Raw genomic sequence first — 62,337 nt, forward strand, 5'->3', positions numbered from 1 at the left:
CAACAACAGATTTCCCGGATGGTAATTGGACAAGATCCCATGTTTCACTATGCTTGAGAGCACTCAATTTATCAAGCATGACCTGACGCCAACCAGGGTGGGCTAATGCATCACCTAAAGATTTTAGAATTGACAAAGAGGAAATAGACGAAAGGCATGTATAGAAAGATGGAGAGATTCTATGATAACTCAAAGCAGCATAATGAGGGGAATGATTACGGGTAAAACGCATACCTTTACGAAGGGCAATGGGAAGATCAAACTCGATTATTGGAACCGGAGGAGACAAATAACTCGACACTTGATGTGAGTCATGTGTTGGTGGTTGGCAATGATGTCTTCTGCTATAAACCTGAAGAGGTGGTCTATCCGTAATAGGTACACTCGGAGGTGGCTGAGGAGAATCCGAGGTGGCATTGGAAGTGGGCACACTAGTAGGATCACACATAACAGGAATATTTATAGTAGTAGTAGATGGTGGCTCACAACGAGAAAAGGGGTGTGTGAAGTAAAAAGAAGACTCGTCAAAGGTGACATCAGCGGAGATAAAATGACGGTTGAGGGAAGGAGAGAAACACTTATACCCTTTTTGTGAGCGGGGGAATCCTAAGAAGACACATTTGTGGGCTCTCGGAGATAACTTATCCAAGTCAGGACTAAAATCATGAACAAAACATGTGGACCCAAAGACTTTAAGAGGTAAAGGGTGAAGAGGGTCGTGAGGAAATAAAATAGAATGAGGAACTTGGTTATGCAAGATTGAAGAAGGCATGCGATTAATAAGATAACAAGCAGTAAGAACCGCATCACCCCAAAAATGTGAAGGAACTGCACCATGAATTAAAAGAGTGCGAGTTGTTTCAATAAGGTGCCTATTCTTGCGCTCAGCCACTCCATTTTGTTGGGGTGTATAAGCGCATGATGTTTGATGAAGAATGTCCTGAGAAGCCATAAAATGTTTGAAGGATTGAGAGAGATATTCACGACCATTATCACTCCGCAAATTTCGAATAGAAACCCCAAACTGTGTTTTAATTTCATGAAAGAATGATTGAAAAATAGAGAACAACTCAGAACAATTTTTCATTAAATATAACCAAGTACATCTTGAATAATCATCAATAAAAGTAACAAAATACTGAAAACCTAAAGTAGACTTAACACGACTAGGTCCCCAAATGTCCGAATGAACTAATGCAAAAGGAGACAAAGCCCATTGTGAGACACTACAAGGAAACGAACTACGACTATGCTTTCCTAATTGACAAGACTCACACGACAAACTAGATAACTTGGACAAGCTGGGGACAAGTTGTTGTAGTTTGGCAAGGCTGGGATGACCAAATTGTGCATGAAGAAGGGATGGTGATTCCATAGCTGCGCCAACATGTGAAGGAGGACGAAGATGATACAGACCATGAGACTCACATCCGGTGCCAATCATGTGTCTCGAACTCCGGTCCTGTAAACAAACAAAATCTTTGGTAAAGGAAATAATACAATCAAGAGAACGAGTTAGCCGACTGACAGATAATAAATTGAATGGAGACCCAGGAACATAAAGAACATGATCAATGGATATGGATGGAAAAATATTAACAGTACCAACACCATGAGATGAGACTCTAGACCCATCAGCCATTGTAACTGAGGGTAAATGATCCGGACAAGACAAAGAAGAAAACAAAGATTTGTTACCAGTAATATGGTTTGTGGCGCCTGAGTCAAGAACCCAAGGACTAAGAGAATCAGAGTGAGTCAGGCCAATGAATGATGTACCTCTGCGTGCAACAGAGGCAGATGTAGTGGAACTAGAACTCTGACGTTCCTCATACCATTTGAGAAAGTCATTGAAAATGGCAGGGTGCCCTACGGTATCAGATGAAGCAGAATCCACAGTCGCTGATCGGGGAGGAGGATCAGAATGAACTACTGCAGCAGACCGAGGAGGACGTCCATGTAGAGCATAACATTTGTCAATCTTGTGGCCTAATTTGCCACAATGGTCACACTTGGGTTGTCCCTTTCCCGGCTTGCGAGAACGATTGTGATCATCCCGCTGAGAGACCAAGACTGAGGAATCATCAGCACAAGTAGATGTATCAATGATTTGTTTTCTTGACACACGTAAAAGGGCAGAACTAGTAGCAGTGAAGTTGGGCACAACAGGAGACCCCAAAATCTGGTCACGAACATGGGAATATTCATCAGAAAGACCATGTAATTCCAACAACATAAAGAACTTTGACCGTTGCTCAAGTTCTTCAGCTGGAGTGGAGGCCGGAGGCAATAACTCATTAAACTCATGCAGAAGGGCATGAATTTTGCCCAAATATTCAGCCATGGGTCCAGGACTCTGTGGAGCAACAACCGTGAAAAGATCCTGACAAACACTATAAAGACGCTGAGTGTCATTGGTGTATAACAACTTGGCCTGTGCCCAAACGTCTGAACATGTTTCATATGAACGAAACATTTGTTTCAGCGAAGAGTTAATGGTGGACTTAATGACGATGCATAATTGGGCATCAATTTTCGTCCAGCAGGAAACTTCCTCTGCAACAACTGTAGTTACACTCTGGGTGAGATGATCTTCATATCCTTGACTCTTGAGCCAAAGTTTGATATCGGATGCCCATGTCGCGTAATTTGTGCCATCCAACTTGTCAATGGATAAATGCACATTGACGTAGTTGGTATAAACAGAGGGTTCAGACAGCGGAGTGCTTGAAGATGACACACCCGAATTGGCAGCGGAAGAAGCCATAAAGGGAGAAACCCTAAAAATTCAAGGTGCTCTGATTGAAACAACAACCACAGATTCAGAAAGAGCTCAAGAAGGCGATTCAGGCGAAGTTGATCGGCGCAAAAAACGATCGGCGACGCGCCGTCACGCGCGGCGGAGAGGGGGCGGCTGCCGGAGCTTGCGGCGGCGCGTGAGAACTCCGATGGCGGCAATCTCTACAGCGTTGGAGTCGCCTGGCCGAGACGAACAAAACCGTCTGGTCGTCGGTCGAAACTGCAGCTCCGGCGGCGGCGGAGGCGGCGGTGGCGACGGAGGCGACAGTGATGACGGCAGAAGCGGCGGCGGGACGGTGGCTGTAGTAAACTAACCTAAGCTCTAGATACCATGTAAAATAAGATGAAATAGGATTTTTGGGATTAATCTCCCTTGTGTAAACCCTACACAAAGCACAATTTATTTATATTGATAATGGGCCAAATCCCAGAAATACATAATGGGTTGAGCCCAACTATTAAACACAATATTATATCATCTAACATAGATGATATGATAGTTACGGGAGATGACCATGATGAGATTTCTAATTTTCAAAAATAGCTTGCATTTGAATTTGAGATGAAACAACTTTGAAACCTCAAATATTTTTTGGGTATTGAAGTTGTTAGATCAAAACATGGTAATTTTCTATACCAAAGAAAGTATATTCTTGATTTACTATCCAAAATTATGTTGCTTGGATGTAAGCCAGTTGACACTCCAATTAAGAATAATTATATGCTTTCTCATCAAATTTGGCTAGCATAGATAGAGGGAAATATCAAAGGCTAGTGGGAAAACTAATTTACTTGTCTCATACACGTCCAAATATTACCTATGCAGTGAATGTTATTACTTAATTTATGCATGACCCACGCAAACCTCGTATGAATGTCGTTGAGAGGATGTTGAGGTATTTGAAGTCTATTCTAGGAAAAAGGAATTTTATTCTCGAATCATGAAAACCTAAAGGTAGAAGTGTATATTGGTGTTGATTGGGCAGATTCAAAAAATGATAGAAGATCTACCTATGGATACTTTACATTTGTTAGGTGAACCTTGTAACTTAGAGGAGTAAAAAACAATCAGTAGTAACAAGATCAAGTGCTAAAACAAAGTTTAGAGGCATAACACTTGAGATAAGTAACTTTTTTGGGCACGAAATGTTCTATCAAATTTGGGTTTTAAATCAAATCAATCTATGAATTTGTATTGTGACAATAAATCAACTATAACAATTACACATAATCTTGTCCAATATGATAGAACAAAACATGTTAAGATTGATAGACATTTTATTAAAGCAAAATTTGAAGCTGGAATAATTTCTTTTCCTTTTGTAAAGTCTGAATTGTAATTAGATCATGTCCTTCTTAAAGGAGGAGTGACAAGCACGACATTTAACAAGTCTTTATTCAAGTTGGAAATATATGATATTATAGTCTAACTTGAGTAATGGTGTTAAGATGACTCAAATATTCTATTTAATTAATTAGACAGTTAAATATTATGATGGCTAGAAATCAAAGATTAATGCATATATAATTATGTTAAGAGAATATGAATTATAGGAATTTTTGTGCATATATATTACACAGTAACTCCTGCAAAATGAATGTTTACACATAGGTGCGTCATAGTCCTATAATGTCATTATTACATGGTTGATATGTACAATCATTTCTGTCCTTTAACTCTTATGACTTCTATACAAACAATGGGCAAACATTGTTGTTTGTTTATACAACATTTGAACGACTGAATAAATGCAACTTTTGCTATCTCCTAACTCGAGTTTGACTTGATGTCTTTCCACTAACTCCTGATAACTGCTTTAGGAGGGTAAGAGCATCCTGAGCATGTTTCCTTGTGTTGGTATTGCCATGCTTAAAGGCTTCAACCAAAGCTCTCACAAGAGAATGATTGAGTGCATACCGATTGCTGATATTTTCCACTCTCAATATCTTCTCGATCATCCAGATTGTCTTCTCCCGAAGCTCTTCGGATCTAACTTCAGTAAAAAGAGTAGTAAGAGCATCAACTGCACCCAAATGTTCAAGCTCATCAACAACTCTTTTGAAACTGCGAGATGTATGATCTAGTAGTACTAGAGTAGAAAGTGCATCCACTGCAGCTAGCTGAACATCGGTGTCACTGTCATTGAGGATACTAACCAGGGGTTTGATACAATTGCTCTTAAGCAGGCACAATTGACTATCTTCATGGCACGGACGGTTGTGAATTGGACATGTGGAAGGTTGACTAGAGGCTCTCCCGCACACAAGCACAAGGGAGGAACAGAATCCACTGGAAGATGGTAATTTAGAGTCCTTAGCAGTATCTGACCTTCCAAATTCAGACAGGTTTTTCATTCCAATAGCAGCTAGTCGTTTTACCTTTGGTTTTGAACTATAATCCAGCTGCTCGCAGAAAATGGCCATAAGGTGATTTTCTCTAATTATATTAAGAGTTTCTTGATCAAGGTTCCTTGTGAAGTGAAGCAAGAGACCTATAAGACCTTCCTGCATGCCTGCTGCAGTCTGAGAAGACCTTGCATTGGAAACACGCAGCTGGTTCTTGAGAGTAACAGCAGTCCATTCCACAAAATTACCTCCTAAAAGTGTCCGTATTTCACCTTCTGAGAGGGAAATATTGGCAAGTATCTGTGCTGCATCTGATCTCTCATCACTTGTAGAATGGTTATTTAACAGTTTTTCTTTGAGTATAGTAAGCTTGTTTGAAAGTCTCAACTCATTTCCAATGTATTGACTATACCATTCAGATAGCAGTCTTGTGAGCTTAAAAGCAAACACTCTATGTTCAACTTCTGGATGTTCCAGAAATGGTATAACCGTTCCAAAGCCACCCTTAGACGTGATATGAGTTGCTACTAACTCTACATAAGAGAAACAAAATGTAAAAAATATCATTAACTATTATGTCAGTGTGAAGATGGATCCTTCTACTCCACATAGCAAAACAATACATGCGAGATCCCCCACCACGGAAGCAGGATGACTATCACATATACCATTTGTTAAACCAATCTCATCTAAAACTATTTAAGAAAGAAAATCATGGAGAAAAATTATTAAATCATCATCTAGAAACGAAAATAACAGAAAAGAAAACATCAATAATTACATGAAACTAGAACTATGGAGCCTATATAACTTCAAATATTTGGGCTTGTTGAAAGTTGAAACTATTACTTCAAGAAATGTGCAATTTCTGCAAAAGTTTTCTGGCATAAAAATCTGATAGTTGCTACAGTTATTTTGAGTTTTGACTTCAGAAAATCAAAACGAATAAAATGTAACTAAATATATTTGAACGCAGCCACGCACACAAACTCTGGATTAGAACATAAACTTTAGATATTTGGATTTGAGAAACTTTGACGTTCGCTGTAATGCAATTAAAAGTTACTTGTAAATGCAATTTTTCTCTGCAACAAAGACCTAATGATTAAAACAGTTGTTCTCAACATTAACAAATTCAAAGGAATAAAAACGTAACCAAAAATAGGAATTGAGGGGAAGTCATTTAATTGAACATCAAGACACACCAAAAGACAAGTGCACTTTTTCAAAAGAAGTAACTGGTTTCTTTCCAGTGGTATAATCTCCGAATACTAACTTCCAGGGAGGTGCCACAAAACAGCTTGAATATTCATTGATTGTAGAACCATAAAAAAAAGTTTAGTGTAAATATCAAATGGTGCAGTTCTCACCTAATTACAAGGCCAGATCATTAAACTCTTTTGTACATCTCAATTCTAATGAGGAAATTAAAACCGAATACCAAATTAAACAGATGAGAGGTTGAGGTTGTAAACTCAAGAAAAATTTTAATGCCTTCATGAAGAAGTGCCAGAGAGCACAATCATCCTATTAACTTAATGCTAGCTGATATAAATTACCTGATGCTTGAGGAGATAATGTAATACCACAAAGAATGCGAAGAACTATCACTTGACACTGAGAAGGCAAACAGTTTAAAAGCCCCAAAAGTCTTAAAACAATAATTTCTGAATGCATTGGGTTTCCATCCTTGTCAGCAGATGCTAATTCCCAATGCCCTGGCTTAGATACAATATTAGCAATTGTTGAAGCAGCTAATGACTTCAGCTCATGAGATGGATCCTCCTTATCAAATAAAACTTCTATAAGAGATGGAAGGACTGAAGACTCAATAAGGATGCTTGCATTACCATCCAATCCTGACAAATTATACAATGCTTGCAGACTCGGTCCCCTTCCTTCTTGATTAGACAGAAGTTCCACAAATACTCGAGCGCCTTGCCTTGCAATTTGTTCTTTACAGCTATTTGTCAAGGTCATCCTTCCCACCAGAGAAGCCATATCTATCTTCACACCAACAGAACCTGCTCCCGAATGTGGCAAAATTATAAATTATAATTTATATACTCAACCTTAAATGTTTACCAAAACCCATGTTCAAACATCACCAAAAGTTTATTTTATGGCCCTATATTTAACCAATACAAAAGGATAAATATCTACAAAAAATCCTTCAACTGATATATTTTTAACAAATAATCATTAGCATCTACTCCATAAGGGACAGCAGAAGTCATACATACATACCATCATGTAATCGTGAGATCAATGGTCCAAATCTTCCAGCTGCTGCCAAACATTGAACATTATCCTCTACCCTCTCCATCAGCCTCAAGACTTCCTCAGCTAATTTTGACAAAGACGGATACTCCATATTTCCTGCTATACTTGAGAGAAGAACTAAAGCACCTTTCTCTGATGCAATTCTTGCACAACAATCTTCATCATTGCAGAATTCTAGTAATAACTTGGTAGCATATTCTCTCTCCTTCGTAGAGCTCCCAATAAGACTATGTACGGCCAACCTAGTGATACCCCGTTCCAGCATTATTTTCTAGCAGAGAGTAAGAAATTGCATTAGGAACAGTATTTCATATGTACCGAAAAAGGCAGGCGTTCCAAGAAACCAACGGAAAAGTGTAAAGCCCAAAAAGCAACGGCTGGCATCAACGTCAATGTAAATAATTTCTTAAAGCTTGCTTTGTTTTTGGGTAATTTGTCTGTCATTGATAATGCAAAATCAGTACTCAGTTTTCCACTAGGAAGAGAAAAAAAAGAAAAATACGATTTTCAAAGATATATATATCGGAGAACATTTGAAATTGAAGCCACAAGAACAACTATGTAATGATGTTTTTTACTCACTTCCGCATGCAGTCATCCATCATATAGGACTGATACTAGTTAGACTTAATTTGGGCTTAATTGTACTTTTACATGTTAGTCTCTCAACTCAAGTTGTTTTAAAGTCAATTAGGACTCTATTTTTAAAATAAATAAACTTGATCTTCTTTCTTGTCAATTTTCTTCTACTGAAATCCCTCAAATTTTATTTTTTCACTCAAAATCATCACAAATTCGATAAATTAAATTAGCTTGGTTTTGTTTATCAAAGCCCTTGAAGGTTTGAAAATTTTTTAGAATGATGGTTGGTTTTTGATGATGTACCAATAAGCTATTGTGAGTTGCTTTCATGTGTTAATGTGAATTATTGATGCATTACTCTCAGTCTGCATCAGTTTATGCAATTAATATTCTTTAGTTTATGCAATTCATATTCATTCCACGCCTTTGAGAAAAAGTTAAATCTTTTCCAAAATCTTCTGAATAGCGATTTGAATATATTAATCGATTACTTTAAAATATAATTAGTATCTTGTGTTTGCACATTGTCGTGCTTTCATAAACAGTTCATTATCATAAGGTAGATAATTGATTATCAATATGTAGTAATCGATTATTTAGAATTTGGGTCAAATACAAGCTTTGTAGATAATCAATTATGTCTAGGTATAACAGATTAGAATGTTCATATTAAGTTTCCATATTCACTCTGAACAATATAATTCATTATCTTTATAATCGGCTAGATCACTTCAATCAGTTTATATAAAAGTTTTTCTGCATATTGCAGAATTATCAAGTCTTAAACAATTATAATCATTCCTTCTAGCTTTCAAGAACTCTCCAAGATGTTTCTCTTCCGAATGGTTTGTAAATGGTTTTGTAGTTTACTTGATAGGGTTTCAAGAAAGTAGTACATATTGTGTGATTGCATGTTTTGCATATAATATGGATTTCAAGGTGGAGAAAAATGACAACATAACCAAATTTTCCTAATTAAAAAAATATAAAAACATAATTAGCTAAAAAAATAAATTTAAAAGGCCAACACTGCTATAAGTCTAAACTGAAGGGATCAAATGAATAATTTAGTTTTTAATTTACTATGTGACTATTCTTGCTGACGATAAATTATAGATGCCTGGTTTAGAAGAGTTGTAGACGGTGAATACAGAACAACAACATGAAGTATGAGAACCTAAGGAAAAATAATCGTCCAAATTTAAGAAACTTGTGTAACACGGAATAATTATCAGTATCCTGTAAAGGAAAGAAATGCAGCAAGCAAAACTATTTATATGATTTGAACATAGTCCTGTTTTACTTTTCCATAACTCGTCATGGCACTTTGAAATATTGGTTGGTGACACTAGCATAATCTTATTTTGTTAATTTGTTGAGAAAATTAAAGAAACAAAAGATTCAAAAATAAGCACAGAAAGATAACTTAAACTGACCCTGCTTTCTTCATCCTTGGCCATGCTAAGTAAAGTCGTTAGAGCTTTGGTTCTCAAACGTGATCCAATAGTTTTGGAGTTATTACTGAGCAGGGTTACTATCAACTGCACAACACCAGCATTTCTGATTATGTATCTGCTAGAGGGGTGCTCTTCAGAAACCTTATAAACATGATCCAGAGCAAGCTCAACATGATCAACAGACAAGGATTCCTCACTCAGATACTGCACTGAAGATTTGATTTGATAATCGATAACCCTGCCAACCCACTCTTCAATTGCCCCAGCCAACCCAATATTAGGTTTCAGCTCCAAGGACTTAAGAACCGTGCCAGTAACCGGACAAGTGGGATCGCGGCCATCTTGAATGCACCGTTCAAACCAGTACTCAATAGCAGCCCTCTCATAGGCCTGAGAAGACTCCAGAACAACCACAGGGTCCCTCATGACTTCCTTGGTCAAGGGGCAGAGAAAACTCTTAAATGGAAAAACAGGAGCAGCAGCATCTTCAGCAATTTCAAAGTCCCAATTGGGGGTCACAGTGACAGGGTCCACAGACCAGTTACTAAGAATTCTCTCCAAGGACACCAACACCCTTCTCTCAGGTACAGAATGGGATCTAAAAGGATCACCTTTGAAGAGCTTCACCTGGTTACAAAACTCAGCACGATCACCAGGGTCAAACCCCAAAGCACGAGCCAAATCCATGACAATACCACTTTGCACCGCTTTACTGCTGTCTCTTCCATCTCCTTCTTTTTCCAGCGTACACCAAACCCTCTCTTCGTTCTCTGAGACCTATCATCAAACACCATATTAGTCACTAAAATACATTATAAACCCGAATAATACACAACATTAATCCTTAAAATTCTAAGCCTAACTTAGACAAAAATCAAAATTAAAGGTATGCCCAAGAATCAGACACTAATCCTTGCGGCGTAGACATCCCTGTTTTTCTGTACAGTCAGACTTAAATATTGAATCCACGACAGTATGGTAAAAGGAGGTGGTTATCTAGTATCCATACCATACTATATTGACTGTGATCAATGCATTATTTTGAATACTATCATTCATCCATAAATCGTCGTTGATAAATAAACTTAAATAACTCCTTCAAAAATCATATGAGAATATGAGAAAAGATTTTTAGTTGTTTAATAATATAATTTATTTTTTTTACCTTCATAAGACATGCATGTTAAAATTCAATTTTAATAGTAATGACACTAAAATCGTTTATATTTTAGTGACTTGGAATATTGCATTAATTTTGTGTTAATAGCAGAGTTATATGACAAAACAAAAGTAATTATAGTGTAATTTTAAGAATTATATTAAATAAGTTCAAGTTCTAAATTCGTAAGTGAATTAACTATTTGAGTTTTAAAAGAAAAAGACGTAGAGAAAGAGAAGGTACTCTGAACTGTGCGAGCTTCATGTCTCTGGCGAGGTCGGAGACCTTCTTGCGGAGGTCATCATCACCGTCGCCGGATGGGAGCGCGGAAGCGAGGAGTGCGAGCCAGGCGGCAATGGCTACGGCGCGTTCTTGAAGGGAGGAGCATAGGGATTTACAGCCGACGAGGACGAGAATCTTGCTGCCGTTGTTGTAGACGGACAGGGTTTCGGCGGCCTTGGAGAGCTCGGTGGCGAGTCCCTTGAGAGCGGTGTGGACAGGGGGAGATTGAGGAAGTGGGGGGAGGAGGAGTTGGGAAAGGCGGTTGGCAAAGGCGGCGAAGCGGCGGGGGGTGTCGAAGGGGCGGTGGTCTGACGGCGGGGAAGAGATATCGGAGAGAGAGCGGCGGATGGATTGAAGGGTGGGCGGCGAGGGCGGAGAATGGTGGATGGACATAGTGTCATGGTTGGGTTGTGTGTGAGAATGGAATGAAATCGAAATGATACACAGAATTTGAGAAGAATGTGAAGAACAAAGAAGAAGAACGAAGGTCAAGACTTTGACTAATCTCAGTCTTACCGTTGACTTTTCTAAATTACAATTTATTATAGGTTTAAATACCTTTTTGTCCTCATTTTTGTAGTGTTTGTTGCGGATGGTCCTCATTTTGATAAAATGTTTAAAATGATTGTCATTTGTACCGAATGTTTAAAATGATCATCATTTTCACAATTCGTGTTTTATTTGGTCTTTTTTGTAATGTCATTTAAATAATTAACGAAGCATTGTACTGGTACATACAAATCGTGTCACCTGTACAATGCTCCGTTAATGATTTAACGACGTTACAAGAAATGACCAAATAAAACACAAATTACGAAAATAAGGATCATTTTAAACATTCGGTAAAAATGAGAACTATTTTAAACATTCTGTCAAATGAGGATCATCCGCAACAAACATTACGAAGATGAGGACAAAAAGATATTTAAATCTTTATTATATTATATTGAGTCTCCAATGTTGTAACTCTCTGTCTTCGATTTTTTGATTTTGATATGATTAATGTGGATTATTAATTAATATATTATTATTTATGTTTTAAAAATTAATAACCTATCCTAAACCACATTAAAAATAAACAATCTTTTATTTGCTTAATGTGAACTAATTAATGTATACTATTTTAAAAAAAAAATTAATATCTTACGTCAAAAAATAAAGAATAAAAATAAAAATTATAGTATAATTTTACTTATTAATCGTAAAACTTCCTAGAATAACGATGATTAACTAACAACAGGAATATGGTAAATTAAAAACAGATATAGGTTAAATATTTGAAGATGTATGATAGAATTTTATAAATTAATTTATGTGTGAGTTTTAATTCAGATGAAGTTTTTTTCTTTTTCTAAACAAAAAATTATGGAAAGAATCTACAGAGATGACATAAATATAATAAAACATAAATCAACTGGGAGCACTGCAAAGTGTGACATAACCAATTACTAATAATCAGAACATTTTAGAAACATTACATTTGCAAAAACTATAATAATAAAAAAATGTATTTTATATTTTCAAGATATAAAATATACTTATTTTTTATTTAATAAAATATATAATATAGTTTTGCTGTGTAGCGAGTGTATTAGTGCGGGATAGTAACGTAGCTAACGGGGAACTTGCATTATTAAGCGTGATCATTGACTGCATTCACGTCAACTTGCCGATATGGTTGAATTGAAGACGTGACATTTAATTTTTTTATCTTTTTTGTTTAATAAATTTTTGTGACTATTTTTGTTGAAGATGTTTAATGATCAGAAGAAAAAAAATCTTTATAGAGTAAAGTTTTCTACGTATTCTTCTTGTTTTACTTTAAAAAGATAACTTGTAGTAAATTAATTTTATTCACATAACTTATGTCTTAAATTTTTCACCCAAATATTAAAATAAGTAAAATATGAAGTTGATTTATATATATATATATATATATATATATATATATATAAAAGTTTTGTATTTATAGAAAATATTTAGTGAAAAATTAAAAGTTATTCTTTATTCTTATAATATTGATAAAAACTCAGTTTTTTATAAGATGGGTGGACTTAAAAAATATAAAATTACCAAAATGAACATATTTTAAAATTATTATAGATTTTGGGAATAGTTTTAGTTAAAGAAGTGTTCCAAGCACACAATTTTTTTTAGACCTTTCGGAGTTGAATCGAAGCCGTGTAGGGTTGAGTTTATAGTATATAAAAGAATAAATTTTAGTATATAAGTTATTTTTTAAAATTAAGTTAGTTTTAAATCATTTCTTAATATAGGTATCAAAATTATTAGTTTGATATTATTTTAACAAAATTTGTTGTTTATTTGATTTATTGTGTCATCTTCTATCTCATTGCTATCAAATCATTCATTAATGTCTAGTCTTATTTTTGAAATGTATATATCTCGGTATAAGAGACTCTCTTGAAGAGCTCACATCGACTAGAGATAAGACGAGTTTATAGTATATGAATGGATGCAAACCTCACCTTATAAATTAATTTTGTGAAACTAAACCAGGTTACAAGCCTTCTTCTTAACATAAAGGATGAACTATTTCCATTTCTATTTTTTGTAAGTAAAAGTTGTGAAAAAAACACAAATTTGATTAAGGACAATGATATTTTGTTAATATTTAATTGTTAAACAATAATTTTACTTAAGTTAAATTATGTTTATATAAAAGTTGTGAAAAAAAAAAAACACGAATTCGATTAAGGATAATAATATTTTATTAAAATTTATTCGTTAAAAATCATTTTATTTCGGTTAAACTATGTTTATATAAAAAGTTGTGCTGCCCCCTCAACGACATTTTCAATTGAATGTATAAAATTAAAACTCGTGCCCTTAATGCACGACTTTGGAAGAAAGTGTTAAGGGTCTAATTAGAGTTGCATATCTTTGACACGTTCAAATTTATTTGCGTGTCTATCCTATAGTGGCTTTGATTCTACAAATTTAACAAAATTTGTTGGCCCGTTTATAATCCTGCGGCATTTTCTCATTTGGATTATGTGACCTTCTTTTGCCAAAATTAGGAAATATTAGGGTCAGTGAACCATTGATGAGAATTGAGAAAGCCTTCTTTGATTGAATTATGTGGGAAAATCTTATGCCACTTCTTCCTTTTTTATTATTCCTTTTCTTTTAACTTCTTACTTTAAAAGAGAATTCTAATTTTATATCTTTCTAAAACTACAAAACTAACTTATATTTTCAATTATAATATTAGCTTCTCTTGTTAATTCATATATAGTCAATTTATTTTCATAAATAAGAAATGATAAATAAACATTTTATAATAAAATAAGAAATGAATCTAATTTTTATTCGTGACTTTCATTTTTTATTAGGGATGAAAAATGAATATTTCTAATTATGAGTATTGTCAAAACTCATTAACATATAATTCTCTATTGATTGGGTAAGAGGTGTATGAGTTTTAGATAATACTAATTTTTAAATTGAGTACGATGAATATTATGAATATGCACATATTTGTATCGTTACCATTTACTAAAACATTTTTAATTTATTAAAAAATATTAAAAACTTTTATTAATTTTTGTTAGGTCCTTAGCCTCCTAACTTATTTTTAAGTGACACATTTGATATTTTTAATTTTTTTATAACTATTTGACCTTTATTCCATTATTAAGTGATGTTCTTATTTGACATTTATACAATTCTAATATCTTTCTTTATATTTAATTTTAAATAAAACAAAATGTGCATCATTTTGATATCAAATACTTGATAATATATATATATATATATATATATATATATATATATTGTGATTTTTATCTTTCATAATAAAAATATTTAATTAATATTCATAACAATAAATGAATAAATACAGGTGCAGTTATATGTATACCAATTCCCAACAGGATAGGAATATGATAGAAATTTTATTGTGAAAAATAATTGATGAATTAATTCTATCATGTGACTTATTTGAAATATTATGATGGGTAGGTGTGTTTAATAAAATATAAGGACGAACTGATTATTGTGGAAAGTTATACTAAAATAACTTATAAGATAAAATAAAGTCTCGTCCAACTTGATGAACGTTGATTAAGGTTTTATTTCTAACCATGAGGTTCTTTCACCATAAGTCATCAAGAAAGAGAGTGTGAGAGGAGAAAAAAAGACAAAGAGATAGACTGAAAAAATAAGTTTGAAGGATTTAATTTGAAAAAGGAAGTTGAAGAATAAAGATTGAAGAATTCATTTTTATTAGATATCTCATGAATCAAGGTTAATATTCTCTTATGATTTATGTAATGAATGAAACTCATGAATCTTAAGATCCTAAAATAATTTTCTATAATGAATTATTATTACATAATGAATTATTATCGCATGAAAACTACAATTTATTTATATTTATATTCGATAAGAATGAGTAATTTACTTAAATTAAAAATTTATGAAATTTCTTAACTTGTTGAAAGGAAGCTTAAACTACATTTTAGAAGAAGAAAAAAAGAACAAAGAAAGTAATTGTAAGTAATTTTGAAGGGATAAAAAACCTTAAATAAACTCCACTTGTTAAAAAAAAGAAAGAAAGACAGTAATTATGAGAAAATTCAAAGGACTAGCTGCTGCCACGCTCATGGGGACAAGAGTGTCCAATGAGAAGTGGACAACATTTGGAGTGTTCTCCGAACTTTTAGGATCAGTCAAATTGAAACCAACTAAATATGGCAAAGTGTTAATGACAAGTTGCCAATTCCAAAATATTTCCACAACGTGCAATGTGTTGATTTCGTTGCATTAGTTTTCTATGTTGCCCTTAAAAGGTACAATTTTCATTTTTCTAATCTTCACAAGGCAATTAGAGTAGCCTCCCAAGAAAAGTAGAAAGTAGAACTGCTTCTTCAGCAATTCATGTCATTTTTTCTGTTCAAAAGATTACATTTTCATACCAAAATATCTCTATTTAATACTTATTATCTTTCCACAAGATTAGTTAAAGCAATCCATTCAAAATGGACACAAAAAGAATAAATGGTTAAATATGTTTTTGATCCCTCAAATTTCAGTGAATTTTGGAATTAGTCCCTCATCAAAACTTTATACCAATTTAGTCCTTCATCTTTCAAAATGTGTGAATTTAGTCCTTTTAACCAATTTTTGTTAAGTTTATCTAACATTTCAAACACATTTCATGATAGTATTTAAGTTAACATTGAAGCAAAAATGTGTCAAATAGTGTAAATAATTTAAATATTATCATGAAATGCGCTTAAAACGTTAGATAAACTTAACAAAATTTGGTTAAAAGGAATAAATTCATGCATTTTGAAAGATGAATAACTAAATTGGTCAAAAGTTTTGATGAGAGACTAATTCCAAAATTCGCTGAAACTTGAGGGACAAAAACATATTTAACCCAAAAATAAACAAATGCCTTCTAAGAGTGTATGTTAAGTATGTCTTATTGCAAACTAATAATTAATTCTTGCTACTTTTACTTTTGGTCTATATGGATTTCGGATTCATAAGATACGGTAAATTTATTGTATTAATATTATATAACTAAGTATATGGAACTATGCTATAAAAAAAACTCTTAATTTGTTTTAATAATATGTCTTGATTTATGTGATTTAGATAGCAAGTAAAACAAAAAGCAAAATAATTGAACGTATCATTTCAAGTATCTTACTTAAAATTTATTCAAATCAACATAACATGCTCACATCAATGCATTTTCTTATTATATATTATGTAAATTATTTGAACTGAAATACTTAAGTAAGATAAAGTAAAGTTTGTTGATTTTATTTTACTGAATTTATATGACTTATTTGTTGAAGTTAGGGATGATAATGGATCGGTGTGGATATGGATAATGTCTACCTGCAATCCAATTTGTAATAAAAAAATTTACCTGTTATCTATTCCATTACTCGTGCGGATATCCGTTTAAAAAATACTTACGGATACCTGTAAATATTTAAAAAAATATATTTTATAAAATTTTAAAATTAAATTACAAACAAAATGTAAAATAAAATATTAATTAAATTAAATATAAATTTAATTTAAATTTAAATTTTAATTTAATTTAATCTAATAAAATATAAACTAAAATTTAATTTTAATTAAATTTAACTAATAAAATATAAATTTAATTTTAATTTTAATAATGGATACAGATAATATGATATTCGTACCCAATTCATTTATAACTCGCTATCCGAAAGTACAATTATCTATAATAATTGTTATCTACATATGTGCTCAGCTACAATTATTTTTGTAATCTCTAATCAAAATAATATACTAAATCACTTTATGGTACTTAATACTTTAATGAATGGTATTCTATTTGTTACATTAAAATTGTTTTCAAAACTTCACTCAACTTGTTAGTATTTATTATTTAAGTGACCAAATAACACTTGAGCAATTAGATTTTTATAAAAACATTGTGGACCTCTATGTGGTAGCGAAGAATATGCACTACTAGAATTTTCTCTATTTCATGAAAAATTTCTTGCAGATTTTTTACAAAAATTTGCAGGAAAAGTGTTTCCTGCCAATTTTCTTATAAATTTTGATCGGTAGGTAATACCTTCGTGGGTAATTAGTTATTGGGGAATTTCAAAATTCGCAGGAAATTTCTTGCAAATTTTTTTGTGAAAAATATTCACAATAATTTTTCCTGCAAAAAAATCAATCTAAAAAATCGCAAGTACTTTTTCTTGCAAATTTACATTTCGCAAGTAATTTTTTTGCGTATTTTAAATTCGCAGGTAATTTATTACTAAAAAAATTGCAGGTAATTTTTTTGCGAAAATGAATTTGTATGAATATTTTTCTACCAATAATTTTGTAAGAAAATTCGCAAGAAATTTTTTATAAATTTTAAAAAATATATAATTTTTGTTTTCATATTATTTTAATTGACAAAATAATTTGTAAAAAAATTATTTATTTTATTATTATCAATACCATATATTAATTAAATAAAAAAACAAAATACTTTCTACGTCTATTTAGCTTTTTGACCAAATAAATGATCCTGAATAACATAATTCATGAAAAGTTAATAAATTTTTACATAAGCTATTTCAAATCTTTAAAATATTCTTCAAAATATATCAAACAAATTACAATAATTTTAAAAATGACATTATAACTTTATTCCTGCAAAATTACCTACGAGCATCATGAATATATAAAAGATTAAGCTCAAATGATCAACAATGTAGACAAAATAATGCAGAAAACAATTTTATTAATTTGAGCTTTAGAAATTAAAAACATAAGATAAAAGTAAGGCTCTCAAAAGGTCATAATATCTTTGTTTAAAGGAACTTTTCCAAGAAGCAACATATAATACTTTAATCTTTTCCAAGAAGCAACAAATTGGTCCTTGCCATCTGCATCAGACTGTGCAAATCTTGGAGAGAAGAATCCATGCCTATCATTCTGACAAATTAGTTTCATTCACAACAATAGTTAGACAAGAGTATAATTAAATTAAATCAAAAGCTAAATTGTAAGGTTCTCTAAATGGTCTACAAAGCCCAAGCATGTCTAAAGAAAAAAAAAATAGCTAAATGCACCTTCTAGATACAAAAAATAATAATCAAAAGAACAGTTTCCTTCTCTCAATCATTGTGTCTAATACACGCCCAGAAACACAAAAAATAGTCAAAAGAACAAATCATACATGTAATAATCAAAATCAAATAAATCAAGACTAGTAATCAAGACCAGTAATCAAGGAAAGCATTTCATACAGGAAACATAGTTTTTTAAGGTTGCCTAATTCTTCTGGAATGAGACCAGTAATTTTGTTCGAGTAAAGATCCAAGCTCACCAAGTTTGTCAAACTCCCAAGCTCAATTGGGATTTTCCCAGTTATATTATTACTATAAAGTTCCCTGTCAAAAGAAAGATATTCAGATTTGGGCAGAGAAAGATCCGGTGAATAACTGTAGATAATACAACAACATTTGATTGATGTATAACTTTCTAACTAATAGCACAACTACAAAGAATAAAGATATCCAAGAAAGAGATCTTTAATCAAGATGAATACCATAATCTAAATCAGTGCACACCAACCTTCTTAGCTCTATCTTTAATCTTATATATCTTTACTCCATGCAACAGAAGCTAAATTAGGTTTAGTACATTCCATAACATACTTAAGGTTGTCGACTACTCTAGTATAAGGAATATGATTCACACTTCTTCACTCCCATCCTTTGTAGGAAAGGTCTGAAGCTAATAATGTGCAAGAAAAAGTGTAGAAATATTTACTCTCAAGAAAATTTTCAGCATATTGCTTTTTTGATAAGAATACTCTTCATGCTTGACTGACTCTGTGAGTCTTCAAACCAAGAATTTTCAAAGTTGAAATGAATATCCAAGTAAATTGAAACTACCATTTGAGTAACCTGCAATAATATCAATACTCCAAATTTGCCTCCAATATTTCAATAACCTGCAATAGTCATAAACAAATTCAAATGTCATAAAATTTAATAATTTGCATAATAATAATAATAATAATAATTAAATGAACACATCCATCAAATGACTTTTAAAACTTTCTTGTACTACCAATTGCATCAAATTTGTACCTATAATCAAAACCTTGTATTCTCTGCAAATTCAAATAAAATATAATAAGTAATACAATAAATAACAAAATTAACTTAATATACTAAGTACAAAATAAAATAATAATTATCACCATCTTCTGTATGGTCACTATCGTTGTCATCCTCATCCTCATTGGTATGTGGAGATGATAAAGATTGATGAGAAGAGGATGCCACATATCCTAAATGTTGCATTAAAGCTATTACTTGATTTTTTGTCTCAGTCAACTCTTTTCTCATTTCTATTTTATCTTTTCTTTGTTTTTGCAACTCTCTTTTCATTTCTACCTTTTCTTCTTCTTGTCTTTGTAATGATTCATTTAATGCTTGAATCTGACTTCTTAAAGTATCAACTTCCTCAAAATGTAACTGTTGACTTGAGGTTGAAATAAACATTCTACCCACAGATCCAAGACCAAATACCCTTCCCTTTTTCTTACCAACTGAGTCAATCCATATATCCCAATCAGATGGATTTTCGTGAATGGATTGTTCACCATCACTAGCATTCTCCATATTGCCTTGAGATGTTAACTCACGTTTTCTTTGTTCAAATTTGTCCTGCAAATGAAAAGTACTTAATGAAAACAAAGACATTAATAACTCAATAAAAACAAAGTAAACAATTGAAAACTTACAAAGGCCAATTTTGCATGAAGACCAACCCAACTTTGGTCCTTTTTTCTTCGATGCGTACGAAAATAAAACTCAGTTAATGATGGATTTGCTCCTTTCTCCTCCTTCTATAATTGATAAAGAAATTTCTTTAATATAATTAATTTTGGAATCTAAATTATAAAAATGATAATAAAATAATATTACCATTCTCTTCCAATGCAAACGATGAGGAATTGATCCACCAGTGTGAAGAGATGCACCATTCTCATTTTTACATTCCTTGCATGGACATCGTATTTTTCCTTCACTCAAATTTGGTTGTCGACAAGCAAAAGCCATAAACTCTTCAAGGCCACTTAAAAACTCATTTGTGTATGCCTCTCGACCAGGAAGAAGCCTATTATACATCCATTCTCGATGTGTAGACATTTCCCTGCTTAGCTTGACAAAAGCCTATATAACATGATTCGACAAACTATGTGATGAGTGATTTTTTAGTAGTGTATAAAGCCCAAACATGTCTAAAGCAAAAATATGAAAACTTATTCTCGATAGTTGTTAACAATCTAAGCAAAACTTATTGCCAAAGTTGAAAACAAAACTGTTTCTTTCAATTCTCATAATGAAATTTAAAACTTGCGAGTGAGCTTAGTAGGTGTATAATATATATTTTAAAATCTACAACGTACATAATTAGTTTCATTCACAACAATAGTTAGACAAGAGTATAATTAAATTAAATCAAAAGCTAAATTGTAAGGTTCTCTAAATGGTCTACAGAGCCCAAGCATGACTAAAGAAAAAAAACAGCTAAATACACCTTCTAGATACGAAACAATAAATGTACAAGTAAAAGTCAGATGCGTATCCAAAGTAGTTATGTACAAATATTCTAAAATCAGCTCCAAGTACTATTTCAAGTCTATTTTTCTAAAGAAGAGGATCACAAGCTTAAGTCTAGTCTAGCTTCCAAGTCTAGTTTTCTAAAGTAGGCATTGCCGCAGGAACCACTAAAAGTTTAAGTAGAGAAACTAATTATAGAACCACAATAACAACTGACATTGCCTAGCAGAAAAGCAAAATCAAATTCCACTCGAAGCATTTTTGATTTTGTATGGATTCAATGGTTAAATGCTAGATGAATAAAATCCATTAACATTATTAATCACCACCCTATCTAAGCCTCAACCCTTAACATATAAAAAACAAGGAAACATGTGTTTCAGGTATTCCACCGCCAATAATAATTGACCGAACCATTTGCATAGTTTATGAGAAATTTTGACAACTTTCAATGTAAACCATAGTTACTATAAACTAGACATGCAATTCAGAGAAACACATACCCTCTGTCTAGTGCTCAAGTTGGAAAACAAAAGTTTGGATTAGTGGAGACAAAACCAGGGGACTGTTGCATGTAAGCAATTTTAGCCAATTCTTCATTAAGAAAATTTAAGAGGAAGACTAGAAGCAGCAAGTAGAGAAAAACCAGTATCAATGATGTGACAGTGTTTTCTCTCAACAAATGAGTGTGAGAGCATATTAGGCAATGCAAAATACCATTATTAGTAAGAAATGGAGATGAATGAAGAAGATAAAACCAAATAAACTTAAAAATAACATCAACAAAAGCAATGTAATAACATGCTCCACTAGTAGAATGAACAGGGGAAGGCCTCCATACATCAACAAACAAAAGCTATAAAGGGTGAGTATACACAATAGTAGAATAAAAAAAGGTAGCTGGTGAATTTTAATAAAGAAAAACTCGTATAACTAAAGAAAAACGCTTTGTTGTTATTTGCATCAACAAACTGCTTAATTAGCATCACTACTTAAATCATTAGAACCATTATTTTAATTTATGTAATAGTGAATTGGAACATTCAAGTGTCTACGGTGCAGTAGAGTGAGACATGGTAGGACATGGTAGACTTACAATAATATTCGAAGACAACAACCAGCCTATAAGAATCCCAAGAGGTTTCCAGCCGAGTAGTAACTACCAATGTTTATATATATGCTACCATTGCTTGAGCCCAAATCCTACTATAAACCCTGAAAATCAACATATACAAGCAAAAGTCACAATGTCAAATTGAAATTTTATTAAGTTCTTATTCTATAAGTTTTAAATTATATTAAATTGATAATATGTAGATTAGTCAACTAAAACAAAAATTAAATTAAAAATAAAAGAATGGAAACCGTGCACAAGGATAATTTCTAGGTCCAAAGCCAAATAAACATTACATGAATAATTTCTAGGGTTTGTGTGTAACACACTATGATCTGAAAGCAATTTTCTGCAAAAGAAGAAATAGAGGTGATGAGATTGCGAGAATGAAATAATATGCGATTGAACAATTGAGAATCTTACTATTAATGAGAGTAAGAGAGTCCACGAGAGTACGAAAGCAACGTGATTTTGCGAGAACAACGTCTAGAGCAAAAAGCACGAAAGCACAAGAACGGATCACGAGAATAGAGAACGAAAGAGGAACACAAAAGTGGAGCGCGAGAGAGAAATCGAAAGTGGAGTGCGAGAGAGTGGTGTACAAAAGCAAAAGAAAGATGTTGAGAGGAGTTTCCTGTGTAAATGTTAAGTTCCTGTTATACTCTGAGTATTTACACAAAAGCAAAAGCAGAATTTACGCCACGTTTCCTCTTAGTATAAAAGAATTGGACAAAAGTTTCCTACGACAACATTTTAAATGATAAGTTTGCTGCTGATTTAAATTTTGTATGAAAAAATTTATAAAATAAATTTTTAATAAGTTTTGTATTAGGTTCCTACGAAAAAAAATTAAATAAATATTCGCAAGAAGTTTGTATTTTTTTATAACAGTTTCCTGCCAAATTTTAAAGTATATATAACTTCATGCCAAAACAATTGGTAAAAATATTGACAAATTTTTTTTACAAATTATGATTCACAAATAAATTTACAAATAATCAATAAAATTGTGGTAAATTTAGCAAGAATTTTATGCTTAAAAAAATTGGTAAAAAAGTTGACAAAAATTTATTACAAATAAATTTGCAAGTAATTTTTTTTTAAATCTTAAAAAAAGTGGCAGGAAGTATTTTAAAAAAAAAAATCCTAAAAAAAGTGGCAGGAAATACAAAGTTTTCTAACAATAATGTTGCTGCAAAATTTTTTTGGTAAGAAAAATTATATCATAAGCATACACATAAGTAAATTGGCAAGTAATTACTTGTGGATAATTTTTATAAGAAAATTTGTATCTATTTTATGTGAAAAAAGTTTGTGTCACAAAATCTGCAAATATTTTTCTGCAAATTATATTTTGTATGAAAAGTTAAATGAATTTCCTGCCAAAAAATTTTCTAAACAAAATATACATCAATTTCTTACCAAAAAAAATTTATAAAAGAATATGCAGGTATAGAGCATTTTTCTAGTAGTGATGTATCTTGAGGGGTTTGACCCTCCCAAATTTTTTAATTTAAATATACATTAATATATAAATAAAAATAATTTATTTAATTTTAGAGTATTTTATATATTTTGTATTCCAAAATTTTTGCGTATCAATTTTGGTCTTTACAAAACATTCATCGAAGATCAACTATTCATTACTAGAATTTTTGGTATTTTGTGGAGTATTTCTTACAAATTTCTTAAAGAAAATTGAAGGAAAGATATTTCCTATCATTTTTTCTGCAAGATTTGATTGGTAAGTAATTAATTATCGTAGAATTTAAAAATTTATAGAAGATATTTTGCAAAATTTTTCTGTAAAACAATCACAGCAAATTTTCTTCGCACTCACATTATTTTTTCCTGTGAAAAAAATGCAGCAATTTTTCATGCAAAAAAAAATTGAAAAAGAAATAAGTATTTATTTTTTTTAAATTTTATATTTCGGAAGTAATTTTCTTACTTGTTTTAAATTTGCAGGTAATTTCTGAAAAAAATTTACTTGTTTTAAATTTGTAGGAAATTTCTGAAAAAAAAAAGTTTCGCAGCTAACTTTTCTTGCGAAATTTAAAATTGTAAGTGAATTTTTTCTAATAATATTTTTGTAGGAAATTCCGTAATATATATATATATATATATATATTAAAAAATATATAATTTTTTTTGTATATTATTTTTAATGACAAAATAAGTTATAGATAATTTTTTTATTTTATTTATTATTAATACCTAAAAATAAATTATCAAATTAGTACTTGACATAAACAAATTTAAAATAAATATTTTTTGTATAAAGACATGATTCATCTTTGTATATTAACTAATTAAAAGAAAAAAAATAGTTTGTATGTATATTTGGCTTTTATACACAATAAATGGTAATGAATAACATCATTCATCTTAATAAATTTTTACCTAAACAATTTCAAATCTTAAAAATATTCTTCAAAATAGATCAAACAAATCAAAGTTATTTTCAAACTAACATTTATCCCTATAAAATTATCCCGAACATCCAAGAACATATAAAAGATTAAGCTCAATTATTTAACGGTCTAGTGTTAATAAAAGATAGTGAAACAAAATAATGTAAAAAATACCTCTACTAATTTGAGCTTGGGAAATTAAAACCATAAAATTTTATGGTTTTAAGCTACAATGCAATTTTTTTTTTGAAGATCAACCACTACCCTCTTGCTCAAAATATACATTATAACTTGAGTAAGAGATATCATCACTTAAGTGTTAGTTTGATGCCTTAAACAATAATACTACTTTGTATTAAAATTTATTGTTCTCGCTTCACCAACAACTCAACACACACAAAAAATTACAAAACACAACTATTTGTGCATATCTCTAAATAAATTCTCATCTCATATTTAATCATTTTATCTACTCCAACAAATTTAAAATGCAACATTAAACTCATTTGACACAAATTTATAACAAATTTATATATTGATTATTCCATCTTTAAATTGTGTTCAAAACCAATAAAGAAATACAATCACAATCACTTTAATTCAACACTTCAAAGCAAAAATTCAACATTCTTCTATAACTCAAACTCATTCATTTATACTCCAAAATATTTTATCTTACTTTACATTTGTGTATGTCCCAAACAATAAACAAAAAATACTTAAAAATACACCAAGACATCTAAGACATATATAAAAGGGTTAAATATTTTTTGGTCCTCAAGTTTTAGTGAATTTTGGAATTAGTTCATCTTCAAAACTTTTGACAAATTTAGTCCTCCATCTCTAAAAAAGCGTGAATTGAGTCCTTTTGACCAGATTTTGTTAAGTTTATTTGACGTTTCAAGCACATCTCATAATAGTATTTGAATTGCTTACACTGTTTGACACATTTTAGTTTCAATGTTAACTCAAATGTTATCATAAAATACATTTAAAATGTCAAATAAATTTAATAAAATTTGGTAAGAAATGACTAAATTCACACATGTCTAAAGATGAATGACTAAATTGATATAAAGTTTCGAAGAGGAACTAATTCTAAAATTCACTAAAATTTGAGGGACCAAAAACATATTTAACTCTACATAAAAAAAACATTACCACATAAACCAAAACACAAATTAAAAAAACAAACTAGTTGAGGGAACGGTATATAAACTAATAAAGTCGATAAATTTGTGAGATATTCACAATGGAATAAAAAAATTAAGAGTAAAATTCAAAAATAAAATAAACGTCCTCAAACTTAAATTTGGATTGGTTGGATAAAACATGTAATTGAATTCATTTGAAAAATAATTGAGAAATGATTTAAAAGTTACAGAAAGTTAGAAATAAAGAAAAAAAAATAAAGGAAATTAAAAAGCAAGAGGGTTGATACAAATAAAAAGAACATGATTAGAATAAAACTATATAAAAGATGAAAAATTAATTAAGGTTTTTTCTACGAAAATTGGTTATTAATAAAATTAATTACTAATTTCGATAAAAAAAATTATATTAAGTTGTTGGACCTACAACGGATTAAATAATTATCAACATAAACTCAATCAAAAGGGGTTTAATACTAATATGCATATTTATAATAATTGTAGTTTATATCTTAGAATTCGTATCTATCATAAATTTTAATATATTTTGTTCTCTAAATTTTAAAACTGAATAAATATAATCATTTTAATTTAATATCATTAACTATTTTTTATATGTTAAATAATATTTTTAAATTATATTTGAGTTAGAATATGTCAATTCTATAATACTATTTAACTCTATCAAAAAATTCTCATACAAGTGAGTTAAAAATATATATTTTCAAAGTTTAAGAATTAAAATATATCAAAGTTTGATATATAGATAAATTTTAATTTTATATCAAGTTCAAACATCAAAACATATTTAACCTTAAATTTAATGTTTAATTTTCATAAAAATATTTATTAAAACAATTTAAAGACTTAAATTATGGAAATAATAAAAAATATTTTTTATTTTAAAAGTGTCTCCTTTATTATTGAAATATAAATCTTACAAAGTATACCCAACAACAGAAGCTATAAAAAAGAAACTAGACTTGCTGTCATTGGTACTTAAAAAATGTTTATTATTTATTATATAAGCTATGATTTTGTTTTATTTTTTTATCCAACCTTAAAGTATGACATTATTATTTTATATTTTTTTATATAAGATTTTTTTTAATCTCTTATAAACAAAATATCGATGGTGATAGAAAGTAAATTTATTGTTGTTATTTAGATTATATAATTCATATATTTTATTTTAACTATTATATTATTTACAATATTCATTTTATCATTTGATAATTATAGTTTGATATATTAATATATGGTAAATTTGTCTTATTTTTTTATTCCTAAATATTTTTCACAGTAAAGGGTGTATCTTAACTAATTTTGTATTATTTTGAAATTTCTATTTTTGGTTTAAAGCACGTTTACTTTACCTTGTTTTAAATATGAACATAAATCTTGTAATATTTAACGGATTATGATTAATACTAGTAATAATTGTGATTAAACTTTTTTGTTATTTTGTAGTGGTCAGTTTTTTGTTGGAAAAGTTGAACTCACAAAAACTTCTCTCATCCTTTTTTTCAAATCCACAAAAGTAATTTTATTTTTCCAAATTATTAGCAGAAAATCAAACTCTCAACCTCTCTTCTTTTTTCTAATTATTAAGTCACTTTACCACTCCTAGATGTTTAAGTATAATTTGGTTTTATTTTTATGCAATGTGGGATCTTATATTAACGCAATGAATGCATTGATCAGTGAAAATTAGGTAGGCAGCAAACATTGCATCATAGATGGACGGCACCTGCATAAATATTCCAAGTATGAACGTTAATGTAACATGGAAAGTTCCATGAATTTCACATAGAATTTTGTTGTGAAAATGGAGAATAAGATTGTGGGAAAACACTGTTATGTGAATGTGACTGTCACACATGAAATGAAACTGTCAATGTCTGGAAACACAAGACTCGTTTCTATGGAGAACCTGATTCTCTTGCCTTTCAACTCTTCCCCTCCATGGTGGATTCCAATTAGCTGCTTCTACATAGTCACCTGTCAAGAATAAATGCACCTTTTTTTCTCTCCATAAGCTTCTCTCAATCACTCCCTAAATTCAACTTTTTCTTCCCATAAACTTGTCTTTAGCACTCCCTAAATACACCCTTTTGCTTGCTTTAATACAATCCAACTTCTCTATTTGTCTCTCTTCTCACAAGCACAAGAAGATGGTACTGCATGGTTAAAGCAGTTTTTGTTATTCATGAATCAACTCATTTTGTGTTCTTCAACCTCTTTTTTTGCTTCACTTTTCTAACACCTTAGAATTGAATGATGTTTTTGAGTGCAGAGTTTTGAGGAGAAACCTGTATCAGTTGGACCATGGGGAGGCAGTGGAGGATACCGTTGGGATGATGGTGTTTATTCAACAGTTAGGCAATTGGTGATAAGTCATGGAGAAGGAATTGACTCCATCCAGATTGAATATGACAAAAATGGGAAATCTATCTGGTCACTCAAGTATGGAGGAAGTGGAGGCCATAAAATTGACAAGGTAAATCTTCTGTGACTTAAGTTGTTCATGTTGAAACTAGAAGTATGCTACTTGTATCCTAGAAACTAAGGTTTTAAATCGATGTTACAATTGCAATATCATTGCAATCTTGATTATGGTATGCTATGAACAAATACTACTGATGTGACTGTAATTGAAGTCAGAGAGTCCGAAAACTTGACATAGAATTGGTATAACATGGACATGGACTTATCAAATTAACTTAAGACACAAATCTTAAATAAAAAGAAAGTTTTTCATGTTTTCCAAACAAATAGAAGTTATTGTAAACTAAATACTATGTTACAGTTTTTCTGATTAATTGAATTTTGCTCCATGTATTAGTATAAGTGTTTTATAAGATTATTCGAAGTGTATATATAAGTCTAACATTTACAAAACATGGTGTTTACAATCATGAAGTAGTGATTAAATACTGTGATTGTGTTCCAGATCAAGCTTGATTACCCAGATGAGTTCCTAACATCAATTGATGGATACTTCGGTAGCTTAAGTCAATGGGGACCAATCTTCATTCGGTCACTGAGTTTTGAGAGTAACAAGAAAAGCTATGGACCGTTTGGAGTTGAACAAGGGACATATTTTTCGTTGCCAATGACAGGTGGCAAGATTGTAGGGTTCCATGGCAGGTATGGTTGGCACGTTGATGCCATTGGAGTCAATCTCAAGTCCTCTCAGCAACCAAGCCCTTCCAAAGCTTTGTCTTATTCACAGAGCTACATGACTAACACTCCTGAGAATGGTAACTATAGTGTAATGCAAGGAAGTGTTGGCCAAGGCTTTGATATAGTTCTTGCTGTAAAACAGAAAGATGATTTTGGAAAAACTCCAACCGTGAAGTTTTCTAGCTTCAGAGAACCAGACAACATTGAACCAAAAGAAAAGGTAATACAGATAAAGAGTCTTCATGAGTATTCTCTCTTTGAAATGTTGCTTAATTTTCTTCTCAACTCAGCCATGCATAATGAAATGCATTCCATCAAGTGTTGCTTCATTCCTATTTTAAACAATGCAAACACTGAAACTAGTACCATTCCACTATAGTTTTTACACCTTCAATTGATTCAAATATACCCATCATTTGCATTACATCAAATGAAACTAAGAATCTATATTCACTTCAGGTAGTCTTTGTCGAGAGGGCACCATCAATGGTTGAAGGAGTAGTGACATACGGGCCATGGGGTGGTACTGGTGGATATGCATTTGATGATGGACCCTACACAGGAGTTAGACAAATTGACGTGTCCAGAAATGTTGGAATTGTATGGATTAGAGTTTTGTATGATCTTGATGGGGATGCTGTATGGGGATACAAACATGGAGGGACTGGAGGATTCAAACATGAAAAGGTAAACTAAGAGTTAGAAAACCTTTGTAGTCTATTTTTACCTAAGGAACTTAGGCAGTGGAATTCATATTCTTACTTTTATACCATTTGTTGTGCATCATCATGTTGCAGATAGTCTTTGATTTTCCATATGAAGTCCTAACACATGTAACTGGCTACTATGGATCTCTGATGTACATGGGGCCTGCTGTTATAAGGTCACTGACTTTTCACACCACCAAAAAGTCCTATGGTCCACTTGGAGATGAACACGGAACTTATTTCACAACAAAACTTAGAGAGGGGAAGGTTGTTGGTTTTCATGGTAGAAGTGGCTTATTTCTAGATTCTCTTGGTGTGCATGCAATAGAAGGAAAAGTAATAGTGCCAGTGGCAGCACCTCCTTCCATGGAAATCATCTCAAGAGAACCAACTGTTACTGAAATAGACAACCCTCAACTGGCAATTGTTGCCAAATCAGCACCAATTGAACAGGTATTCGTTGAACACCATTTCTATTTAAGGTTTAACTATTCATTTGATTCCTATACTTGTCCCCATGTTAAGATTTAGCAGTAAAAATAGTCTCTATGTTAATGGCATGGACCAAACTTAACTTTTATACACAGGACTAATGCTACTAATTTTTGTACAGTTACTAAACTTTAAAATGAAAACAGCTATGGTAGTGACCAAGTGAATATTTTAGCCTGTATATTGAAGGGGAGAAGATATTCTATTCACTTTTGTTCTGTATTTGACATCACAGGTTTCTCGTTGTGTGATTAAAGAACCAGCTCCATGTGGACCAGGTCCATGGGGTGGGGATGGAGGTAGACCTTGGGATGATGGAGTCTTTTCTGGGATTAAGCAGATTTATTTGACAAGAGCACCTGAAGGAATTTGCTCAATTCAAATTGAGTATGATAGATATAAGCAATCTGTGTGGTCTGTAAAACATGGTGGTAATGGAGGAAATACCATGCATCGAGTATGATTCTGAATTCATGTTTATTTTCCCACTTCGTTCAAGAGTAAAATTAACTAAACTATGCATTCTTAGTCTAACTCATGATTATTCTGGTTTCAGATCAAACTGGAGTACCCAAATGAGGTTGTGACTTGCATATCTGGCTATTATGGTTCAATCACTGCTAATGAACAACCTACAATCATAAAGTCACTCACATTCCATACTAGTCGAGGACAGTATGGTCCATTTGGTGATGAAGTAGGGAAATATTTCACTTCAACCAAAACAGAGGGTAAGGTCGTTGGTTTGCATGGGAGGAGTAGCATGTATTTGGATGCCATTGGAGTCCATATGCAACATTGGCTAGGAAGTCAGAAAACTTCAAAGTTATCCTTCTTCAAGCTATTTTGATTTGTGAAGAACAATAATGAACATGAAGAGCGATGAACTTAAATAGCATGATTACTTGTATACTATATAAATAATGTTTGGTGAATGTTCTAACCAACTGTAAGATTTGTTATACAATGTGAATGAATATAATGCTAGTTCGTCTCTGTTTGACTCTTTCAAATATTTGGATACAAAATTAAAACGAACTTCTGTTAACCTTTTCCTACATTTATAATACCAAAACTCCCAAAGGTAACTGAACTGATATTAATGTACATTTCATGAACATGAAAATTGATTTCTTGGTTTTGTGTATGTACAAAAGGACTTAGGATGGCTACATTTCTGATTGATGAGAAGCTACAAGAGAGAAAAACTCTTAATCATGATCAAAGTTTCATTGCCTTGTCCTTCAAGCCAGTTCCTACTACTTAATTACATAAAACCTTGAGGAACAACTCTTGATCATGGTCAAAGTGATTACCACAAGATCTTCATAGTCTGCTTATATCACGGCCAAATACAACAGTTGTAATCCAGTTGACAAATACATAGAATCTGTTCCTCCAGCTGACAACACGGGTGATGTATGCAGAACGCCAAATAAAAAAACTAAGAACCCCTGCCAGAGCCAACCCTTTTGCCTCCTGCAAGAGCCATAGTAAGTGAGACACACCAAGTTTCTGAAGCACCAACAACAGTATCAAGGGGATGATAAACATTACCTTGCCCTGTCTAAGGTCAACAAGGGCCTTGTATCTACCAATAGTTGCCATGCTTCCAAGGTGCTTGTAAACAAATGGATCCCCAAATTCTATTTCTTCTGCACTGTTTGCATGGCCTGCACCTGCTTTACCAATTTTGTTTAACAGAGCTGATAAATATTTACCTTGCCTCTCTGCCACCTGTGGTATTCAAAGGGAAATGTATCATATCAGACATTAGCCAACAACATGCTTTTTTTTCAGAGATGAAACTACAAACACTACACCGATGAACAATCATTACAAATGAGAATAAAAAAAACATAGTCCCTAAGAAATGTATCATATCAGACATTAGCCTAAAACAGAAGCAACAAATTGAAAGAATCTAAGGAATGAAGGAGTGTGCAGCAGAAGCCAATGAACCCAAGATCACTTACTTGGGCTAATGCAGGAAGTGTTTGTCTTCCAGTACTTTCAACAAATCCACTGCAGTCACCTATTGAGAACACATCATGTACCGAAGGAACACGAAGCCACTCATCAACACCAATCCTATGAAACAAAATCATTCAGAAGCTTTCTTTATATATTGCATAAAAAACAACATCTATCCTCAAATAAGCTTCTAGTTTGTAACTTTGCCTAGGTTGTCACAGGACTAACCTTCCTCCAGGAGCTTTTGGGAGATCCAAAGATTGAATTATAGGCAATGGACCAACACCAGTGGACCATACCAACAACCCATATGGCACCTCAGAACCATCACTAAGAACAATCTTATGAGCTTTAACATCTTTCACAATGCCACGAACAAGACGAACTCCTGACTGAGAAAGACTACAATATTGGCAAAACATAATGAAACTAATACAGAAAAGTATAACATGCTAGCTTGTAAACCAGTTTCAGACAGGGCTACAGTGATCAAGAATGACATCTAGTACAATGAAGATTCAAATAAATAACACTTAAAATGAAATGATTTTTCATCAAAATTGTATTTCACCTTCGTCAATTGCTTGGTAGCATATCGCCTAAGCCGGTCATCGAATGAAGACAATATCTCATTTGCCTAACAAAGCATGCATGAAGTGATTAACAACATAAACTACCTTATCAGACGATTTTGGCTTCAACAAGTTCACAAATCACATATCTGATGATGGTTGGCATACCTCAATTAAGGTGACACGAATGTAATCCTTCACATGGACATATCTTTGACGAACATCTCTCGTGATAAAATCACTAAGCTCACCACTGAACTCAACTCCAGTAGGACCACCCCCCACAACCACACAGTGCAAAAGCCTTTGTTTTTCCTCTTCAGAAATCCCTGCTTACAAACAAAGCACAAAAGTAATGCACAACCAAACATTAAAGAGCAAATCATGTATGAAAAATACTTTTACACTGTTATCCGATGATATTTTGTCACACTGTCATGTATCTCAGGTTTATTGATGTTTACACTAATTATCTAAAAATTCATACTACAAATGTCAATAATATAGAGTTTCTGATTAATTGACAATGTAAATTTTTTAAGTGGACAAGGAAAAAAGTAACAATAATAAATAAACTATTACGACTCAATATTAACCTGGAACATCAGAGAGCATCAAGTTCAGGAGGAGCTTTCTACGAATTTCCTGTGCATGGTGAACTTCTCTGAGGAAAAAGGCATGTTCTTTGACTCCTTGAATTCCAAAAGTGGAAGGCTGTGATCCCAATGCAATGACTAACTTATCATATGAGATTGTGAATTTCCAGGGAGCTATTGTCTCTACTCCTTCAGTTACAGTCTCACAGTGAACCTTCAAAATCAAGCACCAAAGTCTCCATAACTAAGCCACACTGCTATGATACCAATCTTTCAAGTCAAACCAATCACAAGCCTTTTTAACATCATGAATCCAACAATACTGATAACAAGAAGAAAAAAAAGACTTATTTTTTTTTGTCAGCAAAGATGAAAAAAATAGTTGACACAAACATACACACCATATGGTTATTTGCATCAATGTGAGTACAATTGGCTAGGAAAAAATAAGAACCAGGCTCTCTGGAAATAGCTGGTTGGATCCTTCCAATGGGTTCAGCAACAGATCTAAATTCAAGAGTTCCAACACAAGTGGAGGCCAACAGGGGGGTGAAGACCATGTGGTTACGAGGTGAGACACAAACTATGTCATACACACTCGTGTCCAAGCCCTTGAGGAGCCTGCACCCGGCCCACCCTGAGCCCAGCACCACCACACGTGGTTTCTCATGGTCCCTTGTTGGTTCCAGACCCGAATACTCAACTACGGGCTTAACAGAAGGCTTTTCCTCAACTTGGTTGGTGCTGAAGTGAGAGAGGAAAGTGAAGGAAAATGGGTATGTGTTTTTGGGTGTTTGAGTTCTTGTTATTGATGATGATGATGATGATGCTTTCATCATGGTGGAAAACTTGGTGGAGAGGTTTCTTAACCAAGCCATAGTTTGTATGTATGTTTGTTTGGTCTGAACCTGAAATGGGTTTCAATGGATTTGTGTGAGAATGTATAGATATATAAGAATGTATAGATATATAAGGTTGGTAGATGTGCATCACAGAATTTAGATTTGGGCAGAAAATGAAAAAGGTCTAAGAAAGTTCCATACATGTGGCCATGTTGGTTTTGTTTTCAGTTGAAAGTTTGGATTTTGTTATAACATAAGGTGCCATTGCCACCTCTTGTTATTGACAAATGTCTTCACTTCATTTCTCATGGAGGATAATAAGGATTATCTGCATGAAAAATTTTATGCATACACAGTAGGACTTTAATTCTACCATTTTTTTTTTTTGAAATAAAAATGTTTTTTTTTTTTTACTTCATGTACTACTTGACAACTCACTAGGATGAAAGATTCAGTGAATATTTTTTTTTTTAGAAAAGTAATCTAACTTTAGTTAATTGTTATGTATTAACAATTTCAATTTTTTAAAAAAAATTATATATATATAGAAATAATTAAAAATTGAGCAAAGTTTATTAAAGTTATATTACTTTTCCTGTAAAAAAGTTACTTAATCCATTTTCCACTTCTAAAAATATTTTGGTCATTAAAAAAATAAATTTTTTTTATTTGTAAAGAAATAAATATTGAAAGATAAAATAATGAATATAAAATGTATGTAAAAATTTGTTAAGTGCCAACATAATACTGTCTTTTTTAAAATGGTGAACAAGATGATGAGAAAGTCAATTATTGTATTACTGTGTATTTCTTTAAGAATAAATAGATTGTTTTTTGGGGTTAAATTTTATAATAAATCAGGTTGTTATTAGATGTGATGGGTAATTCTTACGAGAGATATTCATTCACTTTTAATTCATTATTTCAGTCATTTTTTAATTATTTATTTTAATTTTTTGAAATGGTATAATATAATAATTAAAAATTAATAAAAGAAAAGTAAGTTAAAATAATATTATTTTTCGTATTAGAAACATAATAAATTTAAGTGAAATTCAACAAATTTAATCTAAACTTTTAGATTTAGACATGAATTTCCGGATTTTTTTTTCTTCTAAAGTACTAAACTTTCCTATATGAACAGAATATGAAACACGAACTCTCATGAATTCTAAAAAACTTTATTTTTTTTTCTCCCATTTTTAGAGTAATTTTACTCCTCCTTTATAATATATTTATAATATAAAGGGATATAAATATTGATTGACTGCGTTTATGAAGAAAAAACAAATATTTCATTTACTACATTGAGTAAAAAGGTATAAATTAATTGCACCCAGTTCTTTTGGAGGCTACATGATTTCCCCAATTACAAGCCTTCCATGGATCGTGCCTTGGATTTGCTGTTACTTCACTGTAATCTTCAAGGTTTACTGTCTTCAATGACCTTCCCACCATTCTCCAACCTTCATCATCATCTAATAATCCCAACCACAAACACTTTTTTACTTAAAAACATATGTAAAAACAGATATAAACTCTACTTACTTGCAATGTGTACTTATCTTTATAAAGAAAAACAACATTGAAATTAATTGTAATATTACAATGAGGCTAGCACATAAATTTAATTTAAATATTTTAATTATATAACTTTCATAATATAAAAGAACTTTATACTGTTGTAAATTATCATGTAAGGTGTACTTTTATAACAAATTTTTTACAGCCTATAACAATTATTTTAAATAGGATTAAATATGTTTTTGGTCCTTTAAGTTTGAGTAAATTTAGAATTAGTCTCTTTTCAAAATTAATTTTTGACCAATTTAGTCATTCATCTTTAAAAATACGTTAATTTAGTCCTTTTAACGAAATTTTGTTAAGTTTATCTAACGTTTCAAGTACATTTCATGATAGTATTTGAATTATTTACACCGTTTTACACATTCTCGCTTTAATGTTAACTTAAATATTATCATAAAACACGTTTAAAATGTCAAATAAACTTAAAAAAATTTGATAAAAAAAACTAAATTCACGTATTTTTAAAGATGAGACTAAAGTGATATAAAATTTCGAAGAGGGGTTAATTCCAAAATTCATTGAAACTTGAGGGACCAAAACATATTTAACCCTTTTAACTATCACAGTTAAGATGGTTTTTTGCCAGCAAAAGTATACACAACAGAGAATTAAAAAAAATCAAAAGGAACTAAATTGATCCATACAAATAATATTAGTTTTTTTGGAATAAAATATAACCGTATAAAAAGTGTGATGTCAATTATTCACTAAGAAATTATTAATTATGAGGGTAATCTCGCACTCTCCTTGACAATATATTGATGCTCTTTTATACAATAATAATAATAATAATAATAATAATTATTATTATTATTATTATTATTATTATTATTATTATTTATTTCATCTATTAAACAATATATATATATATATATATATATATATATATATATATATATATATATAACCATATAAAAGAGAGAGTAACTCTTTTAGAGTTGATTGGACTTAATAAGTTGTAAGAAGTTTCAAAGTAGTTCTTATTTCGACATAAAGTTGTTTGTTTTGAGTATAAAAAAACATTTAAACCTTTACTAAAGAAAATGCAAATTAACAGTTATATGGATAGCAAAGTGGTTTTGGAACTTTTATTCCAAATAACTATATTTCATGCAAACAATCTCTATATATTCTAAATATTGTTGTATTGTATGAATTGCTTATCAGGGGAAAAGAAAGACAAAAAAAAAAAAAAAAACTAATTAAAATGGTGGAAGAGAAAGAAAATGGAACAGCCATAATAAGAGAAGTACAACTTATGTTCTTTGCTTAAATCTATATTTTGTCCCAACAACTTTTAGTTCTCCAAAAAATCAGCAACCAAAACAAAATATGATGATGAACAACATATCAAAATCTCCTTCTAATCAACGTATTGTCTCTGACCCTTAAAAATTATAAGGTTGGTTTTTTGATTAAAAAAAATGAAGGGAGATTCATATAAATAAGATGAAATGAAAGGGAAACTCACTTGAGAAGAAAGTAGGGTTTCTGGATGTGGCAGAACACAGAATGAAGAAAGTTGAGAAGAAGAAGAAGAAGAATACAGCAGCAGAGCGAATTCTAAATGCCATTTTCTGTAGCTTTTTTTTAGGTCAACTAAGGATAGACCAGTCCAAGGTTTTATTTATCTATATATAGAATATAATGAAAGTGTTTGGAACACGTGTTTGAAGCGCATTGGATGACTAAGTTGACTCTTATAAATGCAAGCTGTGTTAGTTTCATCGATTACGAAATGTGGAAATATTATAATAGGATTTTTACCTATGGTCAACGGCTATACCAACACACGTAAGGTGCATTCCTCTTTGGAAATTATTTTTTTAAGGTTAACTCAGGTAGTAAAAAGTTGTGTTTAGATTAAAAATATATTTTGAAGATATGTTTGTAAGAAAAATAAAAAAGTGATAAATACAATTAAAATAATCTTCTAGAGGCTTTCATTGAATTATATATATAAGAAAAAAATATGATATAAATCTTGTCAATTTTGACTCTCACGTTAATTAAAAATAAACAAGTTGAAATTTTGTAATAAAAAATTATAAATTCATCAATATAAATGTTGTGAATACCAATTGTTGGGTTCAATTCAAAGATTTTTATAATTAGTTACTTTCTAGTTTTATATTTTTAATCACTGAGTATATTATTCGAATTGAATAAGTACATGGCTCAAATCGTAACACTAGTCATATACAATCTACGTAATATGTAGTGTACCTTTCTTTGTTATTTTTATAATTTAATTAAAATAACTAACTCCTTACATGTCTTCGTAGAAAAAAGGACACTTATCTTCTTCTGAAGTTATTAATAATTTCAAATTAGATATTTATTTTACTTCTGTTTTTAATAAAACATTTATATTTCTTTTAGATTCATTTTTTATGTTTAATAAAATATCATTCATTTTTCTAATATTATTTAAAATGGCATATTACCCAAAATAAAGAATAAAAAATGAAAATCAAATTTTAAGAAACTCTTAGAAACAAAAAAAAAAACGTAATTTCCGTTTCAATTTCCAAACAATATTTTTAAAACAAAACATAAAAACACCCTTGCATTAATCACAATGTCCCAAGCCATGTGCCAAACCAAAAGAAAAACACCAAAAAAAAACCTGCAAGGAAATGAAACTCGAGAGCAGAACTATGAGGAGATAACCATACATGCCAGCATTCAGGAACAGAAACATTCATCCTGCACCAGTAACAATGCCAATTGCACCCCCAACAAGCACGAATTCTAACCGGATATCAATGTAAACACTTCATCAGACCATTTGTTTGAAGTAAAATACAAACAATGATCTTGTGGTAGTTCAAGTGGATGATCATAATTCTTTTATCAGCAGCAATCTAAACAAGCATCTTAAGATATAAAAGTTTACAAACTCAAGGTCACATCCTCTAATTCTTATATCCGAACAAGACACGTACAAAAAGTTTTAAGAGATACAAGCATCTAAGTAAACTACCATTATCATCTCTTCTTAAAACCATACTTTTTGCGTTCATAAAATAAATCAGTTTTGGCACTCCCTAAATTAACAATTTTGGGGCAACCATCTCTATCTTTCTCCTGTTGCGTGCATTCCTTGCAGTAGTAGGCATCAGATATTCCTACTCCTCCGCATATGACACATCGACCCTGAAACGACCCATAGTTGCATTCATCACAAACGCGGACTAGTGTACAAGGACGCACGTAAGAATCACAGATCACACACTTGCCATCACATTTCTCACACAGTCGTCCAATGGCAATCCCTGGCTGCTTTCGACACATAATCAAATCAGGATGATGCTTCGCCATGTTTTCAACAACCTGCTAGACACTGAACACATGTATATAACCAGTAAGTACTGTCTACAGTCTACATCTTAAAGTTGAACAAAATATGAAGCAAATCAGTATGCTAAGGCACACATATGCTAGACCGTAAAGGGATTTTGGTTATAACAATCTTGCTTAAGTGGCAAAGACTAACGAGGATAGAAAGGAGAGAAAAATAGGGGATTGGCAATCATCTGGGTAGTTTTGGGGGCAGAGAAGCCTTATCGAACATTTTATTTCCTTTTCAACACAATTCCTGCGCTGTGCTATCTGAATTCTTTCAACAATTCCTATGGCGAATTCCAGATCCTATATAAGTAAAATGCCAATTCTAGCAGAAACAAGTTCTAACACAGAAGTTCACAACAAAATACTGGGATTTAGGCTTAATAACTAATACTCCGTAGTAAATAAGCATATGATATACATTAACGACAGATACAACTTGGCAGTACGCAAAACATATAGAATTGCAGAACCTTCAATTTCCCAGTTGATGTCACGCTGCTTAATAAAGTGGCACTACAAGTATTGAATGACGTTATTTCTTATCAAAATGCCCGTACAAGGCCAATCAATATCAGCGTGTGTATCATCTTCATTACAGGATCAGCACCTTGATTTGCACTATCCTCCTTGGTCAAATATCATACTACCATAGGAAATGAGAAGGGGAATGACTAGTAATGACTAATGTTTCAGTCCTAGCATACTTGGAAACCATGAACTGGTTAGCTGTGCTTTGCCTCAACAATAAATAGTTTACCTTAACCAGTTACACCATATATCTCACACACAAAGGCAGAGGGAAAATCCTAAAAAGCATTTACCAATTCTTTATTAGTATGAATTTTTCTACTGTAGGGCTGAATAACTACATATGAATCTTTGCTTTCTTCGTTACGAAACGGGAAAGGGCAACTACATCCACGAGGTTTTATAGACATGGAACATAAACCATTGTTTCAAAACCCCAGTGCACTTTGTCTCTAGTCCACAACGAAGAAAATAAAAAGTGTACTCTTTAAGCAGGCAACCACAGAGCCTAGCTTGATCCACTTTTATTACAAAACGGGTGAAGACAAACTTTTTCCACGATCATACACAACATAAGAAGATTAAGCTAAGTAAGCCCCACATAAAAACACTAAAATTAACACCAGACAGATACAAAGATTGAGAAATGATAGACAAAATGCAGGAAACATTACTTGAAATAAGCACAGGCACCCAAAAAGTCGTAAAGCTAAACCTCACACCCGTTTCCCAACCCAGTTCAAGTAATATTAAGGTAATACAAATTAGAGTGCGAGCCCTAAATCTATTTGAGCTTTAGACGATTAATTGTTTGCGTTTATTCCTTGAACACTTGGTGCAGTGAGCATCAAACCAAAATAATAAGAGCAATAAGTATCATTTCAAAGAACAACAGCATCTTCACACAGTAAAATATAAATGCAAATGGAGAATATTATTATTAGGTATAAAAATTGGAGGGAAGGGGGATTAGAAGGGAACCAAAATCGCAACATAAACAATAAGAATACAATACTGAGAACCAGAATCGGTAAACTTACGATCGACGATAAATCACCAGAACAGGCTATTAGGGTTTCTGAGCGAGAGGAAGTGAGTGTAATTTTGCTTGAACACAGAACAGGCAGTCTTCTGTTACAATGTATGCAAAAGAAATCAGAGGTAGAGGTGAATTAAGAATAAAAGGAGATAAACGAACAAAACTTTCCAGAATAATCTAGAGCCCAAAAAGACCAAGCCCAACAACGGAAGAAAATGTATTTGGGCCGTTTCTTCCTGCACCTCCAATGTTTCTTACTACACCCCATAAATTTAATGAAATTACAATTGTATTCTCTTCTTTCCTACGCTCAGCCACGTACAAGTACCTGCACCTCTTCCAGCGGCGCCGTTTCGCCTCTTCACCTACACCTCCGTTGCGGAATCTGACGAAGAAAGAGGTAGGGGATCTCTACTCCGCGTTTTTTTCTTGTACAATGATACTTTAATCGACTTTTTTTTATCCATTTTTAATCCACTGCTTCAATTATTATTAGATCATCACATCACATCACTAAAAATAATCAAAATAGATGATCTAACAGTGATTACAATACTGGGTTGAAATATCATTTTTTTTCTTTACTCCACTACTGTCGGATGTTTTAGAAATAATGATATTTTAACAATTTTTTATTTATTAATTATTTATTTTAATTTTATAATGATATGATATAATAATTTAAGAATGATTAAAATAGTAAGTTAAAAGTAAATAAAAAAAGTAGATCAAAATATATTATAAAAAAACAAATGGAAGATAAGAATACTTACTAAACTAACAAGGATTAATAAGCTGGCTTATTTTGATAAGATTAAAAACAAATGGGAGAAGGGAAAAGTTGTGGGTTGATCCTCCTACTAACTCTGTAATAATCAGTATAAAATATATTTATACCTTTTTAACATGGAAATATATTTAAAAATATATTTTTAAATTTGAAAACATTTTTTTAGAATACATATTTCAAATATAATTTCTTTTAAATATTTTATTAAAAAATATGCTTTAAAATATATATTTCAGAATTTATTCTTTTGAAAGATTTTGTATTATGAATTGAAATATATATTTTCAGGTTTAAAATTTACTTTTAAATTATATAATTCGAAACATATTAAAATAATGAGGTGTAGGAATAATTTTTATGAAGACAAATTAAGGATTTCTTAATTTTATAGTCCAAGAAGAAAAAACGAAGTTGTAAAACGAAACAGCCTTTTCTTGTGCATCTACCTTGTAATGGGCCGTGCCCCGGTATATTTATAACTTCAGCAATTTATAATTTAAGCCTTTTCAACCTTGAATTTACTATTGTTTGGAAAAAAAAATTAAATAAACGGTAAATGTATATTGAACATTTTTTAAAAGGTAGGAAGAGCTTATAATTTCATAATTAAGTGAAGAACATAAAATTCGATCAGTAGGATGATGATATAAATTTATTAGTTTTAATATTCATGATATTCTAAATATTTATTAAATGTTAGTTTACTGTTACCAACATATAAATATTTTTCTAACAAACTAGCACCAGACCCGTGCATACGCACGGGATTTTTTTTCTGCTTTGCGAAATATTTTAATATATATTTTAGTCAGTAATTAATACTTTGTCAGATATATTTTAATATATATTTTAATCAGTAATAATTACATGGTTAGATATTTTGAGGTGCAGTTTTATATTTTGCGATAGGTTTCGTAAGATTTTGAGGTGTAGTTTTATATTTTGCGATGGTCAGATATTATTGAAAAAGGCATAGGTTTCGTAAGATTTTTTTCGTTCTTTGGTCGGCTGGTTCTTTGGTGGTTGAAGATGTCGTCTTGCTGTAGATACAGCTTCAAGAATTTGTTCCAGAACTCCATCTGCTTGCTAACTCCTGGTGACGTAAGTAATCAGTGAGTTTTGCGATTGATATGCGTTATGAATATTGTTTATATATATGTTTTTGCGTACCTTTTCTTGTTTTGATGTATTCTTTCGTTGTCTTTTTAATGGTTTTGATAATGACATTAATGCTTAGTTTGGTTAATTTTTCTGACATGCATGTTGTATATGGGTTTGTTGTTGCATGTTTGGGCATTGCAGGGCTTTGGGGATTTTGAAGAAGGTTTTATGGTTGAATGGGGTAAGCAGTTGGTTATTGGAACGAACTATTTCACCGATCCAATGGGAAATGTTATGAACTTTGAGTTCGAGAACGATTTGATTAGTAAGGGGATTTTTCGAGTTCCATATGTTTTTGAAGATTTCTACGAACTGGAAGACTTGCATTATATATGTACCTTGTTCTGTGGTGATCGATATTTCCGAATCAGAATTTTTGACACAAACTGGACTGAGATCGAATATCCTGGTTTAGGTAATAGTTACATTGCAGAGGAAGATTTAGTGTGGTCCAGGTTCTTGTCTTCATTTCGGGTGAAGTTAGGTCCCACAGAGGTTAACTTTCCAAGCTCATTAATTTCTTTTTTCTTGTTGTATATCTTTATTCCAATCTAATATTTAATTTTTTTCGGAATGCAGTCTATGATTTGCTTGGATGCATATTTTCATTTATTCTGGGAGAAGAAATTAATATATGGTGAAGAGATGCAGTTCATAGATCCGTGTTATAAAAGTTTTAAGTTTAAGTTTGATGTGAAACCAAATGGTACAACTATTTTTCGTGGTGGTATTGGAAAGATGTTTAAGTACTACAATTTGAAAGATGAAGTGTACTTGCATCTGAATTATGTTTCGAAGAATGTTTTCCTGTATAAGTTGTTTTCTATAGAAGGAATGGAGATTGATTATAACATAAATGGTGGGTCCTGTTCTCGTAGTGCCAATGTTGGTTCAGATCTTGCTGACTGTGGTGCAGATTATTCGTTGGTCAAGTGTTTGACTGATTACGATGTTCGTTCATCGTCGCTGGTACTGTTATTTATATCTTTAATGGCAGTATTGTTTTTTAGTATTGATTTTATTGTTGAGTTAATTTGTTAACAATTTGAATTGTTGTTTTCAGTATCTCAACGCTTCGTTTGGTGGATCTGCATTGTCGAGGTCTAAGGAGAAGTATATTCTATCAAATGGCAATCGAAACAGCTGGGAATGTTCAATTAGATGGGTTGCAAGATCAAAATCTGAATGTTATCTGGGTTTGGGATGGAAGAGATTTGTCAGTGAAAATAATTTATGCGTTGGAGACTCTATCAAGGTGGAAGTTCAGAAAGATGACGACAAAACAATAATAATTACTAAAGTTTAGGTTGTTTTTTGACTTTAGATTGGTAACGCTAAATATAAAGTTATGTGATAACATTTGTGTGGAAGTGTGGCGCAAGTACTTTAATTATGTTCACATTTTTGGTTTGGTATGTATGGATATCTTTATTTTGGTGGATTAAGTAAATGGTTTCTGAAACTTAGAATTTTTGATGTATAGTAATGGATAATAATTTCGTTTTGTCGTACTTAATGGTTGGATTTTTGTTTGTCAGCTGTTGTAAGAAAAGTATTGGTTTTTTAAAAATGAAAGAGTAAAATTTTTTTATTATAATAATGAGGTTTTACGATAATTGATTACACTGTTAGAATGAATATATAGATGAAGTGATGAAATGATGAATAGATAGATGAACCGATTGATTATAACAACAAACGGAATGTATTTTGACAAATGAATGTGTAATGGTTAACTTAAACTCATCTTAACAATATGAGTTGAATATAACAATTTATAATGTCATAATGTATTTCGATTCTGGCATTCGTAAACGACCATTTTTAAGAGGAAGGTGTTTTGTGGGGGATATGGTTGCAATATAAAAGTGTAGCGTATTTTGACATGCGTATTATAGTTTTAATACGGGTATTGAAATAGTGGTGGTGTATATAGAAATTAATTAGGTGTCAATAGGGTCAAATTAGTAATTTTGATTGTTGCGTTGTTGGTTGGTGTTGTTTTAAATGATAGGGAATCGTTTTTGGGTATCCATACTATTATATCATTAATACATGAAGATGGGGAGAACGAAGAGGGGGAAGCAAGTGAAGTGGAAGACGCAAGAACAGGTAACTTTTGGTTTTCATTTCGTTCGACATTTTCATTTTTAATAACTATCGATATGTCTTTTTTTGTTTTAAAAAATGCAAGACGAATAATGTTTTATAAAAATTGTGTATTTTTTTGATTTTGTTATATTTCTTGTTATGTTTTTTTTTTTCGTATTGTAGATCTGGAATAGATATAGAGAGGTGCATGTACTATATAATGTTGAGACATATTACAGTAATAAAGATATAGGTTGCTTCCATTTACACATTCTGGAAGACTTCCTTGAAAACAACATTTGTTGTATGAGACAAAGGTCTTTTTTCTTTATCATGGATTAATATCTTTAATCCTGATTTAGACTGAACCCTAGAAACTGCAACATATAACTGACCATGGCTAAATACTGGTGTCGGTAGGTATAATCCTACCGAACCTAATGATTGTCCCTGAGATTTGTTTATTGTCATGGCGTAGGATAACATGATTGGAAATTGCCTTCTAATTAGCTTGAATGGTCATGGGGACTAGGATGGGGACATAGACATTCTAGGTATATATACTTCATTTCCATTGTTGTTGTCTGTAATAGGTCTTGCACCAATGACATGATTTGCCAGTCTTGTAATAATTAATCTGGTTCCGTTGCACAGACCCTCAGACTGATCCAAATTTCTCAATAACATTATGGGTGATCCAATTTTGAGTTTGATGTTATGACTTGGCAATCCTGAAACAGTCAATGAGTTTAGAAATTCTGGTGTAATGATATCCATGTCATCATTTGTGAAATTATCAAATTTATCAATTGAATCTGCACTAAGATATTCTTTGTGGTCCCCTGCAAAACAGTATTATTGTTATTTTTCTTGTTGTTGCATGTGTTATAGTATATAATGCATTTGCCGAATAGAAAATGCTTTACCTGGTATCAATGACAAAATATAGTCATTGATTTCATCGACAGTCTCGATTCTACTAGACAATATTGCTCTGCTCTTTAGATAGTTTTTATCACTGTAATTTTGAATTAGTTGTGGATAAGTGGAATCCACAATTGCTTGAAGAGGATCAGTGAATTCTGTTATCAGAAATTGATGTGGTATTTCGATTTCAACCACTCCATCATTTGGTTCAGACAACTTTCCATCTCCGAGTTTAACAATCCAATCAGAGAATTCTTCAATTTCTTTTGCTGTAGATTTGTGCAGTCCTGATTGCATAAGTCTCATGTTCTTGGACAATGTCAATACCTGACAGTGATTCCATAGGTATGACGCATTAATTGTAGCATGCACTATATCTGATCGACTTCCTCTAGGAATGACAGGTAGAATCTGTCTAAAGTCACCTCCAAATACAATTACTTTTCCTCCAAAAACTGAATTACATGTTGGATCATCTTTCATAATGTCTTTTAATGTTCTATCCAGCGCTTCAAAACAAAATTTGTGTGCCATTGGTGTTTCATCCCATATTATAAGATGAGCTACTCTTAATAGGTGGGCAACATCAGAACCTTGTTCAATGTTACAGATGGAATTTTCAAGTATAGGAATCGAAATTCTAAATTTAGAATGTGTTGTTCGTCCACCGGGTAACAAAAGTGATGCTATTCCGCTTGATGCCACTGTGAGGACTATTTTTCCCTGTGACCGCAGTGCTGATGATAATGTTGACCACATAAAAGTTTTTCCTGTGCCCCCATATCCATACAAGAAAAACATTCCACCATTGTTCTTCATAACGGCCTCATTTACCATTTTGAATATGTTCTTTTGTTCAACTGTAACATGAAATAAGGTAATGGTGGATATAATAATTGTAACACAAGTCATTGTAATTATTTCGTTAATCATGTACGATAAAATTATATTTGAACTACTAACCTGTCATCGAATTGAAGTTCCTTTCAAATAGGTTATGTTGTTCAGCGATGTTATAATCTAGTTCAGAGTATATCAATCTATTACCACAATTAGTTGTTGCAAAAGCATCAGGATAAGGCATTGAAGGAAACTGTTTCAAACTTCTCCTATTTTTGAGAAGAAGGTCTTCAATTTCAGATAAAGTTAAATTTTTCAAGGTGTCATTGCTAAGTTGCAATTCTGCATAAATAATATGACAATTACTAAGATGTATTTTGGCGATCAATGAAAAAATAAGTTGGGTACTATTTTAAATATACCTGGATTTGCAGCTATTATTCTTTCTCTGTGTAGTATTCCATCAGACAACCAATGCCACGTCTTTTCCCATACTTGATCCGGTCTATTAAGACTATCACAAACTAACATAGTTACAAATAGTTTTCTTAGGAAGTGACCAGATCCCCAATCTTTTGCTTTTGTTATAGCTTCTATGTATTCATTATCATCTGCTAAGAATCCAGACGCTTGGCAGGCATCTCTAAAAGTTGGATACACTATGTTGTTGACTGTCCTAATGTCTTTGTAACATGATGGCCCTTTGATTACTGTAAGCATTCTCCTAAGATAGAAAAGTTCACCTGCTGTTGGTGGCACCCAAATGAGTCTTCCAATTGTGTTGCCCTTTTTCCTTGGTTTCCAACATCTATCCTTTTTGACATATACAAACTTTGAAACAAAAAGTGGGTATGTTAAAGTCTTTGCATCTTCATGCGTTTTATTGCACTCCATCCAGCTTGTAAACATAGATTCTGCAACTGTAGGTTTTCCTAGTATATCGTCAATATAGTCGTCATCCTTGAAGTAGACTGACTGCTCACCAGGAAGATGAAAAAATAGTCTTTCTACAGCTGGATTTCTTCCGTGAATAGGAAATGAAAATATTCTCCAACATGCTTCACTGGGTGATATATATCTACAATCAACATACTGCTTGATTTCATCTACATCTTTGGCCGAACCTGAAGATTGGTTGTTGTTATCCACTATAGCTGCTGTAATTCTGTCATAACCCTTGTTAATGTATTTGAATAAGTACTTTATGGAGGTACTTCTATTACACCATTCAACATTGATATGAGCTTCATACTTAAGCAACAACTTGGAGTTGTATGGAACCACTGAACGGTTGTCTAAGCAAATGTCATTCTTGACAATACATATTGAATTATTGCGTCTGCGGTAGTGTGGGAATCCATCTTCAGAAATAGCAGTTGTCTCTTGAAACATCTTTGGATAAAACCTAGAGCACTTTCCATTTTTCATGCAAGGCAGAGATTTGTTTGGTAATCCACATGGCCCATGAATCATGTGATCTTTCACACATTCATATAGTTTTGGTTCTTGTTTAGGACATGGTATTTCAGCTGAAATAACCCTATCAATATCTTGCGTAGTTGGATATTTGCAACTGGAATGCAAGAAGAGAAGTAGATGTGCATGTGGCAGACCACGTTTTTGGAATTCAATAGTGTACATATCTGCATTGAAAACATATCAAGTTATAACCTGTAATTAGAATTATTAACATATAACAGCTTTGTAGTTTTAGTGTAATCCTCACATGCAATAACCTTTCCAAGTAAATGATTTTTGGTTAAGTCTGTAAGAAGTTGATCGAATTTAATTCGGAATACCCTTGAGATCAAGTCTGGCCTATCAGATGGTGTCAAATTTAGGTTAGACAGTATCCTGCGAATCTCAGGCCATTTGGGATTGCATGTGAAAGTTAGAAACAAATCTGGAAAACCAACATAACTACAAATGGCCATTCCATCAAAATACAATTGATTCATAAATCTTGTGCCTCCAACGAAAGTGGATGGTAGAACAACTCTTTTTCCCTTGCTTGATCCTTCTTCATGGATATTTGAACTTGTTTGAGAAAGATTATTGTACTTATCCACTCTAAGCTTTGATTGGTTATTCCTAATAAAGGACAACCGTTCAGATTCTATCATAGTATAACCGTCAACCACGAATTGTTGAAACAATCTCTTTGATCTAAGTACTGTTTGGGCTTCATTCTGTCTTGTCTGAATTCTGAAACAAAACCATTCTCTGATTGTTAGGCGGTTCCTCTTTGAATTGTTCCCACTACTGATATCGCGATGCGTAACATCATGTCTATATCCATCTTCACCATATGGAAATAGTAAAGGATATTGAAATCCTAGGTAACTGGTGTGCAACTCATTAATTCTTTGCAGCTTTCCACTTCTGTTTTCCATTATAATATCCCTTGGAGAAGCACTGTCAACGTCACCAACAATTAAGACTGCTACTTCTGAAACATTAGGAGTATTGTATATCCTTCCATCCTTAGTTCTATCAGCAATAAGTCTTAGTTTCAGATTCGTAAATTCTTTCTCCCGATAGCGATCTCTTGCCATTCTAAAAGATTTTGCATGAACATTGTGTTCATCTAACATGTCCGTTAGCTTCTTTACAATTTCGATATCAACCTTGTTATCGTTCCTAAAACAAAACAATAATTTGAAATTGCCTTAAGTTGTACAAGTTTTCGATTGAAGTATATTGGTTAAGTAGAATTACCTTAATGATTGTATTCTGTTGTGAATTTCATTTTCAGTGTCGTAGATGTAGAGTTGGGCAAATCTTGGTACTTCTCCAACAGGTGGTAAAAGACTTCCAATTCTATGACAAACTTGGCCTTGTATTCGTAAATTAGGAGGACCATGACCATTGCTGTATGTGTTATCAATTTTGGCTCCAGGTGATGTAAATGCAAACATCATATTATATGTTCTAATATGCTGTTGAAAATTTCTAGACTGTATTGAATTGGATTCAAATAGCAGTTTTTGCATTACAATTGGGGGATCATTCAAAAGGGGCAACTGAATTTTTCCATTACCACAACACAATTGAAACTTTGGATTAGCAGAGTGTGCATGTTTGTCTATTCTTTCTTGGTACCACATTTGGGCTTTACAATGTCTACATATGAAAACTGGATCTCCTATATCTGCATAAATAGTGAAATAATACGAAAGTCATCAGCAATTTAATTTAATCATGGAATGTAATAACACATTCATATAGGATTAGATATCATATCTCTCTGCTGAACTACTGGGATAATCAGTTGCCATAACAGTAGCAATAATTTCATCTGCATTCATAGACCAAATTTGATGATTGAAGTTGCATATATTATTCCAAACATATATGATGATTAATTAAGTTAACCAAATATTTGAGTTCTTTTTGTTATAATATGACAATGGTACCTTCAGTAACATCATCAGATAATGTATTAGCATTTTCTTCAACAGGTTCACCGATAGAAGACTCAGTCTGAGGTATTGCATTTTGCTGAGAAGACGTTCCTCTATACAAATAGGAATGACTCTGAATTGTTTCCCTTGAACCAACTATATGAAACTTTTGCAACAAATTTTGTCGCAGTGAAATGGTATGATCTGCATATGTATGACTATTTCCTTCATTTGATTCCTCATAACAATTTTGTGTACTTTCTTGATTGAGAATATTAGTTGTCACATCACAGAATGGGGTAAACATTCTTCTTTTGGCTTGATAGTTGAATGACGGTGTGCATTGCTGATTATTTTCCTTGTTAATCCTCTTCTCTTTGAGTATGGTTTTTCTTTTTGATCGTGCATTTGCAGAACAAATGTAGGAAGAGTTTTCGTCCTCCATTATTAAGATAATTGATATCAAGTAACTGCATTTCAAAACAATATTACAAATATTACAATGTACTGAAAATCAAAGTCTTTATTAATGAAGCAATGATATATTATTCATTTTGGAAAAAATCAGAACTTAAAAAAGTGATACCTGTATGCATGTTGTAAATGAGATCTTGATTCATTGGAAGTTTGGAGATGTTGTATTGAATAGCTTCTGTCCGATACATTGGGAGTAATCTTATGTTTGAAGCTAGTTGAATCTGTTTTTGATGGTTAATTATCTTCATTGTGTATGCAACAATAATGGCGCGAAATGAAAGTCCATTAATTTCCCTTACATCTGGATTTCAATAATATGTCTTGTCCAATTAATGAAAAGTTGTTCATGCAATGAGTATAGTAGGGTCATTACAGAGTTAAAGTACATTGTAGTGCAATGAGTACAGTCGTCTTAATTTAATGCAACACTATTGATTGCCGTCAATTAAAAAAGCTAATATTTATATATATAGACAATATAATGAAATATATATATATAGTTATACGCAATAGTGTATGGATAGAAAATATATACTGGCCGTTCACATTCCGAGTTCATATACAATAATAATGACAATGTAATTAAGATGTCGGTTTTTTTTATTATATATTATATATAAGTATGCCGTTTAGATTTCAAGCAAATCTTCGAAAATCAGTCTCTAAAACTTCTGCAAGTTTCGGTTTGCAATGGGTTCGTCTTCTTCTGCAAGCCTTAGCAACTTCCATCCGTGTTGGCTATCGGTTCTTAATCCCATCAAGGTAAGTCATTTCCAGTATTTTTCGTTATTTTTTTTTAACATCATTTTTGCGGTCAGTTTATATGGTTTTGAAGTTTAGTCGTCCATTTTTTTTGTTAGATTATAAATTAATGTCCTTTTTCATTCATGTGTTATTGTTGGTCGGTTTTTTACAAATTCCCCAAAAAATTGTTAGTCGGAAAGTTAATATTCTTCCAATGTGGTCTGAATTAGGTTGACAATTTGTCTTTGGAATATGGTTGTCAGGGGTAATGTTCAAAGACTTATAATACTGTAATTGATACTTGGCAGGACTATGTTGCCTTTGAAAAGCCCTTCTTTGTTTATTGGGAGAAAGAAATTGGTTTGCAATGCTGCACATTTATAGATCCAGAAGGAAATGCATTCGAGATACAACTGAATGAACCATTATTGGCTGAAAGAAAGTTCCCTGCAGGTTTTCTGTTAGCAAAAATGTATAACTTAAGGCTTCTATATTTTATAACTGTTCGTTATGCAGGAGGAAACTTGTTTCATTTTAGGGTTTTCGACTAGGATTGGACTGAAATTAATTACCCTATTCCTAATCAACAAACTCGGTTTCCTAAACCTCTGAGATCAGTAAAGTTCTTCACCTGTTTCTGCGTAGATTTTCCACTGGAACAGGTAAATATTTTTAAATTACTGATTTTTACTAATTTTAAGTTGACAAAATTTTGTACTTACATTAATTTCATCATAATTCATATTCCAATTGTGAATCAGGGATCTATCATTTTCGATGATGCCTTTTCCCATTTCTGGGGACCAATATTTGACTCCTCAAATCCAGATATGTACCAGAAAGTTGAGATGGTAGATCCCGTGGGCAAGAATTATGAAGTTTTCATTGAGGGATCTTACACGGGAAGGATATTTGCTAGACACGGATTAGAAAAAATGGTAACCAATTATGATCTACGTGAGGATCACGTTATGCGTCTGAATTTTATAGGGGATCGCAAATTCTTGTTTAGGATATTCTCTTTGACGGGAAATGAAGTCATTTATTCCTTGGATTTGATCAAAGATGAACCTACCATAAATGAGGAAGATGGTTTAGAAAGAGATTTTTACTACAAAACGACCAAGAATTTAACCGACTATGATGTTAATTCTTCTTCACTGGTATGATTTTTGAAGATTCTATACTTTCCTTTAAGTCGTTTATTAGATTTTTAATACATTGTAATGTAATTTTTCAGTACTTGGATTCCGAGTTTGCTTCAAAAGCGTTGGTAAAGAACAGGAAAAATCATGAACTTCGCAATAGGAATGGCGGTTCTTGGTCATGCACCGTAAGATGGGCCAAGAAAAGGACACACGAATGCTTTTTAAGTTGTGGATGGAAGAAATTCTGTGCTGCAAATGGATTCCAAGCCGGAGATGTTATAACTTTTGGGGTCGATATAAATCGATCAAATATTATTAATGTTAGGAAGGATTAAGTTTAAACTGTTATGTAACAGTATCTTAGTTTCCTATATATGTTTTGGAATACATTTAATGGATGCTTATGGAATTTAAAAGTAATGACAAACTTATAACTTATTTTGTAACCAATGAAGCTTATTGTTTATAGTAGATTATATGTTTTGATTCTAGTTACATAATTGTTTATAGTACTTTACTAATTTCGTTCCAAATGAGTGTTATTGTTTGTAGTACATTAGTGTTATATTTTATAGTAGATTATATATTTTGATTCCAGTTAGTTATTGTTTATAGTAGTTTACTTATTTGTTTCCAATCAGTGTTATTGTTTATAGTACATTAGTGTTATTGGTTATAGTAGCTTCCAAGTATCATCATTAAACCAATTAAACTAACTCTTTGTGACGTAAATTATATCATGTAAAAGATGATTACATCAAAAGCCTTTTAAGCCAAAGTTATCCTTAATTTGTTCCAAAAAGTTTCTGTTCAATTTGACTAAAAAAAGAACGACAAAACTCAATTAATAATGTCACTTAAATGATAATAACGTTATGTGTAATAGGATAGGAAAGCAGATACAACAAAAGTTCTTTTACCGTTCTACGATTGATTAATAATAAAGTACTTTATCAGTCGTAACGATAATTAACATAATTTATCAAAAGTGATGAAATTATTAATTCATCAAATTACAAAAAACCAAAACACAGTCCAATCAGTCGATCTCTTGCTTGATAGTCTTCATGGGCTTGGTAGCTGATAGTTCACCAGACTCTATGTCTTCAGACGATTGTACAGATACACCACTATTTGGAACGATTCTCTTTGATGGAGTACCCAAAGATGAATTATCAGGATCATTGTCAGCTGTTCCACTCAAACTCATCTGCATGAATTTTTAAATTACAAGTACATTATTATACGTTCAAAAAAATTCAAAAGAAACAATTTAATAAATAAAAAAATAATTACCAAGTCATGATCACTGTTTGCTGCTAAATTACAAACTCCTTTTGAACGAAAATCAACAATCTAACCAAATAACATTGACAAACAATAATATTAAATGAACTTTATGAACTTGGATCTTTACAAAACGAATCAATATATAGAAGAAAAAATAAACTACTATAAAAGGACTTACCATTCCAGTGGAAGTATCACCTCCTAGATCAATTATGTTCTTATGACTGCACTCACCAAGCTATCAAATACAAAATAATTACAATAATATCATATTGAATAAAGAGTATAATTTAAAGCCAAATATGAAGTATTGCAAAGAAACATTATTGGAAATACTTACACTTACGGGTTGTATAAGCTTCTTAATGTAATTGATTATTTCAGGTAAGTCAGACACTTTAATGACAGACGCAAATTTGTTCCTTGGTTGGGTTCGAAGTTTGAAAGCGAGAGTACAACCTAACATTACATCCAACTCATCGGGAAAGCACTTAGGATCATCTTCGCCCACCTAATTAAAAAATGAAAACAAAAACAATTTCATATCAATGACAAAGCAACTAATGAGACTGATGATGATAATATTAACCTTGATCATTTTCTTTTGCAATTCTTCAGCGGAAATACCAATAATGTTTCTACATTTTTGATCCCACACCACGAAGTTGGCATAATTAAACGCATCATCACAAACTTGCAACTGAAGTTTATACCTATAAACATTTCGAACATTATAACAAATAAAATACAAAAACATGAGCATATAAAGTTGACTGAATATAAAATTAAATACAAACTTCAACGTCGGCATGTTGTTGTCTTGATCACAATAGGTGCATTTGAAAGGACCAGTTTCATTAGTTCTTTTGTTGCAATGATTACAAACCAAGTAGTACCACCCATCGTTATCAAGACTAAACTTAGTGGTTGTGGCCACAGTTACACATATCATTTCCTGCAGAGGGTCCAATATAGTCAAATATCGAAAAAATGACCATGAAATGTCAAACATCGAAAAAAACTACTATATAATCAAAACAATGCATAAGTTTGTTTATAAACATACCTTTTTAATCAATGGAATTTCAGATACGCTCTTCACCAAACATTTATAAACAAACCTTTCAGCATCACTGTATTGGGAGGACTGAGTCAATTGACTTCCAGATTGACTCATAATTGTTAAGTCATCAGCAGACATTCTGAAATATAAGTAATCATAAAACAATTATTTGCAATTGAATTATTACATTACTTATACCTAATCATGTAGATATATTACATAAATTTGAAACAAAGACACGATGATTACTCATTTAACCGTTGTTTGAATTGTGTAATTTCGGGAATAGCATCATCCATAAGTAATTTTGTCCCATTCCATGTATTGGACACAGACACTGGCCATTCCCCTATTGAAACCAAAATTATTCAGGAACAAAACAAATATCTTTTTAACATACCATAATAAAATAACGGCATAAGTACCTGTAGCTGCTTTAACTTTGGCTTGAGTAAGAATGAGAACCAACTTGTTAGAATTTGGATTGTCATTATACCTTTCTAAAAATTTTTTGCAATATTCATCCCATAACGTACAAGAAACTACTCCACCACTGTATATGAAGAATTGGGTTAAACGAACGGGTATTAAAAGAAATAAGATGTCCTCGCAAAATAATCATCATAACGTGATTACCTCAGATCCATCAAACTAAAAACAACGTTTTTAGATTGTGCCTTAGCTTTGACGTTATCTACCCAACCGATCAAATCTGAAATCATAAAGATTACAAATTATAAGCAAGAATAATTACAACATCAGACTTGCCTAAATAAAGGAAATAAGATCATTCTCATAGTACATACCAATCAACAAATCTGGAGAGAAATTACTGGCCACTACCTCTTTTATGCTCCGAAACTGGTAAACACTATTGGGTATATTTGCAATGGGTTGGGGACGAACAGAGGTGGCTCCGATAAACAACAATTTAAAAGGATGGTCACACACTCTATACTGACCATCATTTTTCACAATTTTGAAATTGTGCATGATATATGTATCGCCTTCCTTCAACTTACCATCCCAGATATCAAATTCGTCCTTCTTAACTATGCAATGTATCTTGTCCCCCTAACAAACGATATGCAAAACCAACAACCAATAAATACAACATTCTCAAACACAATCAAACAAAAAAGAAAGAATACATTATTATTACCATTTGGTCAATCAAAATCATTTCAAGGTGCACATTGGATTCGCGGTTATGAATATACCACAAATCAAGCACTCTCACACCAAGTTTCAGGGTCTCCCTCCTGCCATCAATATCTTTAATCATATCCAACTTCTTTGCCATTACGACCTACGAAAAAAAAAACATATCATCAATAGAAATACATTGAACTATCACACAATAAAAACCTATACTTCAATAATAAAGTAAAGCATAATCATAAAAACAATAACTTTAACGGAAAACAGAGCATAATGGTGAACAAAAAAAAATATCATAACTATAGTGCAAATATAACAAAACAGACCATCGTTACGGAGAACGGAAATAAGAAAATTTTAGCATCAAGTAACCATAATATAAAAACCATACGTAAACTTTAAGAAAGATGAACAAAGAAGACAGATTTAGAAACAACACAAAAAATGACAACAACTGAAGTTCAACTTCAAATAAACTAAACGAAAACCTAGGGTAAAGAACAATAAAACAAAAAAAATTCATGAAGCACAGAAAACACAAAGGTATAGATGATTATGAAAAAGTTGAATCCTACAGTTTGACGAAGATAAACACAAACCAAGCACCAACTTCGGAGAGAAATGATAAACTGTGAGGAAGATAGAAGAGAGAAATGATAAACAGTGAGAGACAATGAAAGGAAATTTAAAAATGAATAAACGAAAGAGTATAATGGAAGCTACCGAAGAATACAGTCTGACTTGAAATGAAATCTTTCAACTCAGCTGCAGTAACAGGAGGGAAAGATTTGGACTTCTAAGCAGAACCCGAAAAATCAAAGAATGACAAAAAAACCAACCTAATGGACAGGTGTCGAGAAATTAATGATGGGTATAATGGTATTATCCCTACCAGTTTGGGTTCTTATATTTATAGTAGATAATCTGAATATTACTTTTACAATCGACAACATTTGAATGTTCTATAAATTTACTTTTTATAATATTATTTTACTATTGTTAACATATATTAATGTCTTTATTATAATAAAAACATGATTAAAAAAATAGAATTTTATAATAATTATTAAAAAAATATCAAATTTTGTGTCTCGGTGTTGTAAAGAGCTGTAAGAAATAACATAGAAACGGAACTTCGACAGAAATGTCAAATTAGATTTTTTAATTCAGTACATGTAATTATAAAAATTTTAGAAAGTTGTTTTTCATTTTCTTCAATTAGTGAATTCACATGAAATTTATAAGATTTAATTAACGTATATACATTCTTTTATCTTTATCACAAGTTTTTCTCTAGAAAAAAAAATCGATTTTTTTATTCTTTATTATAATTCTTTTAATATAAATTTATTATTTCTTACCTATTTAGAAAAAAGATAAATTTATTACCTTTGAGTTGAGTGATACACATCAGACAAATTTATCACATACAAAAAGAAAACAAATTATTTATAAAAAATAGAAAATGAATCTATTCAAAATGTTTCTTAACTTCTCAATTTCATCGTGCAAATTTATTTTGAAAAGAATGAGAGGTTGAAGATGAAAATTAAAATAAAAGAAAAGATAAGAAAGAGGTGGACATATAAAAGAGAAAAACGAAACAAAAGGACAAAGTGAGGAAACACTATGAATGAAGTTTATTTTTTTTAAGTTAATATAAATAATATGATAATATAAAAATAATTTTAAAATACATATGAAAAATTAAATAAAAATAAATTGGGGAGTCGTGACTCCTCTATGTCACATCTAAGGTCTGTCGGTGAGAGTGAAAAAGAGATTTGTCTTAGTGGGGAAGCTTAATCTCATGTGATCTCGTTCAGCGAGTTTGTATAGAAACTTTATGTGTAAAGAAAATTATGTGGAAATTAAGTATGAGAATGAGAAAATTGTTTCAATGAGGTGATTCCAAAATAAATAAATGAGATGTGTTGTTTGATTGTTGTGATGTGAATTGTTATATGGCAATATTCTTACTAATGAGGAAGGTATGGCAAGTTAATATAGTATTATCCATTGGGTAAGGACACTCATTTTGAAAACATCATTAATTATATTAGACAAACTAGTAGAAACATTAAAAAGTCACTTGGTTTTTCGCATTTGTAATATTCTAAATTTACGATGTCTACGAATTTATATAAATTATCTAAATATGTATTGGTTTGTTGTTTAGCATATCCACGGAAAGAATTTATACTCCCAATGAACCAGTGAAGGTGACGAGAGTGAAAAATGCCTCTAACGTTGGTGTATCAAATGTTGGGAATCAAATAATGTGTGTGTGAATGAAGGTGATGAAGTTAGTAATTTCTTTAATATTTTATTCAAAATTAAAATACAATATAAATTGTTAGTGATTTTTTATTTGTTTATTTTTCAGGAAGTAACCGGTCGGTGGAAGTGAGTTTGTTGATTCAAACACTAATTAAAGAATTTCTATTGTGTTAAACGTAATTTTATATTTACTTTTATAATTATTTAGACGTGTATGAACTTGAGTTTATTTGAACTTTATTGAAAATTTATAACAGTGATGTATTTTATTTTAATTTATTTGAATTTATGATTAATTATTTGTTTTTTAAATAATTTTGTAAATATCCGCGAGTAGAACAAATTTTGTAAATAATTTATGGGTACAGGACAAATATTTATGTAGCGGGTAGGGTACGAGAGAACTATTATCCATATCTTACCCACCCCATTAATATCCCTACCCTACTAGGAATCATAATTTGTCATGTTTCAAACTTTTATATATTTTTATTTTCAAATGTTAAATGATATTGTCCTTTTTAATACAATTATGTTAAATGTTGTACGTATTAAACCACATATCAATGTGAGTCTGAAATGCCATTGACACGTTATTTGATCATCAAATTAATCAATTTCATTTCAAAATTTAAAGATTAAAAATTGTATTTAACATTTAAGAAAATAACAAGTAATAATTTATAATTGTCCTTTTAATACAATTATGTCAAATTTTGTACGTATTAAACCACATATTAATGTGAGTCTGAAATGCCATCATCAAATTAATCAAAGTTTGTGATAGAAAGAAATTCATTTCAAAATTTAAAGATTAAAAATTGTATTTAACATTTAAGAAAATAACAAGTAATAATTTATAAAATTAAATTTTACAACTTTACTGTTACAATGAATTCCAATGAACCTTTACCTTTCACTTATTCAGAGACTCATAACATATATATTTTGTATTCGGTATATTCATTTCTTAAAGCAATCCCTGTTCATTTTCCCCATTATTAAATTATTATTGATCCATTAATAAATTATATATGAATTAATCTTTTTGTTATATATGTAATGTATTAATATCTCACATGGTTCGTATTATATTTAGTTCGTTCTTTTGTATTTTCTCTTTTAGGTTTTTTTTTTATCTCATTATCAGGAGTAAAAATAGAAACACTTTATTATGTTATTTTAAGGAGGAAATACTAGATTTTGCTAGATTTGTTTTAAACCGAATTAACTTGTTATAATAGCACAAAATCCAAACAATCAACCCAAACTTACTATTTATATTTATTTGCAAGAATTATTGAAAATTATTGGAAAGAATTATTGAAAGAATTTAAATGAAAGGCAGAAAATTAGTTGATTATAATGAATTCCAATTTGTTGAGCAGCAGTTATGAACTATGCTTACATGGTTTGTCATATTTGTTCTTGAAATCCCATTAATTTCACGCCCAATAACCTGAACTTCCCGTGCTTTCCATGTGTAGTTTTTTTTTTTTTTCCATTACAAGTTAAATTTGTATAAATAAATTCGTTATTTTTTTGTGTAACAATGAATCAAGTTGTCAAAAAGTAGAACGACATTGAAAGTGAAATCATCATTCCCATCCTATTTCTTTATTTTTTTTTTTTTGTAAAAAAATAATGTCGTCCTCTGTTAAGACATTTTGTTCATTTGAAAAAAATGAAATCGTCTTCATAAACAACTTCATTTTTTTTTTCATTTTGATTATTTTTTAGTTTAAATTTATTAGAAGTATAAACAGTAAAAAAAACATTAATGAAATAAAAGTAAACATTAAATTAATATATTTTAACATTGATTAATAATTAAAATACAACAATTAATATAATTTTTATAACTAACAAAATTAGTAAAAAAATAATGATAAATTCAAAAAAATATGATAATTGATAAATTTTAAAAAATAAGGACAAATAACGAAAACTGAAAAATAAATAATTAAAACTGAAAAATAAAAAAATAAGAAAAATAATCAAAACCGTTAAATTAAAAAAAAAGGAAAAAAATGTAAAATATTTAAAATAGAAAATAAAGAAAAATGGAAAATTTGAAAAAATAAAAATAATAAAAACTAAAAGGTTTGAAGAAAGAAGTGTGAAGTTGAATAAGCAGTGGCATGTGGTTTGAAATGATAATGCAAAACCTAAATCAATGTGTATGAATATTATATGATGTGAGAGGAAAGGCAAAGGCACAGCCGGTGGAACATATTCCAAAATTTGTGGTACATCTTTCCAACACATGTTATGCCTTTGACATCCATATATAGTATCATCCTTTCTGGCTATGGAACAGTGAACATAGCTATCCTCGTATTGTCTCATCAGAATAAGGTTGTATCTTACTTCATCTTGTCTCAACTTCAAGCTGCTTTCAATTTATTCTATTTTCTGCAATAACTTAAAGTAGAAAGAATATATTCAACAACTCATTACATCGCTCATATGGCTGCACAACAAAGGGTGCAAAATCACTTCTAATTCGCTTTCTTACCACAGAATCTCTCATATATAGCTGGCAATTTAAACTTTGATAATAAAAAAATGAAATTTTAAAAAATTGTATTATATCATTTAATAAATTAAATATTAAAACAAAAATCAAATCATCTTATGAAAATTGTAATTGATGATAACATACAGATTTTCAACATTCGATAAAACAGAATTTTTTAACAATTTAATTCAAAATAGGAGTGATAAGGTAGAAAAAAAAGAAGAATGAAGAAGGAAGAAGATCGTGAGTTCGATTCATATTAATAATTTGAAGAAATAAGAGGAGTTTGAAGGAGTTTAGAATGAAATATCGGTTAATTCAAAAATAATTTAATTCAAAATAATTAAATTTATGAAGATTTAAAAAATTAATTAAATATTATTTTATTTTTCATAAAAAACACATACTAAGTAATCATGCAAATTAACATCACTTTCACACTCACTTATAATTTATAAGAAAAAAATTAATATTAAATAAAAAATATTTTTTAATAAAAACTCAATTAAAATATTGACATGGACCGAAAATTTATTTTTTTGTATATTAGTAAGAATGTTCGCTGACTTCTATTGTTAATATCATAAAAAGCGTGTTATAAAATTTTATTTTAGATATTGGTGAATAATATAATATACTCATACATTTAACTAAAATTCTTATGTAAGACCAGAATAAAATTAAGTACAAAGATATGATAGAAAATTATTCTTTCCCAAAGAACTTTGTTCGCTTGATTCCTTTCTTGCCACTTGAGAAAAAAGTCATCCCAAAAGTTGAAATAGATAGATCATCACTCATCTCATCATTGGTAATAATTATAAGAATTTACAGTCACTTTGTGACCAATACATGAACCACATCAAAATAAATTTCTACTATGCAAAATTTCTTATTTTTAAATTTTCATCTCCCAAGTCCCAGCTAGAATAAATGTGCATTAATGCCACCGACTTTTATTAATAGATTAAATGTTCTTTAAGGCATACATTAGTCAAATATAGCATCAGTTCAATTATTCATAAGAATATGTAGATAAAAGAAAAAATAGGACAATTTGTTTCTAAAATTATAAAAATAACAAGCATTATAAAAAAACTTTCAAATAGTAGTGATCAATTTTATGAAAATAAAAATATTTGGAGGCTAATTTAAAAATCAAATTTTTACTTAAAGACTAATTTAGAAATTATTTTTTTAGTTAAAATTTAGGTAGTTAATATTAGTGACGAATTTAAAAATCAATTCATAATATAAAATATTTTAATTATTAATTTATAAATTAATTATAATTTTTTGAAATTATTTTAGTTACCAATAATTTTTATTTTATAAATTAGTATTTAAATTAGTTATTATAATGATTAATAATTAATAATTAATTATTTTTTAATAAAATTAATCATTAATCAAAATTTTTTTTTTTCAGTGAAGGCTCGTTAGTTGACACGATTTTAGTATATTATGAAATAATCTTAGTATAGCTTTACAGTAAAGTCGTATCAAACTTACACAATTTATTATTATTTTTTTTAAATTTTTCTATTTCAGTAATTTAAAAAAAGTATACATTTTAATATTTTATCAAATATTTAACACAATTATTTATATAAAACTATTGAACTTATATCTAATAACCAAACTAAAATAAGTCAGCTGTAAACACCTTTTTCATTCTCCACTTAACCAAAACAAGTACGTAAAATAAATAAAAATAGAATTGTCACAGTTAGAATTCGAGTGAATCCCGCTCATCATGGATTCGGGTTGAGTTGGGTAGAAATTTTTTACAAATTTTAATACGGGTTAAATTTTGACCTGACTTATCCGGGTTGAATCCGTTCGTTCACCAACTCACAAATGAAGGGTCACACAA

General features: G+C 31.0%; 8 protein-coding genes across 9 annotated transcripts; 2 read left to right on the forward strand and 6 right to left on the reverse strand.

The window, feature by feature from the left end:
• Positions 1–4,400: 4,400 nt before the first annotated feature.
• Positions 4,401–11,418, reverse strand: LOC114188168 (U-box domain-containing protein 44-like). Of its 2 annotated transcripts, none has more exons than XM_028076718.1 (5): positions 10,870–11,418; positions 9,447–10,244; positions 7,393–7,699; positions 6,705–7,169; positions 4,401–5,678 (listed from the first exon to the last, which is right to left on the reverse strand). In XM_028076718.1, the coding sequence occupies exons 1-5, from the start codon at positions 11,299–11,301 to the stop codon at positions 4,561–4,563; spliced, it is 3,120 nt and encodes a 1,039-aa protein (XP_027932519.1). In that variant the 5' UTR covers positions 11,302–11,418; the 3' UTR covers positions 4,401–4,560. The 2 variants fall into 2 exon arrangements, with proteins under 2 accessions (XP_027932519.1, XP_027932520.1); XM_028076719.1 differs by lacking the exon at positions 10,870–11,418 and adding an exon at positions 10,477–10,514.
• A 7,961-nt stretch (positions 11,419–19,379) lies between these two features.
• LOC114188505 lies at positions 19,380–20,612 on the reverse strand. Its single transcript, XM_028077078.1, has 4 exons — positions 20,370–20,612; positions 20,186–20,290; positions 19,640–20,108; positions 19,380–19,387 (listed from the first exon to the last, which is right to left on the reverse strand). Exons 1-4 carry the CDS (start codon positions 20,592–20,594, stop codon positions 19,380–19,382), a joined length of 807 nt encoding a protein of 268 aa, XP_027932879.1. The 5' UTR covers positions 20,595–20,612.
• A 7,065-nt stretch (positions 20,613–27,677) lies between these two features.
• Positions 27,678–31,120, forward strand: LOC114189131 (jacalin-related lectin 3-like). The gene is made up of 7 exons (XM_028077840.1): positions 27,678–27,864; positions 27,984–28,187; positions 28,641–29,093; positions 29,333–29,560; positions 29,671–30,033; positions 30,308–30,529; positions 30,629–31,120. The coding sequence occupies exons 1-7, from the start codon at positions 27,862–27,864 to the stop codon at positions 30,920–30,922; spliced, it is 1,767 nt and encodes a 588-aa protein (XP_027933641.1). The 5' UTR covers positions 27,678–27,861; the 3' UTR covers positions 30,923–31,120.
• A 37-nt stretch (positions 31,121–31,157) lies between these two features.
• On the reverse strand, positions 31,158–34,248 carry LOC114189132 (internal alternative NAD(P)H-ubiquinone oxidoreductase A1, mitochondrial-like). The gene is made up of 8 exons (XM_028077841.1): positions 33,616–34,248; positions 33,215–33,428; positions 32,787–32,947; positions 32,618–32,683; positions 32,275–32,438; positions 32,049–32,163; positions 31,630–31,809; positions 31,158–31,551 (listed from the first exon to the last, which is right to left on the reverse strand). The coding sequence occupies exons 1-8, from the start codon at positions 34,090–34,092 to the stop codon at positions 31,399–31,401; spliced, it is 1,530 nt and encodes a 509-aa protein (XP_027933642.1). The 5' UTR covers positions 34,093–34,248; the 3' UTR covers positions 31,158–31,398.
• A 4,139-nt stretch (positions 34,249–38,387) lies between these two features.
• LOC114187143 (PHD finger-like domain-containing protein 5B) lies at positions 38,388–40,704 on the reverse strand. Its single transcript, XM_028075286.1, has 2 exons — positions 40,566–40,704; positions 38,388–38,989 (listed from the first exon to the last, which is right to left on the reverse strand). The coding sequence occupies exon 2, from the start codon at positions 38,965–38,967 to the stop codon at positions 38,635–38,637; it is 333 nt and encodes a 110-aa protein (XP_027931087.1). The 5' UTR covers positions 38,968–38,989; positions 40,566–40,704; the 3' UTR covers positions 38,388–38,634.
• A 4,166-nt stretch (positions 40,705–44,870) lies between these two features.
• Positions 44,871–49,531, reverse strand: LOC114188506 (the record flags this gene model as incomplete). Its single annotated transcript, XM_028077079.1, is given in 6 exon segments — positions 44,871–45,448; positions 45,533–46,393; positions 46,497–46,715; positions 46,796–48,016; positions 48,100–49,013; positions 49,092–49,531. Coding segments are annotated over 6 exon segments (4,233 nt in total), but the record flags the coding sequence as incomplete, so codon positions are not given.
• Positions 49,532–50,944: 1,413 nt separating this feature from the next.
• LOC114188507 (B3 domain-containing protein REM2-like) lies at positions 50,945–52,481 on the forward strand. Its single transcript, XM_028077080.1, has 5 exons — positions 50,945–51,016; positions 51,307–51,451; positions 51,644–51,660; positions 51,760–52,161; positions 52,239–52,481. The coding sequence occupies exons 1-5, from the start codon at positions 50,945–50,947 to the stop codon at positions 52,479–52,481; spliced, it is 879 nt and encodes a 292-aa protein (XP_027932881.1).
• Positions 52,482–53,185: 704 nt separating this feature from the next.
• Positions 53,186–55,802, reverse strand: LOC114188508 (replication protein A 70 kDa DNA-binding subunit C-like). The gene is made up of 12 exons (XM_028077081.1): positions 55,662–55,802; positions 55,306–55,573; positions 55,136–55,211; positions 54,925–55,052; positions 54,758–54,848; positions 54,503–54,638; positions 54,234–54,391; positions 54,026–54,149; positions 53,783–53,947; positions 53,615–53,674; positions 53,443–53,502; positions 53,186–53,356 (listed from the first exon to the last, which is right to left on the reverse strand). Exons 1-12 carry the CDS (start codon positions 55,800–55,802, stop codon positions 53,186–53,188), a joined length of 1,578 nt encoding a protein of 525 aa, XP_027932882.1.
• Positions 55,803–62,337: the final 6,535 nt, after the last annotated feature.

This window comes from Vigna unguiculata, chromosome 6, assembly GCF_004118075.2.
Source record: "Vigna unguiculata cultivar IT97K-499-35 chromosome 6, ASM411807v1, whole genome shotgun sequence".
Lineage (NCBI taxonomy): Eukaryota > Viridiplantae > Streptophyta > Magnoliopsida > Fabales > Fabaceae > Vigna > Vigna unguiculata.

Coding starts and splice junctions, on each gene's coding strand:
- LOC114188168 (XM_028076718.1), bottom strand. CDS start 11,301: ATGTCCATCCACCATTCTCCGCCCTCGCCGCCCACCCTTCAATCCATC. Junction 10,245..10,869: donor TGAAGCTCGCACAGTTCAGA/GTACCTTCTCTT, acceptor GTTTGATGATAG/GTCTCAGAGAACGAAGAGAG. Junction 7,700..9,446: donor CCAAGGATGAAGAAAGCAGG/GTCAGTTTAAGT, acceptor ACTCTCTGCTAG/AAAATAATGCTGGAACGGGG.
- LOC114188505 (XM_028077078.1), bottom strand. CDS start 20,594: ATGTCTACACATCGAGAATGGATGTATAATAGGCTTCTTCCTGGTCGA. Junction 20,291..20,369: donor GTTTGCATTGGAAGAGAATG/GTAATATTATTT, acceptor TATCAATTATAG/AAGGAGGAGAAAGGAGCAAA. Junction 20,109..20,185: donor TTCATGCAAAATTGGCCTTT/GTAAGTTTTCAA, acceptor TTTCATTTGCAG/GACAAATTTGAACAAAGAAA.
- LOC114189131 (XM_028077840.1), top strand. Junction 29,094..29,332: donor ACATTGAACCAAAAGAAAAG/GTAATACAGATA, acceptor TATTCACTTCAG/GTAGTCTTTGTCGAGAGGGC. Junction 30,530..30,628: donor GAGGAAATACCATGCATCGA/GTATGATTCTGA, acceptor TTCTGGTTTCAG/ATCAAACTGGAGTACCCAAA.
- LOC114189132 (XM_028077841.1), bottom strand. CDS start 34,092: ATGGCTTGGTTAAGAAACCTCTCCACCAAGTTTTCCACCATGATGAAA. Junction 32,439..32,617: donor CTACCAAGCAATTGACGAAG/GTGAAATACAAT, acceptor AGTCTTTCTCAG/TCAGGAGTTCGTCTTGTTCG. Junction 31,552..31,629: donor TTGACCTTAGACAGGGCAAG/GTAATGTTTATC, acceptor TGGCTCTTGCAG/GAGGCAAAAGGGTTGGCTCT.
- LOC114187143 (XM_028075286.1), bottom strand. CDS start 38,967: ATGGCGAAGCATCATCCTGATTTGATTATGTGTCGAAAGCAGCCAGGG.
- LOC114188507 (XM_028077080.1), top strand. CDS start 50,945: ATGGGTTCGTCTTCTTCTGCAAGCCTTAGCAACTTCCATCCGTGTTGG. Junction 51,017..51,306: donor CGGTTCTTAATCCCATCAAG/GTAAGTCATTTC, acceptor GATACTTGGCAG/GACTATGTTGCCTTTGAAAA. Junction 52,162..52,238: donor ATGTTAATTCTTCTTCACTG/GTATGATTTTTG, acceptor GTAATTTTTCAG/TACTTGGATTCCGAGTTTGC.
- LOC114188508 (XM_028077081.1), bottom strand. CDS start 55,802: ATGGCAAAGAAGTTGGATATGATTAAAGATATTGATGGCAGGAGGGAG. Junction 55,574..55,661: donor TGATTTTGATTGACCAAATG/GTAATAATAATG, acceptor ATCGTTTGTTAG/GGGGACAAGATACATTGCAT. Junction 54,150..54,233: donor AACAACATGCCGACGTTGAA/GTTTGTATTTAA, acceptor AAATGTTTATAG/GTATAAACTTCAGTTGCAAG.